The sequence below is a fragment of the Gossypium hirsutum genome, chromosome D10 (genome assembly GCF_007990345.1).
Source record: "Gossypium hirsutum isolate 1008001.06 chromosome D10, Gossypium_hirsutum_v2.1, whole genome shotgun sequence".
In the NCBI taxonomy this organism is placed as follows: Eukaryota; Viridiplantae; Streptophyta; class Magnoliopsida; order Malvales; family Malvaceae; genus Gossypium; species Gossypium hirsutum.
The window spans coordinates 37,119,772-37,191,860 of NC_053446.1; the positions used below are offsets into that span (position 1 = coordinate 37,119,772).

Below are 72,089 nucleotides of genomic sequence, written 5' to 3' on the forward strand. Positions count from 1 at the left end.
CATAAACATATCACACACCAAACACATATAGAGATATACAAAATAACAGATAATATGCATGCTTATACATAACAGACATAATACATACATATGCGTGACAGAGCAGATCATACATATCATGTCTCATTAATCTCATAGAAACCTTATTTTAACCATTTTCAGTCTAACAGAATAACAGGTTTCATGCTTAAGGGTTTGTTTTGCCCATATCGACCCTACGAAAAGCCCACAGTCGATCAGAATGATGCGTGCAGCCCTAGGGAAAAATTCTGAAATTTGGGCCCACATGCCCTACTAGCTTGTCTGCGTGGGCCCACAAGCCCAAATTGGCCTTGCTCGTGTGGCTCACATGCCCGAATTAGCCTAGGTCGTGTGAGCCACACGGCCACACACACACCCGTCACACGGTCGTGTGTCGCACACGACCTACCACACAGCCGGGCACATACCCATGTGGCATCGATAGGCCAGATTTTTAGCTTTCACCGAACATTATTTTCTCGCTTTTTCATTACACACCTGGTTCATTTTTTATGTGAACACAATCCCGAGAAAACTAGTACCTAAAAATCATCAATAAATCCCAAAATCAGTCTCAATTCCTCAATTCCAATCGAGTCACCACTCGAATACAATGCACCCAAACGCAAAATTTCAACAAAAAGACTACACTAAAACATTTCAGAAGCTTACCCACAACTACAGTGGCCCTTAAACTTTACTACACAACTGGAGAGTCTCAGATTTCCTGAAAATCACCTAACAAAATGGTACATCGAATCAACTTTATACACCAATAGAAAACTGAAACATTAACCAAAACTACCTCAAAACCACAGCGAACCCTTACATGCGAAACAGCGTGAAAAACCCAAAAATTTGAAGTATCTCGATTGAATGAAAAAAAATGGTGACAGAATCAAAAAAAAGGAAAAGAAAAGATATTAGCAGTAACAGAAAAGAGAAGAGAAAGAAAAATGTCAAAAGAAGAGAGGAATTTTGGGGGAAAAAATTTAAAAAAAAAACATAATAACATCACTAAAATCCCCAACTCCCCACTAAAATTGACAACTGATTCATATCCAACAACCATAGAATTTCAATTCCACCGAACCTCTATCACATAGCCAAAGCAAAAATTATCATCCTCGCTCCCACAGGGATTCAAACACGAGACCTTAGGCAAGCTAACTCTTTACTACTTGAACCAGTAGCCTCATTCTAATATGAGTTTATCGAAAATAAAATATAAGCCAAACCACCAAAGATAAGTCTAGGATAAAAAAATAGCATATTTTCCAAAAGTGAGACTTGGACCCAAGACCTCAAACACAACCCCAAATCACTTAATCACTAGAATAGATACTCATCTATGACAAAATTCATAAAAGAAAAGTTAAATAAATTAGGGCATTACATTAATACTCTACAGAATATATTCGGATTAAATGTATCATTTATCTTAGAAATTTTATATCTGATCTTGTTCCTATTTACCGGTTCCTGATGTTTCAAGCACTCCTCTACAAATTCATTAGAAGGGACTATCCACTCTAATGATTGGAGAACATTCACAAATTCAATATCTTCCACTACATTCTGATCTTGTTTGTTCCCCCACTCAGATAACCTAGACATTGCTTTGGGAATGACTCCAACTCTTAATTTATTATTGCATATGGTCGTTATTTCCTCGCTTGGCTCTCTTTTTCGGAGTTTCTTCTTGTAATGTTATTTCCACTAACTCACATTGGTTGTCTTCTACGCTCAAAAGTGCCTGACTATTCAGAATTTCCCCAGGTACTTTGGTCATTAAGTTTTCCTCTTTATCTAGACTTTGGGGTTGCTCATGCTGGTGACCAATTCAATTTACGTTTGTGCTCATGTAACCATCTTGTAGATTCACAAGAGTTTCACCTCTAAGTTGACTTAGTTCCAGCATTAATAGTCTTTGGTTCTCCTAAATCTCCCACTCTTCATAGAGTCCTTCTTCATAAATTTCATCTCCATCATCTGACCATATATAATCAAAGTTGCCCATGATGCTTGCTAAACTAATTTCAATAGTCACTACTGCAGTTCTTTTTGCAGGGGGTGTATTGAGATTTCTTGAAGAGCAAAGAAGTATTAGTAATGTTAAGAAAATAAGAATAAACTAAAGATAGTATCTATAATTTAGATATTTCCTAATTATTCTATTAGAATGCAAAAATCAAAATCAATTTAGTGACACTGCCTCCCCGGCAACGATACCAACAACTTCACCGCCTCCAAACGTGCCAATATCCAGAGTAGAAATTGTCTTCTACGCTCAGAAGTGCCTAACTATTTAGAATTTCACCAGGTACTTTGGTCATTAAGTTTTCCTCTTTATCTAGACTTTTGGGTTGCTTATACGGGTGACCAATTCAATTTACGTTTGTGCTCATGTAACCGTCCTGTAGATCTGCAAAAGTTTCACCTCTAAGATAACTTAGTTCCAGCATTAATAGTCTTTGGTTCTCCTAAATCTCTCACTCTTCATAGACTCCTTCTTCTTAAATTTCATCATCATAATCTATTTCATCATCTGACCATATATAATCAAAGTTGTCTATGATGCTTGCTAAACTAATTTCAATAGTCACTGCTGCAGTTCTTTTTGCATAGGGGTGTATTGAGATTTCTTGAAGAGCAAAGAAGTGTTAGTAATGTTAAGCAAATAAGAACAAACTAAAGATCGTATCTATAATTTAGATATTTCCTAATTATTTTATTAGAATGCAAAAATCAAAATCAATTTAGTGACATTGCCTCCCGGCAATGACACTAACAACTTGACCACCTCCAGACGTACCGATATCCAGAGTAAAAATCCTACAAAAAATATGTTAAAAGGGAGATATTCACAAGTATATGGGTCAGGATAAAATATAGTTACAACGGAATAGGTGAGCACTCCGAGGATCATACCCAAGAGAGGCTAGCACTAAACTAATATTAATCTAAACAAAAATAGAACTAATTATGTAACACCCCGTACCCGAGACCGTTGCCGGAGTCGGACACGAGGGGTTCACAGACTAAATTCTCTTACTATCGCAGTCCATTTTAAAATTTTCCAGGCAGTTGGCTAACTGCGACACTGTCACCTTAAAAATCATATCTTGAGTTTCACAACTCAAAAATCAGTTTCGTAATTTTTTCCTGAAACTAGACTCATATGCCCATCTATATATTTTTTTCTAGAATTTTTGGTTGGGCCAATTAGTACAGTTTATTAGTCAAAGTCTCCCATGTTACAGGGATCGACTACACTGACCTTTGCGCATTACGACTTGGATATCTCCCTGCACAGAGCTTCAATACTGATACCGTTTGTTTCTATAGAAACTAGACTAAGAGAGGAATCTATACATGTATTGCATGACTCCTAATTATCTCTGGTTAATTTATAATGAATTTCCAAAGTTGGAACAGGGAATCCAGAAACCGTTCTGGCCCTGTCTCACGAGAACCTGAATATCTCTTAACATACTGTCCATATGATCGTTTCGTTACTTTCCTATGAAAATAGATTCATCAAGGTTCGTTTACATAATTTATTCATTATTTAATTCCAATCCTACTATTTTTAGTGATTTTCCAAATCTACATCACTGCTGCTGCCAGCATCTGCCTTTAAGGTAGACTTTACCTATTTCATAGTTTCCATGATTCAACTAGCCCTTTTAGCATAAATAGCACAAATTATGATAGTGATTAACCATTCCATACCAAATGATTATAACATTATGCTCAAACATATATAAGCCATTTTCGCATGGCTATATACATTAACCAAAATATTCTTCCGCCACTAGTCTATTTTATACATGCCATAAGATAATCCAAAACATAGCAGTACCAAACAGTGGATAGTGATAGTGTGACTAGTTGCTGACGATCCCCGAGCCTGTAGCTTCGCAATGAGATCTATAAAATAGAGGAAACAGAGTAAACAGAGTAAGCATTACAATGCTTAGTAAGTTTTAAGCAGTGTCAACAGATAACAATCAAATTATAACATAGTTGTTCGTATTTTTATTTCACTCTTCCTTCGGGCATACCATCCCTTTACCGAATATGCACATCTCATCATATACAATAGGCAGATAAACTTTCACATAAAAGTGAGCTCATGTGACATAGATATATCGTATGATTTCACATCACCTCTCACACTGATCCGATGTCACATAATCATAGGAATAGTCTCATAGATTGCTCTCGTATGCATCACATAACTACCTTATGATTTAGTGCAAATCAAGCTCACATATAAACTTGGAGTACATACCTGTTTAACCTTTCGCATTGAATATATTTATAAGCAATTCTTATTACGAAGTCTTACCCGGACATAATCTCCACACGAAGTTATCGGGTCTTACCCAGACAAAATTCTCACACGTAGTCATCGGGTCTTTAGAGCTTGGATATAGTACGAGCACGAAGCTTACGGACATTAATCAGTGATAATATTCTCGCATAAAGGCTGCGGGGTTTTAACCCGGATATAGTACTGACACAAATGCCCTTCGGGACTTATCACATTTATGCACTTTCACATCCATCACGTTGGCCACTCGGCCCTGTCACATATATACACTTTCACATTCATCACATCGGCCATTAGGCCTTATCACATATATACACTTTCACATTCATCACATCGGCCATTAGGCCTTATCACATATATACACTTTCACATTCATCACATCGGCTATTAGGCCTTATCACATATATACACTTTCACATTCATCACATCGGCTATTAGGCCTTATCACACATATACACTTTCACATTCATCACATCGGCTATTAGGCCTTATCACACATATACACTTTCGGCTATTAGGCCTTATCACACATATACACTTTCACATTCATCACATCGGCCATTAGGCCTTATCACATATATATACACTTTCACATTCATCACATCGGCCATTAGGCCTTATCACATATATACACTTTCACATTCATCACATCGGCTATTAGGCCTTATCACACATATACACTTTCACATTCATCACATCGGCCATTAGGCCTTATCACATATATACACTTTCTTGGCTGAATCTACATCTATCATTTTCCAATATCACAATTTAGAATTCACGTATGGGTTTAATCGATAGCTTATGAGCAATTAGAACAAGTTTATCAAGGTTTACAACACAATCTCAAATTCAGCACAAGCTGTTTTTCCTGAGCAATAGTCACTAAATCATTTATAACTGGAGCTACAAAACTCCAAATCACTTTCCGTTAATTTTTCCTGAATATAGACTCGTATATCTTCCATCCATAAAATTTCCAGAATTTTAGGTTTGGCCAATCAATACCAGATTTTTCTTAAAGTTTCCCCTGTTTCACTGTTTGACTAATCTGACCACTCTTCACTACGAATCAGATTTCTCATTTTACAGAATTCAAAGTATGTTGTATTTGATTTCATTTGAAACTAGACTCATTAAGGAGTCTAATCATATAAATTTTATCTTATAACCATTTTTGTACAATTTATAATGATTTTCTAAAAACAGAACAGAGGATTACAGTGTCATTCTGCGCTGTCTCACACAACTTTAAGTATCTCATTATCGGAAATCCCTTTGCTTACACGGTTTCTTTTATAAGAAACTAGACTCATTAAGATTTAATTTCATGTCTCATTCAGCCTCTAATTCAAATCCATAAATTTATGGTGATTTTCTAAATTCATGTTACTGCTGCTGTCCTGAGCAGGTTTATCACAATTTTATTCTTCTGACATATCCTTTTAGCACTTCATAATATCATATCCATTTGGCAACATATCATATCAATAACTTACCTATACTTCATAATAGCCATTAGGCTATATGCATAAAAATTTACAATAGAGTTATGATTCTTTTAATATGTGCTTAACATATCATACTCAATCACATTATAGGCTTTAATACTTAAAACTTACCTCGATCGCTAATGTACGTCAATTCCGACTATTCGACCAATTTCCCTTTTTCCACGATCCGACTTTGTTTCCATAAGCTCTTGATGCTCAATCAACAATTTTTAACTTCAAATTTGCAAACAGCAATGTCGTCACTTTACATAACAGAAATTAAATTTCATTACTTAAACTATCCACGACAATCACCTTCCGAGCACCTTAATTTTCTTTAAGCTAAACTACCTCATAGTATACATATACACATTCGGCTAATTATAAAACAAATCAACACTCATAACCGAATCATTGACTAAAATCACATTCGGTAATATGCTTTTAAATAATTTCAATATTTATTAACATCTAAAACTAATTTGCTTGGGGTGCCATGAATTATTCAAATCGGTCGAATATCATTGAATCTCTAAAATCATGCTTATAACCACTTGGCCGAGTTTCACATTTCAAAGCCACATATATATATTATTCAAAGTATTTATCAACATTTAAAAATCCAAAACCATAAAACTCAATTCATATAACACCAAACTCAATGCTAAATCACCCTAGGCACATTCAGCACTAGCACAAGCACACACACATTTAACTTTTCTAAAATTCAACTTTAACAAGCTTCCTATGCTTCCATGATAAAAACCGAATGCTCATCTTCCCACCAACATGCATATTTAATTATCTCAAGCCTCTCTTAATCAATTTTATTCATAATAGCATGAACTCAACAATCCATTACTCATACAAAACAACATAACCGAAAACCTTACTCATTCCAAAAATTCAAATCTCAACTTGGTCACAAAAATAACTTGATATCTCACCAACACAACATCAACACCAAGCAAGAATGATGCATCCATGGCCGAGTGTCATTTCTATCACATAGCAAGATTTAGACCATGGGCTAGGTAGAACTCAAGCTAACAACTAAAACATGCATGCATCTCATGGAACATCATCAAACATACCTTAGCCTAGTTACATGCATGGCCGAACCTCTTCAATCTTTCTTCTTCCTTCCTCCTTAAAATTTTTGGCCAAGGATGAACCAAAGGATGAACACTTTTTTTTTTCTTTCCTTCAACTCACGACAAGGGGGGGGGGACAATCACACATATCCTTTCTTTTTTTTTGTTTCTCATCCTACTAACACTAATATTTTATTGCCCATGCTCTTTATTTTATTGTTTCCTCCCATGATGCACCAACACAACATGTCTATGACATGTTTTGCCCATCACCCTTTGTCCATCCTAATGTCATGGCCGGCCACTACTAGATGGGGGGGAAAATTGACATGCAAGTCCCCCCTTTTTCAACATGCACTAATAGGTCCTTATGTTTTGATCTATCACATTTCAAAAATGTCACACATAAGTCCTATTGACTAAATTCACATGAAATTTACTAAATCGAAGCTTAAAATTTTCACACATTTATTTTAGACAATAAATATCATGTTCAAATAATTTGGTTACTCGGTTTAGCGGTCCCGAAACCGCTTTCCGACTAGGGTCAAATTAGGGGTGTCACAAATTAGTACCCTAATTAAATTATATTATGACTAAACATAAAAATAGAGTTTTCAATAACTAAATAAATAAAATAATATAAATAGAAAAACTTGGAAGATTTGCTATGGAAACTTAGATAGATCTGAGCAAGGGTGACTAGCTCGATTCAGGAATCCTAATTAACTATATCTTCGGGGTTCCTTGTTCAGTCAACTAGTCAATACCCTAGTAGGATCTTTCAATATTCTAAAAGAACAATGAGTTAGCAGTAACTACTTATCTCTCGACCCCAAATCCAGACCTGTTCGGGGCTAAAGTGTTCGCGGATAGGCCATACCAATTTTGGGTTAATTATCAACTAAATGACTTCTTAGGGTCATCAAGCCTAGGGTTTATGTTCTTCCTCTCCCAAATAGTTGATCCGTTAAGAGAGCCCTACAAAACAGTTAATTAATCATACCTCCACTTGCTAACACCCCATAAAAGAATTACTTCCTCATGGATCTCATAAACATGATAAACATGATATATAAAATAGACATGAATAACGAATCAAGAGAATAAGGTTTAAAAGAAGCTTGAATTGTATTTAAAGATAATGTTGAATCCACAGAGAGTTTGATTGAGCTCCACAGATCAGATCTCCCAATGAAAGAAAATAACAAAACTAGAATTAAACCTAAAACCTAAGAAAAGAGAAAACTAAAGACTAAAACTACGAAGAAAATTATACAATATGAAAAGTCGTCCATAACATGTGTTAAATAAGCCCATTTATAAACTAACAGTGGTTGTCGTCCTTAATGCTAGGTCAGCTGCTGCTCTCGTGCTTAATGTTTGATTGTGCGAACCAAAAAGCCTCTGGCTCGTGATTATTTCTAGTACAAAGTCGATGTTGCGACACTCCAAATCCTATGTCGCGACATCAAAGGCAATATGCTCATTCTTCAAGAATTCTTCAGGGTTGTGTCGCGACACCTAAGGCAGTCTTGAAATTCTTATATTCTGCTCCCTATGTTGCGACATCCAACTCTTCATGTTGCAACACAGGGACCAATATTAAGTTAGCTCACCTTTTTATGGTCTCCTGCACACTCACAAAGCATACTAGCTCACCCTTAGGCCTCATTCGGCCCCTAAGGTCAATAAAACACTCAAAATACACATTTTATTGAATTTAACTAAAGTAATAAAAACTTAACTAATACCTAACTAAAGTGCTTGTATTCAAGCTCCTCAAATGTGAAAACTAGTTTAATTTGATACACTGAATTACGAGTGATCACCTTGTCACACGTCCATGTGTCCCCTGTTTACACTTTTTACCTTAATTTTTGTAAAAGTTTCAAATTAGTCTAGATTAGCTCCTAGGTTGATTTAATAGTTTTGTATACTCGATTAAGGCTCAATTATGATTGATTATCATTGAATGATTGCAATTATATTATATTATGAATTGTTTGATCAATTATGTCGATATACTTGGGTTAGGTGACCAGATCAGGTATAGGGTGTTACATATTTGGACAAGTTAAAGCTAAAAACATGAAGACCAATTCAGTTGAAATTGAAGACTTGATGATTGGTTACTTGTGGAACAAGTTAAGTCACTTTCTATGATTGAAGACTTAGGATTACACTGAGACTCTTATGAAATTATTATTCTATTATGTCTTTTTAGTTTTACTTTATAGAAAAGTGATTAGATTATAACTCTTATGTAAGCAAAACTTAAAGTAATATATAAACTTAAGTTTTATGTAGGTTAAAAAGTAACTAAGAGACTGAGAGATTAAGAGAGTACAAATATGTTCAAATTCGGAACATTTTATGTGTGCATTGTTTCTGTAACCAATCAAGAGGCTCTCTTGAGTTGGAAAACTAAGCTGTCAAGGGGAAAGCTTAGTGGGAGAGTGATCTAGCCTTTGTACAACGATGAGATTGCTAAATTGGTGAGTCTTAGAACAATGTTAGGACTTAAACCATTGGTTGTACTATGAGAAAGATAGTGGATCATTGCTCTGAGCAATGCTCCACAGACGTAGGCTAAGGCCGAATTGTGTAAACAATCTCGGTGTTCATCTTTACATTTTCACACTTTTAATTTCGTGGTTGAAATTGTGGCCACGATTCCAAGCAATATTTTAGCCACAATTTCTTGTTTGGAAAGCAAGTATCCCTCATTTCTTCATTTTTCATATTTACTCTTTCATATATGTAATTTATAATTTTATTAATAATACAATATATTTATAATATTTCAAGTTCTTAATAAAGGAAGAGTAAATGTAATATATATTAAATATATATTTTTATCAAACAAAAACATATTTTGATTACACAAATATGCTAAAATGAATTATTATATGTAAAACTAAAATGAAACGGTTTGAATCTTTTTGATTCATCGTGATTTCCATATATTTTATAATTGAAAAAAAAACCGTTACTATTATCTATACTATTAATAAAACCTTCACTAAGTTAATGTCACGAGTGAGTTAATGTCACGGGTTAATCAGTACTAATAAAATTAGAAAATTATGAAAATGTACTTTTATAATTAAAATAAGTTATATTATTCGAGGGTATTGCAATGGTTTTATTTTAACAAAAATCAAGAAAAATATGCATATGGTGAGATTCAAACCTGCACAAAGTGGATTAGCAAAACCTTAAATTTACCACTTAACCAAACTTTATTTTATTATTTTTCATACTATTTTTTTAATATGCACGATTTAACATCTCCATCAGTTGTATATCTATACTATTAATAAAAAACCTCTGACTCACAATTGCTGATAAAATCATGATAAATAATTGTCGTGCATTTAGTATTGATTATGTGATCTATTTAGGTGTTAAAATTTTGTTTTACAAGTAATTTAATCTAATTTTTTTATTTTAATATCGTACATATTTTAGTGTTATTATGATTAATTAGTTTCAAATCATTTGTTTATTTTTTATTTTATTTTATTTTTAAATATATATTTATCATCTAAATTTGTGGTTTCAGACGCTGATTAATTTCTAATGCAGTAACGTAAAGATTTAAGAAAATATATTAAAAAATCCATTAGTGCTTGAACTGAAGCAAATCTTTCATTGTGCACAGGCTAATTAAGAGTGGAAGATGGAAGCAAAGCCAAAAATTGAAGTCTTACTTTGCGAAAGAATAAATTTCCAAGTGTCAAATAGCTCTTAACAATGGGAGAAAAAAAAATTTTACTGCCAGCATTACACAGGAATTATAAAAACCTGTAGCTTCTATTTGTCTGTGCTCCTATTTTCTTTATACAAAGCTTCTTGTTGGGGAATTGCTTTAATGGTAAATTATGAAAGAGCAGTAACATATAGTGAACTAATACTACCCGTAAACGAATAATAAAGTAAAACGATGACCGAATGCCAGTATACCCGCTTCATAAATTCGTAAGCTTAATGTCTCGAAGCAGATACCTTCTTTGCAAGCTGCTTATCTTGCTGCCTTTTCAGATGGTCCTGAGCAGTCGCATTGACAATCTTCACAAAGAAGTTCATAAGCATAAGCCACACAATAGTGTTCCAGATCGAAGCAAATGAAAAATCCCACTTCTCCTGCAGAAGAGATTTGAAATCTATTTTACAGAGTCGTTTTAGAAGACTAAAATGGATATATATTTTTTACTGATTCAAGGGGTACCTTGACATTTGAAGGGACAGGATGTGGGGCAGCTAAGTACTTTTCCTTTACGGCATGAAGTTTTTCTGTGAGTGTGGGCAAGTAAGAATCAAATCCAGGAATGAGGCTACTGAGAACCCAGATCAGTTCATTCTCTATCCAGTCCAGAAGTTGATTATTACAGACAGAGATAATAAAAACCGTCTGCAGGGAAGGAACCAAATAGATACTAATAAGATGCTCGCAAAAAATTAGGATAATTTAACTTTATTGATACAATTAACACACACGCAAGTTTGTTTTTGTCAGATAGTAGTCAATTCCACCTGAATCTTTTCAGAGTGGTGACATTCTCGTAACACCGTAATCAAAAGTAAAACAATGAATTTATAATAAGACCTTCAACTCCATGGGTAGAAACAACTTGATTCAGTAGAAATAAAACAGTGAAAGGGAACCGAGGCTCTGCTTGTATGATAAACACAAAGAAAACATCACAAACCTGTATGTGAGTTTTAATAATTGCCTTCCCAACCAAAGTTGCAAGAAAGAACTTCCAAAACGGAATCCCAAATTGTCCACACATGATGCCAGCAAGGTCAAATAAAGGATTCGGGACCTGAAACATGGTTCAGTCCATCAGCAGGTTTACATGGTAAAATCAATCAACAATGGCATAAATAGCATTTATAAACTGTGAACTCATATGGTCTTAAATGGAAATAACTAATGAGACTTGGTGTTCAAATGCCATTCAAGTTTCTCGACTAGACTCTCAACATAATGCAACACTTCGTAATTAGCTTGTTGAAATTATCCCATGAAATTTATTTTATCAAGAAAATTTTATATCTTGAGACAGATTATATATAGTATCTTTTAAAATACAAAATTTATAAAATAAACAAACAGCACCGTACAACAAAATATAGATAAAGTGTACAAGATATTAAGGCTTAATTATTGCTCAAGTGTACAAGATATTAAGCAATGCCATTCAAATGCAACACTTCAACATAATGCAACACTTCGTAATTAGCTTGCTGAAATTTTCACATGAAATTTATTTTATCAACAAACTTTTATATCCTGGGACAGATTATATAGTATCTTTTAAAATACAAAATATCTCCATTACAAGAGCTGTTATTTATAGACTTGAGATTATTGCTTAAGTTTCATATACTCCATTTCGTAAGCATTTTTATTATTCTTTTTAAGTTTACGTCTGATGTATTCTTAGTATTTGACCGTTCTCAAAAAATTGTAATTTTTATCAGTTGGTACTTGCATATTGTTTCCGATTCTTAGACAAAGCTAGTATACAAGATATTAAAGCTTAATTCTAGAACAAGATTTGATTTCTTTTATTTCTTTTCTCTTTTAGACTGCGTAAGCATGTATAAAAAGGCACACCACAAAGTTGAATATAACACACATTTTCTCATTTCTTCTATCTGTTAACTTGGCATACAGAGCCTATCTTTATCTAAAAAGAATATATTAAAATCTTTTTTGTCAATTTTTGTTTCTTCTCTAGTGCCTTTTTTATTTTAGCGTCACCTAGTGTGGGTGAGCAATCTTGTTGGGACCTTAGTTTTTCTAATATTCAAATAGCTTCTTAAACTACATGTTTTGTCATCATGTACTATTCCTTATTTGAATAACTGACTAGACAGACCTTTGAATAGTAGTCCGGGCTTACAAGACTGCCTAAGTGCAATGTATTGTTGGAATTTTTTATTTTGATCTTCATGATGTGTTAGTCAGTTAGCAAACGATCCTCAAGTCATGTTTTAATCCACCCTCAATGATGTTGATTGAATCTGGAAAGAAGGACGAGTAAGGAATCACAATCTCATCTTAAAGGCATCCTTTTCCTTTTACTTTGAGACCAAGCTAACTGATTTACTTACATATGAAGGAAATTATGTAATAACTATTGAAGATATTTCAAGAGATAAATTTAGCCTTTTATTAAGAGTTTTAAACTTATCAAAATGTTGCTTCAAAGCTCTTGTGTCAACTTATAAAAGGTTGCAAGTGATTTCTGTGTTCGATTTAAACTAATGATGTCCAAGAAGAAAGGTCATTTTATCTCACATCCATCTTCGGTGATTAAAGCTTCAAATTCATACAATGATAATGATGTTCGTTTTAATAGCCTAGAGGATGATTTTAAGTATATGTTGAAGAAAATGGAAGTGTTGTGCAAATTGAATGATTCTTTGAGAGAAGTTGTAATTCTCAAAGGGGAAAAAAGAAAGACCCAATACTATTGTCAAAGAGAAAGATGGTGTAATTATTGATCTTAGAAAAGATTAACGAGATACTTGATGAGACTATCAAGAAAAATGATGAAACAATTGCTAAAACTAATGCAACTTTGAAAGCAAATGAGCAAGATTTAAATGATGCCAAATCCATTATCAAAAAATATGAAATCCAAAGTGATGAGATCTCTGATGTTTGGAGACCCAAGCTTGGTTGTAATGAACCTGATAAGAAACCTATATCTCCTACGAATTTGGTTAAATTTAAAGAAACGATTGCTACTGATCTACTTTAATTTGATATGTCAAATTAGGCTCTCTCGAGCACTTAATGAGCTTGTTGTCAAGTAGTTTACTAGTCTTTTTAATGTTTTTTTATTGATTCTTAGATTTTAGTGTTAATGATAGTTTTTCTTACATTTTACCTCTTTTGAGACCCAAATTCACAAAACTATGTTATTAGGAGTCTAAAGGTGGATTTGAACTTGTTTAGGGAGATGACTAAGGTCAAACATCAAGGCGGACCTCAACAATTGTGGGGGTCACGACACAAGTGCATGTGTGTCATGACATTGACCCTCCATCACCTCAAGGAAGTGAACTTCAACCAAAACCCAACTTGGAGTAACCTGTGGTGTCGCGACACCAAACCAATTGTTGAAGTGAAGGAACCCAATGCCTACTGTCGTCGAGGTTACGACACCAGCAAGGCTGTGTCGCAACACCAAGTGCCTCAAGCCAAGCTTGTGTCCGCTTCCATGGATGTCACGACACCAAAACCTGGGTGTTGCAATACTGAAGTTTGACAGGTGAAAAAAAAACTTCAAGGGTAATTTTGTGTTCAAACTCAACTAAAGTCATATTATTTTCTTTCAATGTATTTTTGTTAATGTTAGGGTTAGGGAATCTCATGTATTTAAGACATCTTTATGTCACAACTAATAGAGGGGATCTTTATCATCTTTTTGTGAACATCTTTTATTCCCTCACCATTTTTCACTTTCTGGGTTTTTCCTTTCTTGACTTAATAGTTATTTATGCTATTTTATTCTTCATTTTTACTACACTTTTAGTTTTCTTAAAAAGATACAAGAACCTTCATTGTTATTTTGGGTTTTTCTTTAAAATATTTGATTCATTTACATATTACTAGTTATCAAAAGTGCAAAAATATTAACTTGTGATGTGGATTTGTCAACATTCTTGTCATTATTTTCATCAAAAACATGTTCAAGAGTCTTTAAGCATTTTTAAACCCTTATCCTTTTTTGGTTAATTAATAAATCATTTAAGCATGAAATTGGCTAGACTTTGTATTTTGATTATGAGTAGAAACTAAATTTTATAGTTGTTGGTTGATTGAAATATTGCATGATTAATTTTAGGGTCAAGGACTAAATTGAAAAAATACACTAAATTGAATAGGCTTAAAAATCTTGAATTGATAACTTTATGTGAACAATTAGATAGGTGGGACCAAGAGGAGATCCTATTGTAAACTAATTTGATTGTCCTAATTTAGTTTAGTGAGGTTGAGAGATAAACTAAATTAAATTGTCTAATTAGGTAAAATGGTGACCAAGAGTTTAAATTGAACCAATTAGGAGTTTGAGAAATTTAAACCCCTGCTCCAAGAATTATTTAGAAGCATGGGTATCAATCGACCACTCTATCATATAGAAATGATATCTTTATACTTTTGACAGTTGTTCAATTTAGTCCTCTTAGGTATAGTTTAGCTTAATTAACCTTGAAGTATGAATTGTCATAATATAGCACTTAGTTACTAGCTATCTAGACTTCTTAATTGCATGCTTGAGCATTATCATTTATCTTATCGCCCAATCTCTCTTGGGTTCGGTCCTTGGAATGCTCGAAATATTTCATTGTAACACTTATAAATATTACAATTGACCTGTCACACTTGTAGTAAAAGTCACTTTTATATCCTTATATTTTGTGTTAATTCTCTACTCAGTGTATGTACACCATGGCATGGTCAAGTTGTTGGCGCAATTGCTAAAGAGATGTATGTGTGATGAGTTGAATTATTTTAGGTTTTGCCTTCTTTTCTAGGAAGATAATTAGTGAAAGCTAGGTTTATAGATGCAATGTTTTATTTTGTGTTAATGAAAATCTTCAATATTTCTTTGTTGTTAATGTTTTCAATCAAGGAAAACAATAGTTATAACTGGCCAGAAGATCAATTTACATCTGATGAGAATAGGGTTTCTATGTCTAGCTTAGACTATGATGACAATTATGGGAGATAAGGATATGAGTCTTCTTACGATTTTTATGGTTACACGTCTGAAATCGATAGTTACCATCGAGGGTGATTAGATAGTGTGTCAACATATGATTCATATTATCAGTAGTCAAATCGGATGGGGAATTGTATGGTGAAGAGTATATTTAAGACCCATATCTTATAACTCATGTTGGTATGCTTGAGGATAGCATGCCTTCATGTCATGACATGATAAGGACTATGAAAGATAAATTGTCATTAATGATAGAAACTCTTCAACGTTAAGAAAGTGTGCAAGTTTAGGTGGAAGAGTTCGTTGAATCAAATGCTTTTGAGCTTGAAGAGGCGGTCACCTGTATTATTGTTGGTCATGAAAACTCAAAGGTTGATTTTCAACAATAGTTAGAAATTGGAGTGACTTGCGCAAGGTTGGATAACATGGATAAAGTCTCCAACTCCATTGACGTAGAGGTAGAGGTAGGAGTAGATATAATTTTAGATGAAGAAGTCATTAAGCTTAAACCAATGTTAAGTGAAAATGTAGAGTTGTCGATGCATTTTCTAACGATTTTTGAAGAAGATCAAACTCAAGGGATAACTAAGGATATATGTGAGTATATGAGTTTTGAACTAGACGAGGGAGATAAGGTTCAAGTAATGGACTATTCGAAAGAATTTGAGTTGGTGATTCCTGAATCGATCATTCCTCATAAGGTGATATGGAGTTGGCTTGGTTTTGGTGCGAGGTGTCTAATGATGTAGATGTCTTGTCAGTTGAAGATAAAATGTATGCAAATTATTTGATCAACGAGGTGATATGCATCTTACCAATCATGAACAACCATTGTGAGGACTCTGTGAAAGTTCTTCTTCGGTGGCAAGACTCATCGCCTGAGAAAAATATTTCTTTTGAACTCTTATGCATGATTTTTTATTAATTTGTTCAATAAGTTAGTTTCGTTATTTTGGTGATTTTGTTAGATTTTTACAATTCATATTTTTAATATTAGGTTTTCAATAATTTTCATGTAAACAAGGATTTTGAGTTTGATTGTTGAAAACTAAATAAGTCTCATTCGTACTATTTTCAATGTGGCAACATTCACCTAGAAATATTGCGACACCAAAGGCAGGATTTTACATGTTCATTGTCGCGACATCTATGACAGTCTCGCATTTGAAGCTTGAGGCAAAAAAATAGGGTCAGTATCACGGCATCGTGCTAGTAAAGTTGTAACATTATGGATAGATTGCACTTAGTGTCGCGACACCAGGAGTGAGTGTCGTGACATTGTTAAGTATCACAAAATACCCATTTTAAAGTGGCGACTCGATTCGTGTTTGACACTGAAACAACCTTTTTTACTTTATTTTATTTCAGGTTTTTATCTTCTAAACTACCAAAAAGCTTTCCCTTTTCGCTCGTTCTAGGGTTTCAAAAACTCAATTCTTTTTAAATATGCACTAACTTTTTATCTTCTTTCTTTCTCAATTTTTTGTATTCCATTTCAAGTTGGAAACAAGAAGCAAAAAATTGGTGTCCAATGTTCGTCTTCATCTTCAACAACTATCAAGGTTAAGGGCTTCAATCTCCTCACTTTAGAGTATTTTGATATATTTTTGAAAAATCTGTGTGTTGCATGATTGCTTTGGGTTATTTTACACTTTTCTTATAATTTGTTAAATGCCCATAATGTTTTCTATTAGAGTTGGTGTTTGCATGTATATTTTAAGTAGTTGAATATTGCTCAATGATTGGTTTGAAATTGATAATTAAGGTTAGTTTATTCGAATATTTTTTTTAGACACCGAGAATTTTTGCTTGCTCAAACCTTAAAGGAAATTGGTGATAGGAATCCAAAAGGAACAAAAAGGACTAAATCCCAACTAGAAACCCTTCGTCTCCGGGGTATGACAAGGAAAATTTTAGTAACAGAGAGGCCAAAAAAAATTTTCTTCTAACTTCATGGCAGAATGTTCATACTTGAACTTGGATTTAATCCGGCCTCCTCTTTTTGTAATGAAATTTGGGAATTAGTCCAGTACTACGAGCAGTACGATTTTTACCTCATTTTGAAGAAACCCGTGATCATTCCCAATGTATTAGAATTTTATTCTAATTTGAAATAAACAAAAAGCGATAAAGTGTTTGTTTAGAACAAGAAAGTTGGCATATCTTATAATTCTATTTGTAAACGTTATGGTGTTCCATATTTTGAACATGATGATGTTTGAAATGGATTTGAATTTTTTTACTAATGTTGATATGGATACCATAATGAATTTTCTAACGAAAAATATGAGAGAATGGAAACGAATGTCATATTTAGATTTTCATTTATCTTTTCATTAGTCAATAATGTTTTCAAATGAGAAAATGTGAATGCAACTAATTTGTACTTGGGTAGGCCCAGTACTAAACACTAACACTATCAACGTCTTTCAAGTTGCGTTGCTTTACTCTATTTTGCAGAGAAAGAGAATTTCCTTAGGGAAATGGATTCACGAATACATGCGTAAGTGTGTTTTTGAAGGTAAATTTGGTATATATTTCCCACACTTGGTCATGGATTTATGTCTTAAAGTCGGGGTAAAAATGGAGCCAACTTAACAGTTTCATAAATCCACGAAAGGTATTATTAGTGACACCATTCTTAGACAGTATTGAAAATTGCAACATAAGCAAATTCAAGAGTGGGACCAACGTCAAAAGAAAAAGATGGAAGTACCAACTTCCTTACCAAAGAAGAAATCTACAAGGAAAAATCTATAGAAAAAAAAAGAGCAAATACGCTAGTAAATAAAATACTAGAAAAAAAATAGGCCAAAAATCAATTTTTATCAGTTGTAACAAAAAAAAGAAACTTCATAGAAGTCAAAATATGAAGAAATATATATGCTTAGATACTTTTTGTCTATGGATAAATATATAATTGATAGACGAAGGATCGTAAAGATCAATTAGTGAGATTTTGAGACGATACAATAAATAAGAACTGCTTATTTATGTCATGATATGAAATAAAAATTAGGAATCGACTTATGTAATAGAGTCGGTCCCCTAAATTATTGAGCAACGATGTAGCATCAAATCCTAAAGACAGAATCTTTTAAAATATAACAGTGTAACTACTTTTTCCTTTGAGATAGGTAAAAAGAAGAATGAAAAACATGTTTATTACTATTATGGAAAGGCCAAAAATATTAGATCTCATTGACACAAGTTATGGAATGATCAAATAAAAAGAAAAACAAGGCATATTCAATCTAAAGTTGCAATAGTTGATAGAACAATACCTAGAAAGTAACATATAGAACAAGGGTAAAAGAAAATTCATTTTCCATTATTTTAGGAAAAGAGGCACTTTACACCTTACTGTTTTAAGATGATAAAAGATTGGAAGAGGTTCATGTCTATTGCAAAACATGTTCCAACAGCAAGTGCACTAGGTAGAATGTAACGAAGAAAAATTTGTGTGAGAAAAGATCAACCACATCTGAGCTATGAAGATCAACAAGTTATTGATGTTTAAGTGAAACATGAGGTCGCAACTCATGTTGATCATATTGAGGCTATTTCAAATATCAAGCACACTCCATTACATGAAAAAGGTACTTGTTGTTCCATAAGCTAAAATCCTATTATTAAAAATGTTCCAGCTTATCTCTTTGAATAAATTCGAGGCAAACGAGCAAGGAAAGCATAGATTAATGGGAAATACGTTTGTTTATTTTGGTATGGTATGGTATGGTTTGGTTTATGCCTTGGAGATGATTTTACTTGCTAGTTGATTTTATTTAAAGTTGGTTTGAGGTTCATTAATACTATTTTGGAAGAAGAGGTTGAACTAAAACAAACATGGATGTTCAAACAGAGACTAGAATAGAACAGAAGAGAACATAAGAAAAGAAGGTAGCGATAAATGTTTTTGAAAATTTGGCTATTAATTGTTGCTCTTGTTGGTTAGCTATTGTAGTGATTATGCACTTTGTAAATATTTTTTTACATATTTCCACTTAGTACTGTTAACCTAAAGTTTGGTTAACTAATTGAAGTTAGTTTAGAGGTTGACTGAAAATTGGTAGTTTTACTAGTCATTTTGTGTATACCAAATTTGTTGTTACCTGTTGTTTGATTGGTTATACCATCATGAGGAATTTTACTATCTTTGTAGATTCAACTAATTCTAATACTTGTTTTATTTCCACTTTTTCAAAATGGGTCATTCATTCTGGTTCTATAAATGATAGGGCATGTAATCCCAACCTTTTATCTATCTTTAATTCACATAACTCACATTCTTCTGTCACTATAGTTGATGGATCCACCTATAAAATTAATGCTTCCAAGAAATCAATCCAACTTTGTCTTTTACCTTATCATCAATGTTAAATTTTCATAATATTGTATTTAAGTTAATCTCTGTTAGCAAACTTACCCACAACCTAAATTTTTCCATCTTATTCTTTCTTTATCGCTATCTTTTACAGGATCTTATGATTAAAAAACATCATTGGTGAAGAATATTTATTTGATGGTCTCCATATTCTTAACACGAGAGTTCCTTAATTTGTTGCTTGCTCTAGTATACTCTTTCTAGTTAAAAAATTTATTAGTTGGTATCACACCCGATTTCCTTTAAACCTAGAAATTTAGAACAATTTGGAGGTTGAATTTAAAGAGACTGTAAGCTGGCGGTCTCTACTAAAAAATAAAGAAAAGTCAGAAACAAAATTAGATATGGTTGAAATCCAATTCTAGTTCGACTAGATTAGAATCAACTGGTTTTAAGTGAGAGACAAAATGATTTCTAACAAATCATTTCTATAGAGTTGATAACTGAGCGGAAAGGGCTATATATAGCTAGGAAATGACTTATCAGGGAGGATTCTCCTCACTTCTGCTTTAGTTTTTTTTTTCTTATTCATCTTCTTCCTTGGGTACTTCAAAGAAAAGATAATTATGGTAAGCTCTACATGGAGCGGCGAACATGAATTTTGAGTTAGGAAAGTAGAGAATACAATAAACTAGTAGTGTTCTTAGTCTTTCTGCACACATAGGATTAAGTGAATGAAGTTAAGGGTTTTCATAACCATTTTAAGGGTTCTATATGTTTTTGGAAAACTAAGGTGGAAGTTAAAAAAAATACTGAGTTTAACCCATGATTTGGTTGTCATGATTAGCTACCAGGAGAATGAAAGTTCTGGCGTTCGAAAAAGTAAAGCTAATAAGGCAAAGAAACATCAAGTGAGTTTTTGTACTTCGTTCCTAAAATGCCTAGTAGCTGGCTCAACTCTATGATAAGTCTTGTAGAGGATAAGCTTGTATGAAATTTGCTCAATGTATGTGTATCCGCCATACAATGTTGCTGAGTGTACCCGTGATGTGCGAAGCTTCGAGCCTTGCGGTGGGAATAGTATGGTGTTCAAGCATCAATATATAGGAATGGCGAAATGGAGGAATGGGTGGAGGAAAAGAGAAATTAGAATTTGATTAATACTCCGCTATTTGGGATTGCTCGAAGTAAACTATGATGTGCAAATATTTGGGCCTTGTTGGGGAACACTTCTCTGTTCGAGCATCAAGGTGGATATAAGATAAGACAATATTGACGGCTTTAAGGTTTCATAGAGCAATACCCATGACGACAGTCAACATATTTGATGAGACGACACCGCCAAAAGGTTTAAGGTGTAAGACTATAGCTCAACTATGGCAACCAATGGAGCCCACCAAAATAATAAATATGGGCGTATGTTGTGTAAGACCATAGCTCGGCTATTACATCATAAATATAATCTACCAAGACAGAGAACATAAGATAGTTTGCTAGAATAGCAAACACAGGATAGTCCGTCGGGACAGTTATCACGGGATAGTCTGTCGAAACAGTAAACACGGGATAGCCCGTCGGGACAATAAACATGGGGTAGTCTGCTAGGATAGTAAACACAGGATGTAAGGGGAGTAAGACCCTAGTTCAAATATGACAACCAATAGAGTCCACTAGGACATTAACCACGGGATGGATCATTAGGATGTTATCTACAAGATGTCACATATAAAGGAAGGGTTAGAACGAAAATGTAATTAATGGAGAGCGAGTTTGAGGAATCCGTCAAACAAAGCAATGGAAGTAGAAAAGGGAAAACAAACCGTCTGAACAATAATCATGAAAGCCGACAAGGCAACAGGGTGGTAACATAGTAGGAAACGATCATGAGAAATGACATGCTAGTAGGTGTCTGGTGTTCAAAAGAACAAAAGATGGCTTAACCGAGGATCACATATAAGCTCCCATCATGAAGGATCTCTAAATGGTGCTCAAGGCAACCCTGTACACTCATCATAATGGAAAGTACGCCAACTCGTCCTAAATGAAATGAGAGATATAGAATCCCAATTAAGTGAATTGCCAAAAAGGAAAACATCTAGTGGCAGATATGTCTATCAAGACTATTTTTCTTTAATGAGAAACTAGTGTGAAAGTACTGGCCAAATGACTAGTTTCGTAGGGAACTGATATATATAAGAGAAATTGTAAACTTAGATGGCCACTCATATGATAGTTTACTAAGTATTGTAGGCCAAACAGTCCATAACAAAAGGGCATGTTACACTTAAGAGTAAGATGTGGCGAACAAGGCGAGTTACGATGATGTAAACTAATATCTATTTAACCAAAGTGGGACTTAGCCTACTAAAGTGGCGAAAGACCTCATTAGTTATACCAACAAAGGCAATGTCAGTAAGTCCCTTGGGACTAAGGTAAGAAAAAAAGATCTCCATAGATTAAACAGATTTGAAAATATCGCCAATGGGTGACATAGCCAAGGGGCCATTAAGAGTCCAAAAGACCCCTTTATAAGGGCATGGTGGAGGGAAAAGTCCACACTGGAAGTAACTGGAAGGAAAAAAATAAGTAAAGGAAAGACAGAGTCTACAGATACGACGAGGTATCATAGGAACCGTCGAGACTGAGTAAAGGTTGATTTGGATCATCCCGAGGAAGATCACTTAGTGATCAATCCACTTAAAGATAAGTTCGAGAAAAGAAATAAAGGTCGCCAACCCAAATAGAGAGATTATTTCGAGAAAAACCAAGAAGAGTTCTCTTTTTATTACTCCGTCGAATTTGAGCTAATTCACATAATATGGTAAAGAGACTCACTAAGTTCTTTGAACTTACAAAATCTGGTTTATGTATGCAGAACTCATTGGACGAGAAAGGATCAAATGAAGGACCTAGCCAGACAGCGATAGATCGAGGGGCGATTACTAGTTTGGTGTCACTACGCCTAGGGGACGGATGTTTTGTAGCTAGCTAAATGACCAAATTTGAAAGGTCTTAAGGGAACTTGAAAGGTCATTTAAGGCTTATAAATTTTATTCTAAGTCATTCATGTAAAAGAAAACTTTTGTTTGAAATTAAATCATATTTTGTGAGAATATTTCTCTCTTGGTTCTTCATTGAACTGTTCAAACTTATCAAACTTTCTTCAAAGTTTATGGCATTCAAAATTTGTCTTATCACTCCATTTACCATCTCGGGTTGTGACAACTTCGATACACCAATATTTGAGTATAAGGTCAAGTTTAAACGGGTCGTAGTTTTAATATAGCTACGATTCTTTAGAGAATTCAAGTGCTTCAAATTAAGGTTTCCACCTTTTGAACCATTTCAAGATGATTCTTCAATCAAGTTTTTTTCCAAACCCACAAAGCTCGGGAAATCACATCATATTCTCACATGACATGGATACTTTGCATGAAAATTCGGTCGGAGTTAACTTTCTCATTTCTATGCCTTTTATGTTAAGATAAAACTATAGTTTGGTGTGTCTACCTAGATTCTACAAGCGAGAATGCTAAAGAATACTTCTCTAACCCTTTATAGGCTTTCATGACCAAGAATGGATTCTTCATCAATCTTTATCTATTGATACACCATCAAGAACGAAGAAACTAAACAAAATAACATATATATTTTTGAGACAATAAGAGCTCATTTATTTCAAAAAAAGGTTCCTTAACAATTCCAGAGTGATGTTATCACAATGACTTGCTTTCTAATCAATCTCATGCCCTTTTCTATACTAAATGGTGATAGCACATACAATATTTTATTTCTAGTCCAAGACATTATTTCTAGTGCAACCAAGCATTTTCGAGAGTACTTGCTTTGCGGGATATTCAGACCCATGTCACTAAATTGGATCTTAAATATTTAAAGTGCGTTTTTGGGATATTCTCACCTTCAAAAGGGGCATAGGTGTTACAGTTTAGAGTCTACTAATGTTTTTTTCTTCTCAAAACGTGTACATTATTTTCAGAAACAACTTCATTAGTGGTTTTAATATAGAGGGACGATGATAAGTGGTTCTTGTATTCCATCACATCTCTAAACTCTTCTATTCATCAAACACAAAATCCGGATCCTTTGGCACCTACTTTATTCCTAATCCTATTGCTCCTAATTCGACATAATCATCGATTACTTAAGTTTATTCCAGATGAAAGGCTGCTCATTATACAAGTCCTATATCGACCTTTTTATCATCAAATCTGACATGTGGTCTGATACATGCACGGATAGGGTGAAATTTATTAAATTTCATTCACCAAAGTTGTCAATTTTTAAGTTTAGAAAATCAGTAGACTGACGACGTCTTTTTGGATAGGATCTAGGCATTTCTAGGTTGGGATATATTCATGGAGTTCGAATATCTATTTTTTAGATTTGAAACGCACTTTGAATCACTCGATTTCAAGTTTGGGAACTCAAATTATAATCGTTTTAGTGAAGACTGTGCAAGTAGAATTTCTAGACGAGATTATGACGACAATTACAAGTTTCGGGCTTTTAATTTGAGTTTAAATCATATTAGGTTCAGGTTTTGGGCTAAATTTTTATTATATATGAGCCCAGTATTGTATTTATCAGCTATTATTATTTTATTATTTTATTATTCCAAATTTTTATTAATTATTAAGTAGTTTAAGTTATTTAAGAGTTTTATGTCAATAAGAAAGTTTAGTTTAAAACTACTTCTTGTTTATATTAATTAGAGTTCTAGTATACTTAAAAATTTTATTTAGATTTATTTAGCTAGCCTATATATAGGCCTTTGCATTGTACACAAATCATTCAATTCATCATTATTCAACTTCTCCTTTAAATTAATAAATTCTCTTTGAGTTTTCTTTTCAAAAATTTCTCTCAAGTTTCTTTTTGAAGAGTTTTAATAATCTTTTTATATTGTGGGATATAATCTTCAAACTTTTTCTTGTCAATTTTTCTTTCTTGGAGGAAAAATTAGAACCGCTTGAAAGGGGTTGTGTATTCTTCGTGTTTCTAAGGCTTATTAGGACTTCTACATACCATGTTCTATATTTTCATCTATCTTCTTTATTTTCTTTCTTATTGTTCTAATCGTAGATTTACTATTCTATTTAGTTATCTTAGTTATTTATTTTAATTGTTTTATCTAACTTGGAATTTGATTGCGTTTCAGATTATGTCAAAATTTAAGTTTCTTTCCAAACGTCTAGAGCCCTAGGTTAAATCCGTGACTTTGACAAACTTTTCGATCTACTTCTACATTCATCCGTCTCATTCCGTACCATGATCTTGACCTTCCAATCTCCCTACGCAAAAGTAAACATTAATGTACCTATCTCTTTCTAATTTTGTTTCATACAACCATTCTTCTCTTTTGTCTTGCTCTTTAATTGTGTCTTTAGACTTTGTTTCTATTTCTAAAATAGTTGAAGAGACCTTAAGTCATACTAGTTAACGTGATGCAATGAAGGAAGGAATACATGCATTAGATGAGAATAGTACTTGGGACCTGGTGGATGGCTAGACTTAAGCGAGACTTGTTGCAAAAGGATATCCTCATACTTATAGGGTTACTTAGTCAACTACTTTCTCCTTTATGGGCAAACTCACTTATGCTCATCTATTCATTTAACATATTGCTTCTCGAAATTGATATTTACATCATTAGATATCACAAATGCTTTTTTCAAGGTAATGTCCAAGAAGAACTGTATATCAAATAACTAGACCGGTTTGTTGCTCAAGAGGAGTATAGAAATGTCTATCATTAAAAGATGTCTTTTTTTTTATTGATTGAAGCAAAGCCCCTAGGCTTAATTTACCAATTTTAGTGAAGTAGTTCTAAAGTTTTGGCTAAAAAAATGTAAACGTGACCACTCACTCTTCTATGGACAATTAGTAGTTGGGATTATCCTTCTTGTGGTGTATGTTGATAATATGTCATTACAAAAGATATAGTCGTAGTCTCTTCTATCATTTTTTCTTCTTGCATACCAATTTTCACACAAAAGATTTGGGATAGTAGTACTTCTTGGTGTAGAAGTCACAAGTAGCAAAAAGGAATTTTTTTTTCTATTTTAGATAAAGTATGTTCTTGACCTACTTAAAAAAAATTGGAAAGTTGGTAGCAAAACCGTGTAGTATTCAAATGGTACCTGATGTGCATCTTAGAGATGATGACGATCCTTTTTATGGTCATAAGAGATATGAGAGGATAGTTAGGAAATTAAAACACCTCATTGTAACTCAACTAGATATTGCATTTCTCATGACTTTTGTTAGACAATTTATGCCTACACCTACATTGAAACATTGGTCAAGAGAAAATCCTTTAAATACCAACTATTAATGAAAACAGACCAATTTTGAATTATCCCAAATTTAAATTATTTAAACATTCCTCAAAAATATTATATTATGATATACCCTAACATCCTTAAAATAGATATACAAATAAATACATAAAAATAAAAAAACACTTTCATTATATTTTTTTTTTTCTATTTTACGTGTCCCAAAAGGGCTAAAAATGCTTAAAGCATTAATTTCTTTCTTTTATAATTTTTTTTTTAAACTTTGTCTCTACATTGTTCGTTTTTCTTCTTCTCTTTTGTCTCCATCTCAATAAGAGCGCTCTCTCTTTGTCAGCAAAACGCGCTCTCTCAACTGTGTCAATACGAGTATGACACCCCAAACTCTTGAGTACTTGTAACAAAGGTCGGAACATTCATAAACTAGTAAAACTTTGATGCAATAATCAAATTACTCTTTACATCGCCTCAAATCATGTCTATCACGAAACAATCAAACCTATTGAGGTTGATTTTCACTTCATTCATGAGAATTTTAGACAACACAATCTTCACTGGATATGTGAAATAAGGGGTCAACTTGTTGATTTATTCACAGACACAAAATGAGAATCACCTATGTAACAAGCTAGGTATATAAACATTTATGCGTCAGTTTGAGAGGCAGTGCTATAGATTCTTAGGCGAAGATAGTTGGCATGATATAAACCTTAATTCTAGGATAGGAACTAATTTGATTTCTTTTATTTCTTTCGTCTTTTATACTATGTAAACATGTCCCCAGTTAAAATATAACACACATTTTCTCCCATTTCTTCTATCTATTAACACATGATTAATTAGCTTAACGATTATAGAGACTTTAAAAATTAAGGTTTACTTTGTTCACCAAAAACAAGTGTAATCCTTTGCTTTTATCTATGTAGTTTCTATTTTCTGGTACACTAGTTAAGAACGATATATAGTACTTCAACAGAAATTTGGAGATAACTAGTATAATCTCTACTTATATTATTCTTCAAATGATAAACAAATTAAGTTTGATATTATTTGTATAATATTTATTTTATAAATAAAAAAATAATGAAACAATAAAATAATTCAATCAATATTTGTATAATTGATAAATCTTATAATTTTATAATTTATCAATTAAAATAGTATACTTCTATTTTTTGAGTAATAAATCTTAAAAAGACAAATGACAAAAAAATAGAGATAGAAATTCAAAAACCGACCGATTAATTACGTTTTGACAATATAATTTGATTTATTTGGTTTTAATAGTTTATTCGGTTCTTAATATATAAATCTTAGTAAACATTCCAAAAGTGTGGGCATGACCGCGGAGGTATAGGTTTGCACATGCAAAAAAAGAAAACACAGGGATAACATAGACAAACTAAGATGCACTTAAAACAAAACGTTAAAAGAAGCATCAATATTTTGCTTTGTTCAAAAATTGGGCTGTGAAATGAAAAGAGTGAATTATAACTAACCGAGGCAAGCACTAAAATGGTGAAGAAGTTCATGTGTTGGGAATGGGATAACAACCAACGTTTGATCTGGTTCAGGCGGGTAGCTATGACTCCATTATCCTTACTTGAGGAAGCATCCAATTCTTCCATAGCATTAAATTTGCCGCCTGATAGACTAGCTGTATACACCATAATGCAAGACGGATAATTTAACAGTACAGACTAGTAGAAAATCTAATTGGAAATAACAATCTTTAGAAGATAACAAACATTTAAACAAAGAAAATCAAAGAATTTCAACATCATACTCACCTTTCAAAGCAGAGACAAACGCTAAAAATGGCAACTACATTGCAATCTTAGGCCAATTTGATCAAGAAACAACATTTAAATATTTGAAGTTACGAATCAAAACAAAACTTTAAACAAGAAATCCATTTTTCATAAAGTGTTAAATAAAAACAATAAGCTTCATAATATCTTGGAACATAGGGGGTCAAGGAACATATGGGAGCAATGATAAAAGGGTTAGGGCCAGCTCTTCAAGAAATGCCCTTGCAGCCTACTAAACATAATTTCTTCTAGCAAATATTGTTATGGCAACAAAATATATAAAGACAATGCTCCTACCTGCCCTTGAGATGAAGTAAGGAGGAAGCTCCCCAAGTGCAGTCCCAAGACCCCATAAGATAGCTTCCATTTGCACCTGTGGTAATATGCTGCTGATGGGAACCCTTGACCCCTGTGATGATGAAAACAATGGGGGCCCAAACTCTCCGCAAGATTTGTCCAGCCATGAAGGACCGCTCTTCAATTGTATCGTATCATAAGGAGCACTTTTCAGGTCTATTCGTCCACATTGCATAGCTTTTATTGTAAAGAAGGCAATATGAGGACCCAAATAAAGAACAAAAGTGTGCAAACCAGATCCTGGTATACCAAATGTGGAGTAGAAAAGTTAAAAGGAACATTTCTTCTGGTGACCCAAAACATAGAAAGAAAAAATAACAAAACAGTATTAAAGTGTAATCAGATCGGATTCTAGAAATTTTCTTTGGCACAAAAGAGTAAATAGCAGAAACCAGACAAAGGGATATCCTCTCTTTCACCACCTTAAAATTTTGAAAAAAGAAAGAGTATTCCATGCACAACAATTCTTGAAATACTCATTGAAGTTCTTCCTATATCCCAATTTAGATTAGAGATATAACGATCAACACAACCCAGCAACTTTAAAAATTAGAAAACAAGAAGAACTAGAAAGAAATACATCTAAAAGATAAGATACATGTTTCAAAGATGAAATAATTGACTATTTCTACAATGATCATTTGACATCTGGTATGTCAACCATTGTTTAGTAGGAAGGGTTTAAACAACCTACAGATCAACTGGTATATGTTAGGATGCACATTGTAAAGGCTACAATAGAAGACAAACAACAAAAGATCAGCCAAGATCAAGGGCATAACTGGCAGCAAGGATCAAGGAATTAAGAAGGCAAGATCTGCAAAAATTAAGGGCATAACTGGAAACAAGTATCAAGGGATTAAAAAGATAAGATTTGACCTAACCTCTAGAAGAGTTTGTCTAGAAGAGTTATCCAATCAAATCTAAAAAATTCTACTTCTAAGTAGCAATAGCTCCAGGGTGTGACCACAAGGTTATGAAGCAGTCAGCACCATTGTCCCTGTGAAGACGGTCCTACTGGTGTTCAAACAACCTCCTTCGTTCTCAAGTGAACCAAACTTGATTTTCCCACCTATGATGGTACTAAGGATCCATTGGGCTTATTAATAAGGTTCCAGTAGCAGTGTTCAACATGAAAAAAAGGCCCAAATATGGTTCTACAAGTTTGAACAAGAACAACCAAACCTACCTTGAGTGTGGTTCAAAGAATTCTGCCGTTTGAGGTTTGGTCCACCATTGAGGAGAAACCATTTGGTGAACTCTTAAACCTTTTCAAAACCAACCATTTATGATTACTTGAGCTAATTCCAAGCACTAGTATCTTGATCCACTTCAATCTGACCAGATTAGCAGGTTGACATTTTTTCTACAGGCCTATCAGATGAATTAAGAGTGGAAGTGGAACTTCAGCGCCCCAAAATCTAATCACAGCCATGATTTTAGTCCATGCATTTAGAAGAAAATAGGGTTTGGCTCGATCTAAGGAGAAACCATAGCCAATCAAGACTTAGACATCATCAAAGGCCTTCTTCACACTATCCATACTTGCAATGAAAACTAAAAATTTTGCTAGAGAATTTCACCAAAAAAGAAAAAAAAAATTAGCAAGAGAAAAATCAGCCTCGATATCAAGCGTATACAATACCAAGGGGTTATACTTCAATGTGGACCAAAATCCCACACTTCGAGGCATCAATGTAAAAGACGTTCTTGGTTAGAAGTAGAAGCTTGTCATCCAAATGAACAAAATACAAACTCCGGTAAAGCCCTAGAAATCTCACTTCTTACGATCGCTGGAGTTCAATATTCATAAAACATGCAATTATCGGCACAAGTTGATTACCCTCTCAAAATTCTAGTTAATCTAGACAGCACCTATAATTTTCTAAGTGAATAACCAGCTAAGAAATTAGTTCTCATCAGCAAAATAGCTGATATGGAAATTAAATGGAAATGGTGCAGAAATACATGGCTTAGGTGTTTGTAATTCGGTAAACATCAAAGTGGCAAAGCACATTTTTATTATTGAGTTTTTTTTTTTTTTTGTCATTTCAGTTGATGGGTTTGGTGTAGTTTTAAGGTTACAATGGATTGAACATTTAGGTCAAATATTAGTTGCCACAAATACAACTCATGGATTAGAAGACTATGTTGCTAGAATTTTAGACTTATTCCAAGATCCCATTGGACTTCCTAATTTGGGCATGTGACCACAAGATACATATGCTTCCAAGATCAGGCCCTATCATGGTTCACCTTTATCGATATCCATATTTGAAAAATTATGAAACTGAAAAACACTCAATCAAAATGTTGAGTCAAGGGATTATCTAACCTAATACATCTCCATTCTCTTAACTAGTCCTATTGATAAAAAACAAGATGGCACAAAGAGATTCTGCATACACCACAAAAATTGAATGCCCCAGCTATGAAAGATAATTTTCCAATTTTGATAGTAGAAAATCTACTAGATGAACTACATTGAGCCCAGTTCTTCACGAAATTCGACCTTAAATCAAGTTACCATCAAATTGAATAAAATAAAAAAAAAAAAAAAAGAATTGGCACTCACTAAGGCCACTTTAATTTCATGGTGAAGCCATTTGGATTGACCAAGGCACTTTTAGCCTTCCAAGCACCTATGAAACTACTACAACGATGCATGTACAGATGGTGTTAAATTTATTAAATCCTATTAATTAAAATTATCAATTTTCAAGTCAAAAAAATTATTTGACTTGTGATATATTTTTGGGTTGAGATGACTGGAAGCACTATACCTATCTTCAAAACACACTTTAAATAACCTAATTTTGAGTTTGGGAACTTAAGTTATGTCTGATTTAATGAACATTATACGAGCAAAAAATTTTGGACAAGATTATTACGAGAATTATGAGTTTTTAGCCTCATTTGTGTTTAAATCATATAAGGTTCAATTTTAAGAATGAACTTTGATTATATATAAGTAGACCTGTCCATGGGCCGGGCGGCCCGGCCCGGCCCGACAACCCGCCCGAAATATGGGAGGGTTCGGGTAAAAATATAGGCCCGAAATATGGGCTTGGGCAAAAAAACGGGCCGGGCCTCGGGCACCACTTTTTTGGCCCGGGCCCGGCACGGCCCGAATATAATAAATATATATTTTTTATTTTTATTTTTAAATTTTAAATTTTAAAATACTTTTAAAATAATTTTTTTATTTTTAAATAATTTTTTAATGTTTATTTTAAAAATGGGCCGGGCCGGGCTGGGCTCGGGCTTATGATATTTTTTCCGGGCAAGGCCTGGGCAAAATTTCAGGCCAATATTTCGGGCCGGGCCGGGGCCGGGCCGAATATTTTTTCCGGGCCCGGCCCATGGACAAGTCTATATATAAGCCCCCATATTGTATTTATAAAGTTTTATATTTTTTGTATTTATTTAGTCCTTTTAGGATATTTTTAAGTATTTTAAGTTGTTTAAAAGTTTTATATTTTTTAGTTGTCAAGAAGATTCAATTCAACTAGAAATACTTCTTGTTTAGCCAATTAGAAGTTTAATTAAATGACGAGTTTGTTTTTAATTCAATTTGTAGCCTATGTAAATGCACTATCATTATTCATTATGTAAGACCTTGATTATCTAATTAATAAAAGTAATCTTTGAAGTATTTTATTTTGCAAGACTCAATTCCTGTTTTTATTCAGAAAATTCTTTGTACTTAATCTTATTCAAAATTTTTGAGTAAGTTCTTCAAACTTCGGGTTGCCAAGAGCTTGTTCATGGAGGGTCTGTTACAACCATTGGTTGAGTTTGTTGGGAAATATTTCTCAAAGGGTCAATCGAACACTTGCCATTCTAATCATCTCCATCGGTTTATCTATTCCATCTTCCACCTTTAATTTTCATTTTTTTTATTTACTTGTTTTTATTTCATTCGTTCATTATCATTCGATTAATCATCTTCTCTGTTCAATATTGCAAGTTCTAAGCTTCTTGCTTGCTGCCCAAACCTAGAGTTCATTCTAGAGCACCCCAATTCAAATTGAGTCTTTTAAAGCTTGAAACAATTTCGAATCATATTGAGACTTTTGGGACTTGTGTGGACTACCCTCATATCAACAACCTTATCTATATAATTTGTTCTCGTTTTATTTTATGACATTTTTATATATAGAAAGTCTTGGGAGGGAACACATTTAGCACATTATGAAAATCTTGGAACTCTTTTGTGCTCATCACTTATTCTTGAAAAGGACTATGTACATTTGGAGCTAAACTAATGGAATACTTGGGGCATAATATTTTCACTGGTGGAGTTTCAAGAGATACTCACCTTATACGAGGCAAATCACTAGTTTCAAATACTCGATGGAGCAACAATTGACTACTTCCCCACAACAACATTGGCTTAGCTAGTTTATGGGACTTGATTTCAAAATTGAATACAAGGTAGGAAAACTCAACAATGTGGCTAATGCCTTACCTTGTAGAGATGAAGAAGAACCATATGTTGTATCAAATACTTCAATTCCATTATTTTAGGAGGAGACAAACAACTCGAATAGTTACTAGAATTGAGCAAAAGGCTTTCGACACGCATTGGGCCATTAGAGAAGGCTGATTATGTAAAAACGGGAATATATATCCTCACCCATTTTCTTTTATTACTACTATAATGTCCACATTTTATGGCAACACAAACAAAGGGGTGCAAACAACTCTCCAATGATTTTGTCAAGACTTTTGCTGAAATGGCATAAAGACAGATATTCAAACTTTAGTGGCATCTTGCTTCAATTGAAAAATGAACGAAGTAGAGCATTTACATCCAATTGCTTTTATATCCACTACAAGTTCCTACCCTCATTTGGAACATCTCAAAAGATTTCATTGATGGCTGATCGAAATTAAGTATGCTATATGTCGTTGACATATTTTCCAAATTTGCACATTTTATTCATGTGGCCCATCCATATTGTATTGTTACTGCTGCTCACATTTTCTTTGAGGAAAAATTTTCTTTTACATGCCTTGCCTTAATAAATTGTTTGTAATAAAGACGCCATTTCCCTAGTATTTTTTTGGAAGGAATAGTACAAATTTGGTGATACTCAACTTATTTCTCTTTTGCCTATCACCCACAAATAGATGGCTAGAAGGAAGCTATCAATAACACGATTGAAATGTGTCTTCATTGTTTCAAAAGAGATAATCTAGGAAGTTGGATCAACTAGATTCCTTAGGTTGAATATTACTACAAGATGACTTTCCGCGTGGCCCTAGCCAAGAGAGATGAGATGTAAACTGTAATTCAGTATCACTTATTGCAAGCACAAAATTCCATGAAGAGAACTTATAACCTGTGAAAAATCTAGAATTCTCAAGAAGTTTATTGATTCGCACTAGAATTTCATAATATTTTCCACAAAATCATCTTGTAATATTTTCGTAATATGTTATGTGGCTTTTATCTTGTAATTCTGTAATTCTGTAATTCTGTTTCATAATGTTTTCTTTAGAGCTAACACTTGGTTTTTTTAACAAAATAGACCAAAAAGCTCTTTTCCATAAAATCCCTCGAAATTCATTGATAAAATATCATCATCACTCAAATTAAATATAACATGCAAATCTAAAATGGAATTCATGACAATATTTTCACTGTTTAAAGATGGAAGGATAAAGATTTGATCCACGACATAACATATATGGAGAGGAAATACTAAAAGAATAAATAGAGAGAAAGAAGACAATATGAGAAAGAAACATACTTTATTTGTGGTAAAGCGATTAGGAATAAAAACTAGATAGTTTTAAAAGGATTAAAAGGTCAATAATTATGCTGAATTTAAAAACATTAACTCTGAAGGAGGAGGTTTGGCAGCAGTGGATGGTCCTACCGGAAGGGCCACAAAAAAGGTAAGAAGGGGGCCGGAGGAGTCTCTGAACCCTGTTGACCCGATTGCGAACGATAAGGGAATCAAGATGGCTTCGAATAAACCGCAGAGGCACCATGGAAGGATAAAATTTTGGGATCTTCATTTGAAGGGGAGAGGTTTCAAACTGATGAGGATATAGATCTTCTCGAGGGAGATGCTAAGAAAGAAATGCTCGATGGTATTCCTTCTGTCATTTTTTCAGATAGAGTTTCACCAATTCATTGCAAACTTATGGATAGAACGGCTATAGTGAAGCTAATGGGCAGGAAGATCTCTTATCCGACAATGGTCAATAGGCTTTTTTGTGGGGGTCTTCTACTTCTAATCGCAAGCCATCAAAAGTAAGTTGGAATGTCTGTTGTAAAGCCAAAAACAATGGTGGTTTGGGGTTAAGAAGCTTGCAAGTCCAAAATAAGTTGTTCCTTATGAAGATTGGCTTTAATCTGATTGCTAATATAGATGCGTTTTGGGTCAAAATTCAAAGGAACAAATATAATGTCATAAGTTTGATACCTGATAATATTCGACATAGTAATCCATTTTACTTATGGAGATCCTTAATGCACATTTGGGACAAGGTCAAGGAAGGTATAATCTGGATTATCTAGGATGGTCATCTTGTGAAAAAACTCAGAGGAAAAATATTCTATTATATTTCTACAGCTTTAGTTTACAGATTATAAAGAGAGGAATAATCATTTTAAAGGAAACAATTCCTAATTTCCTAAGAATCGGTAACTGAGATTAGTTTCTATTTACAAGGGAACTACTAGTAATAAGGTAAGGTTTCTATCCTTAATTATAGGAATTCTAACACTCCCCCTCAAGCTGGAGTGTAGATGTTAATCAAACCCAGCTTTCCAATAAGTTCTTCAAACATGTTTCTGTTCAAACTTTTAGTTAACATGTCTACAACTTGTTGTCTAGTAGGTAGGTAGGTGATGCATACTTCTCCTGAGTGTATTTTTTCTTTTATAAAGTGACGATCTATTTCCACATGTTTGGTCCGATCATGATGCACAGGATAATGTGCTATGCTGACAGCAGCCTGGTTGTCACAGTACATCTTCATAGGTCTGGTATAAGACACTTTTAGTTCTCCCATAAGTCTTTGTATCCAAACTCTTTCGCATATACCATGAGATAGTGCTCGATACTCTGCCTCTGCACTGCTGCGTGCTACCACAAACTATTTTTTGCTCCTCGTCACGAGACTACCCCAAACATAACTACAATAACCGCTTGTAGAGCGTCTGTCATTAACAGAACCTGCCCAGTTTGCATCAGTGTAGACTTCCACGCTTCGGTTGACAGTCTTCTTGAAGTACAGGCCTTTACCAGGAGTTCCTTTTAGATATCTTAGTATTCTATATGTAGCTTCCAGGTGCTTCTCACTCAGGGCATGCATATACTGACTAACAACACTCACACTGAAGGCTATGTCTGGACGGGTATGAGATAGGTAGATGAGCCATCCTACTAGAAGTTGATATCTCCCCCTGTCGATTTCTTCTCCATCCTCATTAGTTCCCAATTTAAGGTTAAACTCCATAGGAGTTTCAGCTGGTTTGCTGCCCATCAAACCAACTTCCGACAGTAAATCAAGAACATATTTCCTTTGGGAAATGAAGATACCTTTTTCCGACCTTGCTACCTCCATACCAATAAAATATTTAAGACTCCCCAAGTCTTTAAGTTCTTAACTCTATACCAAGAAATTCTTTCAATCTCAAAATTCTGCTCGAGTCATTTCCTGTTAATATTATATCGTCGACATAAACGATAAGGATGTAGCATTTACCCTCTTCAGAGTGCTTGTAGAACATGGTGTGGTCTGCCTGTCCTTGAATGTAATTTCTGCTAGTCATAGCTTTTTCAAATCGGCTGAACCATGCTCGTGGAGATTGTTTTAGCCCATACAAGGACTTCTTCAACTTACACACTTGGTCCTTGTTTTCTTCAAACCCGGGTGGGAAATCCATGTACACCTCCTCATTTAATTCCCTGTTGAGAAAAGCATTTTTTACATCCAATTGAGTCAAGTGCCAATCAAGGTTGGCAACAAGAGATAGCAGGACCCGAACGGTGTTTAGCTTGGCAACGGTGCAAACGTCTCGTTGTAGTCGAGACCATAAGTTTGGGTGAATCCTTTAGCCACAAGTCGAGCTCTGTACCGGTCAATACGGACGTCGGGTTTAAATTTCGTAGTGAAAATCCATTTGCACCCTACGGTTCTTTTCCCTTTAGGTAGATCCGAGACTTCCCACGTTTTATTGTTTTTGAAGGTCTTCATTTCTTCCATCACGGCTTGTCTCCACTCAGCTGATTCAAGAGTCTCTTCTATATTTTTTGGAGTTTTTACAAAATCAACATTAGTCACAAAAGCTTTGTAAGACTTAGATAAATTTCCATAGGATACAAACCGAGAAATAGGATGTTGAGTGCAGCTCCTTGTACCCTTTCAAACTGCAATTGGAAGATAGATGGATGGTGACGGAGGTGGGACTTCTGTTTCAGAATAGTCCTCGGTTGGAGATGTAATTGGCACTGCTGTATCAGTTTCAGGAGAACGATTCCGTCGGGAGTAAACCTGTATTTGTTGTTTTCCTTGATCAGGTGGCTATTGTACTTCGGTGGAGGTATTGTTATTGGGAAGTACAGTGTTAAATTCTTGCTGCACAGGGGAAACAACTAAATCTGGGATAGGTTTGTTTGTGATAGTAGTAGTAGGATCAGGAGGTATAATGAGGAGAGTATTAAGGGTCTTATCTTCATTAAAAATCTCCCCCTAAAGATGAAATGCTGCAAAGTATGGTTCATTTTCAAAGAAGGTAACATCCCGAGAGACAAACATTCGGCGCAATGTTGGTGAGTAACACTTATAGCCTTTTTGTGTAGGGGAATATCCAATGAAGATGCAGGTGTGGGCTCGAGGATCAAGTTTGGATTGATTTGGTTGATGGTTATGGACAAAAGCTTTACAGCCGAATATTTTGGCTGGAAGATTAGGAACATGAAATAGAGGGAAGGCCTTTAAAAGAGTATTTAGAGGCGTTTGGAAATTGAAGATCTTTGATGGCATTCGATTTATGAGATAACAGGCAGTGAGGACAGCTTCTCCCCACAAGTATTTTGGAACATTCATGGTGAACATTATGGCTCAAGCCACATCAAGGAGATGACGATTTTTTCTCTCAGAGATCCCGTTTTGTTGAGGAGTATCAGGACAAGAGCTTTGGTGTATAATGCCTTGGTCAGAAAGGTATAGACTTAAGACAGAGTTAAAGTATTCTCTCCCATTGTTAGTACGGAAGGTATGTATGGTAGAGTTGAATTGGGTTCAAACCATTGAGTGAAAATTTTGGAATACTTTGGGTGTTTCAGATTTTCTTTGAGTAGATAGACCCAAAAAATCCTATTATGATCATCAATGAATGTTATAAATCATCTAGCCCCTGTAATATTTTTTACTCGGCTGGCTCCCCATAGGTCACTGTGGATTAACGAAAAAGGTTGGGACTGAATATGTGGTTTTAATGGGTATGGCACACAAGTATGTTTAGATAATTGACAAATTTCACACTTCAAGGAATTAATACTTTTATTTCGAAATAACAGCAGAAGATGTTTTTTCAAATACACAAAGTTTGGATGTCCTAACCTACGGTGCCATAACATAATAGTGTCCTCTTTTGAAGTGGATAGAGCAAATCCCCCTTGTGTACTGTTTTTATTCCAAATATATAGTCCATCATCATCCATCATCAACTTTAGCAGTGCCAATGATCCTCCCCGATTTCTGTTCCTGTATCACACAACCAATTGCAGAAAATTCAGCAAGAACTTTTTCATCCTTAGTAAGTTTACTAATTGAAAGTAAATTACAGGACAAGTTTGGGACATGTAGGACTTTATCGAGAGAAAAACTCTATCATTTGTACTTCTCCTATTCCAACCACAGGTCAGTAAGAACCGTCAGCTATAAAAATTCGGGATTTGTTATGACAAGGAGTGTAGGTGTGAAACAACGTGGAGTCACTTGTCATGTGATCGGAAGCACCCGAATCGAGTATCCAAAGAGATTGATTATTAGATTCAAAAGCAATGTTGAGGGTAGTACCTTGAGTGGCTAGAGATCCATGAGTAATGAAAGTACCAAGTATCTTATGGAGAGTCTCAAGCTGTGTTTTGGTTAAGCGAACATCAAGAACATCATCTGCAGTGGAGGATAACATGGCAGTCTTATTATCCTTCTGTTTTTTTCAAGATAGCCATGGAGTTTGAAGCATTTTTCTTTTGTATGACCAACACGATTGCAGTGACTACACCATGGTCTTGTTGATCCAGAATCATTTCCAGCACGTTGTTTTTGTGGCTGTGGACCTTTAGAGATGAGAGCAGAGGATTCAGTAAGACGGTTAGAAATCGGGGTCATAGGTTTAGGTTCCTTTGAATCTCCCATCATGATAAGACAACGCTTTTCTTCTCTTCTAACTTCTGCAAATGCTTCACCGATCGTTGGGAGAGGTGATCTGCCCAGAATTCGGCCACGGACCTCATCTAACTCACGGTTCAGTCCTGCTAAAAACTCATAAAGACGTTCATTGTTGAGATGGGTCATGAACCTGTTGTGTTCTAAGCATTCACCCCAATCTACCTCATAGTACATATCAAGTTCTTGCCACAAAATTTTCAGATTGTTGTAGTAGTGAGTTACCTCGAGTGTTCCTTGTCGGATGTCCTTTAACTTAAGCTTGATCTCAAATACTTGGGAGGCGTTTCCAAGATCTGAGTAGTTTTCTTTGACTGAATCCCACATGTCTTTTGCAGTTTTGAAAAAAAGATAGGTGCGACTTATATGGCGTTCCATCGAATTGATTAGCCAAGCAATTACAATTGAATTGTTGAGTTCCCAAGTGGCATAAGTAGGATCAGCTATGGTTGGTCGTGGAATTTCTCCATTGATGTACCCTAATTTACCACGACCACGAATCACCATAAGAACCAATTGAGACCATTGCAGGAAGTTCTTCCCATTTAGCCGATGATTGGTGATTATAAGAGAGGAATTAATTTCACCTTGAGTGATTCCCTGATTGATATTCTGAGTTATTTGTGATGTCTCAGTTTCAGAGAAATTTTCATTGATATCACCCATTGGAGGGCTAAACCGAAAGAATTTTTAGGAAGGGAAATTAAAGAAAAAAATAGGATCGAATGAATCCTAAAGCTCTGATGCCATGAAAAAACTTAGAGGAAAAGTATTCTGTTATATTTCTGCTGCTTTAGTTTACAGATTATAAAGAGAGGAATAATCATTTTAAAGGAAACAATTCCTAATTTCCTAAGAATCAGTAACTGAGATTAGTTTCTATTTACAAGGGAACTACTAGTAATAAGGTAAGGTTTCTATCCTTAATTATAGGGATTCTAACATCTTGTTTTTGAAATTTTATCCTTAATGCACAGTGGGCATGGAGCTCGTCACGTTTTGAAATTTCTTTTTTCATTTTCACATAAGTTATTGTAAAAGTTAATAATTAATAACATAACAGTAAAATCTCTTTGTTTCCATGATTTTTAAAGTATTTTGTTATATTTTATTATCTTATTTGATATTTTTATCATGGTGTTTTATGATATTTGAAAATATTATCTATAGGTTAAAATCATTTATTCATATTATAGTTATAATTTAAAATCAACTTGATTTTTTAATGAAAAGTTTATTAACATAAATGTTAAATATAAAATAAATAAAATGAAATTTTAAAATTTTATATTATTTAAATAGTCCTCAAAAATATTTTTTACTTTTTGTATTTATAGATATAAATATGCATAACATTAAAACAACTAAAGCTTTAACTCCTCTCCATTTTCTTTTATTTCTTTTTTATTTTTATTTTCCCCCTTCCATTTTCCTCTTGAACTTGAGACACAAAATTGTGGGAATAGACTCCCACCGTAAAACTGTGCATATTAGAGTTTTTTTTATTTTTATAAACACAATAAATTTCTATTTTTAAATTAATTTATTAACTTTCCTTATCTCTATTTTCTCTCATTTTTGTCTCTGTCTTCCTTCATCTTCTAAGAGATTCCATCATCCAATCTTTCTCTTTGAAAGCAATTCTTGTTAGTTCTAGGGAATCGATTTTGAGATACAACTATTCATCTACAATTTTGTGGCAAAGTTAGCAATTACTTATCTTCCTCAATACTCTTACACCCTTCACTCCAAACAACCCCTGATCTTCTCCCCTTCACTTCATTTTATATATATTGTTTATCGTTTCTTTGGTTCATTGTGTTGGGATGAAGTTGGTCGTCTTGTAAGGTTGTTGGGTGCTCTTTTTTTTGGTGTAATTTTTTTAGTTAAACAATATATCTTAATAGTTTGAACCAAAAATGAGACTAGCAATAATAGTAGACTGATATTGTTGATACTCACAATTATACCGATTATTGCACCTCCTATTTTATGATTCAGTTTTACAACTGTTTTTCCTTCAATAGTGGTGCAGGGTGGTGGCGCTACTGCTAAATAGTAATTGCTATACCGCTATCCCACTACTATCTGAATCTCTAATAGGTTTTGTGGCCTATCAATTGGACCTTCTGCCTACCAACAAGATCCATAATGTGTTTCATGTGTCTCTCATTAAAGGGATAAAAAGAGATCCCAACCTACATTTTAAGGCTATCCCCACTATTGGATGGAAAAATAATTCCCCAACATGAACATGTTTTATGATTGCATCTCAACGTCAAACATGTCAATCCTAGTGCAATGGCAAGGCACGACCACTGTTGATGTTACATGGAAAATTATTTCAGAACTCAAAAATGCTTGCCCACAGCTTTCTCTCCAATAAGGGACTAATGCCAAGGATGCATTTGTTTGTAAAGTCAGTAGAAGACAAACAATAAATAATCTGCCAAGTCAAGTGCATAACTGACAACAATGATCTAGGGACTAAAAAGAAACAATTTGGCCTAACCTAATGTCTATAAATCTAAAGTTGTTTTGGTATCAATTTCTTTCCTATAAATAATTTTGTAATTTATTTTCCTTTTAAAATGATTTAATGCCTATTACATAAACACCACCAAAAATGAAAATGAAATAAGCAAAAAAGTTTTGTATAAAATTTGCTTGAGCTTTAAAGGTTTCCTCTAAAGAGCCTTTAATTATCCTTTCCACCATAAGTTCCTCTAAGAAGGGACATAATGCCAACAAGGGTAAATCCACCCACTTAAACCAACAAGGGTAAATCCACCCACTTAAATGATGATTTTCCGATTCACTGTCCCGTAACTTGATCCTATTTTCATACACAAAATAGTATAACAACAACCAAAAATTGCCAATTCATCCTAATCATTCTTTACTTATCTGGCATACTTCAAATACCATAAATGTTATTCATGAAATCAATGTTCTTACCAAGACCAATTGATGATGCAACTCCAAGTACAATCCACCATAATCCAAACCGAACATACCGAGAAACTTCCTCAACATGCTGTAAGAAATGTAAATCAAGACAGCAACTGTTAATTATTGTTTCCATTAATCTTATCATAAAAAAGTATGGACGAATCAAAAATTATTTCAACGAAATATGCACAAGCTCATTATAGTCACCGTGAAAAGTAAAAAGGTCCAAATGTAAATTTAATCATGAGGCAATAAGAAGTAGCACAACCCACCCACTCTTACCCTCCCCACCGCAACCCACACACAAACTAATAGTACCAATTGCATCTTTTAATTGCATGATTCAATGGAGAAAATAGTGCAAAAAAGTAATTAACTCTAAACAAATAAAATACCTCAAATACTTACAGATGTATGTTGTACATCAAAAGAAAACAATGAGAAAGACAGATGTAATACATTGATAACCTACAATATTACCTTTTCATGAGGACCTTCAATGGTCACAAGCAAAATTCCAAGAGTTGCTAATAGTGTGTTGAAAAGCAAAAGCCAACCGCCCGTTGCAAAAAGATAAAATATTGATTGCTTGAAATATTCAAAGATAGCCAGAATGAAAAGCCTTAATGTTTTAAAAGGCCGTGTTGTCAATGTCAAATTTTCTAATTCTTGCCTATGTCTCTTACGAAGATCTGCAAAATTTAACAAGTCCATTAGCCATGGTTCTTGAAGAACTCCATGACTCAAGATTCACTCTTTATTCAAAAAATCCACATAAAGCTAATATTATTGAGCATGCATGCATACAAGTGCTATATCCACGTCTAATTCATTTACAAAGGATAAAATAGGTATTATATGACCCCCCCCAAAAAAAAAAAAGAATGAGCATTCCTGCACAAAGGTATGTAAGTTATCTATTTTTTTGAGAATAGAATCTCGTGTGCAAAATAAATTGAATAAAAGACAATATTGCACTGTTTGGTAGTAAAAATTAAACATTCCCCTTTTTTCTAAAATTTCCAAAATTTCAACAAGAATAAGAAAACTAATTAACCTATTTCTATCATGAAGACTCCTACCTAAAGAAAATGTGGATGGGAAAAGCAGAAGCTTGGGATAGCATTTTACTTGCTGAAGTAATAAGGGGTTCCACGTTAATAACCCAACCTATTTTTAGAAAATATATTATATTACCTTAATTGATAATAGCTGATAGCGCTGCTCATAAGTTATTATTTCAATTGCTTGAGTAGATGGAGGAATTAAAGGGTTGGAACAAAAAATATGTTTTAAATGCACTCAAAGTGGTGCTTAATTATCCAAAACAGAATTGGCATAAAATTGGTTAGATAATATTTAGATAAATAGTATAAGCATGAATACTTTCAAACAAAAGGCAAAAGAAATATGAACCAATCTTATAGAGAAAGGCTAAGATATGCCACGGTTGTGCAGAAGCTAAAAGGCTAAGCCAAAGCATTAAGAAAATAGTTCATTATTTGATTTTGTCGACCCTCAGTTACCAGACAATGGTGGAGAATCAACCCCTAAAGAAATTGTATACACATGAGTGCACATTTTCACCATTTTCCTGGACACAACAAAATGTTTTCTAAGTACCACACGACAACAAAAATTCCAAGCAGAACAATTTCCAAGCACCAACTCTAATCAAGTTGTACTTAGATTATTACATCTATAAAAACAAGGCCAACAATTTCATTGTTCCATTATGTAGCTTTACCATAAAATGGAGAAGTAATCATGTAATGTAAGACGAATAAGATTTGAACTTTCATGAAAAGAGTATTCAACAATTGTCTTTTTGCACCTTCAAACCCAAAAGGTATTTGTTTTTATCATCCTTATACATTCAGCTCAGTTTGATCTTTTGAGGAACCATCCGACCAATTTTTAAGACTCAATTACATAAATGATTGGTTTTTACAATAATTATATCATAATATATCTAATTAATAAACGAAATGAGATCTAGGAAAAATGCAACATGATTCAAGTTCTTAAATAAAATTATATGAAGAGAAATCCAATGAAAACGAAAAGAAAAGGAAAAAAACAATAACCAAAATCAAAATTTGAGGAGAAAAAATATAACAATAATAAAAAAGAAAAAAAACTTGCCTTCTATCGACCTGTGCGTTCGTTGAGAAGAAGAAGTCACGCGTTTGCTTGACCCCATCTCCAGATTCACGGTAAAATCGAAAAAAAAATCTTCCTTTTTTCAAATTCTTCAATAAAATTTGAAAAAAATATTAATGAATACCATTTGGGCCAGAATTTAGATGGCTACGATCGAACTACTTGAAAAGGAATCAAACTTTTTTTTTTCAGGAATAATAATAGCAAAGAATGTTATTTGAAGTAAAATATAGATTTAGAAAAGAAGAAATCAAGGGCGGGGGAGAGTACTTTTTGCGTGAAGATTTCTTCTCTTCCTAGTTTTAGCTTTTTTTGCACTCTCTCTCTCTCTCTATCCATCCATCCATCCATCCTTCCTTTCTCTCTCTTCCTCGCATCTTTTCTCAACTAATAATCCTATTTCAACTAATTATCCCATCCATAATCATTCATAGTTCATAATTTCTTTTAATAAGTTGGTTGTAATATTTTTTATTTGTTTTATACTATTTATTTAACTATTCCAACTTAAATTAGAATAAGGTTCAAGTTTTTAAAAATTTCCCATTAATTTATACTTGTTTCTATCTTAATATTTAAACTTTTCTTTTATCAAAAATAATATTGAAATTAATTTTTTCTCAAGTTAGTGTGTTTGCCAATCAATCATTAGTCAACCATGAATAATGATGTGACTCAATCACCAAGCTATACAAGGCACAAAAAAAAGCATTATCAATGCCACATTCTTATTTATGAAAAAAAAAGAAAGAAATGAATAATTATAAAAATCAAATAAAAATTAGAAAAAGATATAAAATTTTAGAAAAATAAATTTTCTATTTTTCTATTTTTTTTGTTTCTCATGCAAAATAATGATAAATAATTGCCTAATTCTTGTGAAGGTGAAACAAAACATGAAAAGTGAAAATTCAATATACGTTTTTAGTTTTTAGTTTACCCTTCACTTTTTCTTATCATAGTTTTCTTTTCCTTTCTTAGGATTATTTCCATTTCAAAAAATGTAATTGTTACAAAACCTTAAAGTCATTACTGGAGCGAGAGTTAATGCATAAGTTGATTTCATGACAATTTCATCTCCAACTCATATGAAATTCACACCTTCCATTCCTAATGTTTGAAGTTCTTATAATGCAAGTTCAAAGCTATCTTTGATAGAGAGTTGCGCGCGGACCAAGATCGAGTTGCCAAGTCACGAGAAAACTCTTAAGAAAACTTTAGACAATCGGATCTGAAACGAAACAGAAAGATCGAACTTAGAATTAAAAGATCTGAAGTAAAACACCCAAAACAATAAAGAATCAACCTAGAACCGAAACACCTATTAATAGAGAATCTTGAAAACCAAGAACACGAAATTAAGCTTCAAGAATGACTCCAATCAACCGAATCTGTCAAGTAAACACAAAACAAAAACAAATCAAACTCAGCAAATCACAAAATCAAATTGAATTAGATCTAGGGTTTGGACGGCAAGAAAGAGGGGTTTTGTGAAATCAAAACGTTTCTTGTTGTCCAAGGTTGATGCCGAACAGATTCTAGAAGGTTAAACGGGCTGGAGACGCAACAAAAGAGTTTAAACAAGTTAGATAATGAAATCGACACAAGCAGAAAATTAAAAAAAGATTGAACAGTAAGAAAAATAAAGATAAGTCCTAAGAAGCCTTGAAATCGAGAAAGATTTCACAACTCCTTTCAAACAGCTCTAATCTCCCCTCCAATGAGGAACAATGGTAAAAAGAAGACTGAAGATGGCTCCCACAATCTAAAAGATTGTTAAAACTATTTCTAAAGAAAACTCAAGAGAAAATTCTTGGAGAAAAACTCAAGAGAATTTGCAAGCAATCAAAATCTGATTTCAAGTGTATTGTTCAAGTATTATGTGTATATGGGTGGCTGGTCAAGCCATACATATAGGCCTTCTAACTATTTTCCTAGTCCTAATAGGAAAACTAAAAACAAACCTAATTTTTTTTTACTTTAAAGGAGAAATTCGGACAAGGACTTTAAATGGGCCTCTTGGACTGAATTTTTACATAGAAATTTATTCATAAAGTCTAAAAATTAAAGCTAAGTATTTAAAGAATTAAAACTTAACAAATTGGGCCACTTTAACAATTTGGCCTGATTTTCAACTAGGTTTAATTTAAATTTCTTGATTAGGATTGGAACATCATATTGGGCCTTGGCTTCAAGAACTTGGGCTTGTAACCGTTCTCTCCCGAAATTGGCTTGTTAATGCTCGTAACTGAGATCCAATGCGCCTTTGTTGCAAGATTCGGTTTCTTGGACCAAGATTTCCAAGATTTGAAATCTTGATTTTCTTGATTCTTGAAATCGCTCAAAACAGCAAAATTGGACCAAGATTTGGTTTCTTGATTTTCTTGAAAACAAGAAAGTGAATCTTAATTTTCTTTTTCCTTCGTATACGCATCTAAGGCCTTTGTGACTCGTATCATTCCCCCTTCCTCAAAAAGATTCGTCCTCGAATCTGAAAAATCAAAACGAGATAAGTCAGCCACATTGAAAGTAGAACTTGTAGTCCAATCATAAGCATAACAAAACAAGTATAATGCATGCGAATGGACAGATTCAGATTACCATGCAAACAAGCTAATTTACTCGCCAATGCCTCGTCAAATATTCGAAACAAAGATGGACATGTTTTAAGGCATTCAATCATCTCAAATTGTTTCCACAAACCATGAATAAATCGCGAGTAATAAATCAAATGGTAAACGTAATCATCACAAGTAGGTATTTGAAAAGGTTCACACGGTTCACGGAGTTGCACAATCATATCATGCGTTAATCGACGGTCTATAGATTCACTCACACATGCATTATCAAAAAAAAAATCTTTTTATCAACCATAAAAACAGGTAGATCATCTATAAATAAAATAGGACAGTCAAGCACGTTTCGATCTAAGTGTTTTACAAAAATTAAATCATCAACATGATCTTTGTCACTATCCAAGGAGTACAAAAGTGTTTCAAAAGTTTCAAGCATCTTACCTTTATAAGCAGAAGAATAATGGTCAATCTTCCTTTTCCATTTAATGCAAACCTTCGCTCACCGGGGGCATAGTGTAGTCGAAGCTCCATTGTTGAGTTAAAATTTGTCAAATGGAACTCAAACTTCATGTACAACCACAGAAACTGTTTAAGGCACGAATATAAATTGAAAACAAATTTGGCAAATTTCGTTACCTTATTCAAAAACCAAGTATCAAAACAATAGAAAGTATTTGCACATAATAGATGATGCTTGATTTTCCAACAGAATATACCAAAATAGATTCCGGGTTTAAAAACTTGATTTTGATTAGTCATGCCGAAGTGTAACAAAGATTTCATTAAACCAATCAACTTAAACCATGAGGATTTTCGCATACATACCAACATATATACAAAACTTTTTTTATTCACCAAAATAGATTTGCACAAATTCGCGGATTTTACACTTGGCAAATCAAGAGAATAACAACTCACGCTTCCTTTCGTAATGACTTTATCAACCACAATCAAAGAATAACAATTAATCAGATCAAAATAAGGGGATCTTTTAAGAACTAAGTCACCAAAAGTTTTATCAATAATTTTCAAATCTGCACGGGACTCGGTTGCTAAAATTTCCTTACCTTGCTTACCTTCGGGCTCATGTAGTGTGATTTCATCTTTGCCTATGTTGATCGTATGAAAGCGTCTTTCATTTGAGAGGTATTGAAGTTGAAAGTTATCTTTCGGTATTTCGGGAACCTGAAAAGTAGCAACACAAGAAAAATTCATATCTTGGTTAGTGGAAACATTCCTCACTACCCTTTCCTCGTCTTTTTCTTTTGTTTCTTTTTTTCGTCTCTCAATCTCATTCCATATTTTCTCATTTTCTCGCATCAACATCTCTTGCCTCTCTTTTCTTTTTATTTCTTTTTGTGTCTTCCTTTCATTACAAGATAGAGATGTTACAAATGAATCAGAATGAAATGACTCTTGTTGGGTATGTACGGAATGACTTGCATACGAACAATGATCCCCTTGGAAAACTTCACTCTCGAAACTTGCTTTGCATCATCTTGAATTCCTCGTTGAATAGGAGTCATGATATGAATCTCTTCTCGAATATTCGTTGGATGTTCGTCTTCTTGGCACTCTCATTTCTGCCCTTTCACTTGAATTAAGTTGTCCTCGTTGGGCTCTTTTCTCCACTCGCATCTCATTGATAGTAGCACTCAATGTTCGAAGTATGGCAGCCCGTTCGTCTAACTGTTGTTGGATCATTTTAAATTTATCATGGACATCATTATGGTCATCATCAACTTGACCAACTCTAGACATTTTTTTTCTTTTTTTCAAAAACCTGCAAAACAAACACTCAACACTCAAAAAGGAAAATTAGCAAACCTCACCGTTAATCACTCAAAAAAATCAAATTCCCAAAAAGGTAGAATTCAGTCTTGTGAGTTCTTTAGTAGAATCTATAACAATAAATTAGAAAGTGTATGAACCGAAACTACCAAAGGATCCTAATTTGCACTAGGAGTCCAAAAACTGACAAGACACCAATTTATTTGTGTTGCACCGAGGAAGAATTGTACACACTTTTAAATCCTACTAACACAAGAAACAATAAGGTGTTAGATAGTGTAAAGGAAGAATAAAAGAAAAACAAATGAAAACCTACAGCTAAGAATCAATAAAAATTGTTGATACCAAAAAACCCAAAAAAAAAACACTGCAGAGTAACTTGACAACTTCGTTTGAGGTGTTCCCGATCTCCAAAAATCACGAAATTTAAACTAGAGTGTCCTTAAATATTGTATATTTGATCTAGAAAGTTTTGGCACTAAACTCAACCCGCTGAATATTTTTTTTAATTTTTATTTGATTTCGACTTTTCTATTTTTTGACTTTTTTTACTGATTTTTTTGCAGAAAATATTTTTTTATATTCTATCACAATGCCACAAATATGCATATAAAATTTCAAATCAATTGGACAACGTTTACCCATTCAAATGAATTTTTTTCAAAAAATTTTCTGGGTAAAAAACTGTTGTTTTCTGGAAATCAGTTTAGAAATCAACCAAGAACACCCAAAACGCCCAAAATCTGATACCAAATGATAGAGGGTTGCGCGCGGACCAAGATCGAGTTGCCAAGTCACTGGAAAACTCCTAAGAAAACTTTAGACAATCGGATCTGAAAAGAAACAGAAAGGACCCCTGTCTGCCATAGTTGCATCGGTACAAGTGGGGACTTGTACTAATACAAGTCTATGGTATTGTAGCAGTGGACATATTACCTTACTTGTTGCGATACAACTAACTCAACTATGCATGTCCCTAAAAATCAACCTTAAAACTCATCTGTTTTTACCCCTAACAATATATTATCAAAACCTTGACACACAGGACTAAAAATCAAGTTCAAAAATCCAAAATAAACCATAGAACACATCTAAAACTAATGAACACATACATGTTAAAGGAGTCATGAATCTTAATCATCTAACTAGTTTACTTTAACATTCAAGTTACTTCTCATTCTACTGCTTACCCATCGGGTGACAATCTCATATATTTAACTGTTGGATTTGGTGCCCTAACTGTAGTATTTTGTCTATGTACACTTGTATTTTTCAAAAAAATTGGTTTAATAATAATATCCATTAATTACATTAGTACCCTCTATATATTTTCCTCAATGGGTGCGCAAAGAAAAAATAGAAGCAAATATTGGCTCAGTAGTTATCTAACGTTTAAATAGTAATAAGCAATCTTACGTGGTTAGATCATATTACGAAAAGACAACTTGTATTAGTATATGAACCTAAACATGTCCTTAGTCTAATAAAAAATGAGCAAAGCAATAGAAAGACTAATATGTCACCTATCAAGTCCAATTGGGAAGATACTTTGTCTTAAGCATTAGAGCGGATGACTCCCAAAAGATAGAGATATAGATGTGATTGACCAGACTAGTAGTACATCGGATAAGACTCAAGTAGAATAGATCCTGAATTTGTTTATGAATTTATTCATAGTGTGACATACTTTAATCCTAGTTGGACAATGGACTATGTATATGTGACTCATATATTTGATGTAAGTAAAATCCTAATTTCAAATAGATACAGAACGAAAAGCTGGTGCATTAGGTATACGACTTCTACAGTATGTAGCATCATTAAAAATAGTGGAATACATAGCCCAAGAAATGGATAAATGATAACCTCTCATTTGCATTACATGATAGATGAAAAGTAAACGTGGCCACGAGTCGTTTGTCTTTGTTGTAAATGACTTAATTACTATTTGATAGTAATTGACTTTTCATGAAGAAAGATATAATGGTTACCATAATATAAAATAGAATCATATTGGGAGAACGAATTTATCCCAAAAAGATTTAAAATATAGATTGTGGCATACCTAACACCAGTTTTTATAGTACAACCTGTTACGATAGACGTTTGACTATATCAAAATATACGACTCACTATGTTAGGACAATGATGATCTCAAATCAAAGGATCGTATACATAGTTATCACAATAAGCAATTGTAACACCCTTAACCCGTATCCGTCGCCAGAACAGGGTTACGGAGCATTACTAGAAATTTCACTTCAAACGAATACAATTTTTAAACATTTCAACTCATAACAATAACCAAATAAAAAAAATCCAAATCATACATATTGTCCCTTTTACGAGCCCTCGAGGCCTTAAAAACATATTAGAAACAAGTCGGGACTAAATCAAAAACTCAATGTATTTTTCAGAAAATAGTGAAAATTTTCAACACTATAGGGGTCACACGGTCGTGTGGCCAGGCCATGTGGGCATTCGAAGTAGGGACACACGACTGTGTCCTACCCCGTGTCCGTACCTGTGTAACTCACTGACTTTGCTCACATGGCCAAGCCACACGCTCGTGTGCCAGGCCGTGTACCCTTCGAAATAACCTTACACGCCCGTGTGCCCGGTCGTGTGTTAGGCCGTGTAACAACTTGACTTGCAACCCTTTGAAAGCTACAGGGGACACATGGATGAGACACGCACCCGTGTCTCTGCCCATGTAGACAAAAATAGGCCATTTTACAAGCCATTTTACTCATCCATCTTGGCATGTACTTACACCCAAAATTGCACATATATACAAACCATAACAAGGCACCAAAATCATGCATAATCAAGCTATATGCATAAGGTATAATAACATACAACCAATATGCCCATAGGCATTTCAAATAACTACATCAAAACATGTACAACCATGTACTTAATTTGGCCAAAATAAACAATCAACTTCTATGCATATTTGCATCAATACATACCATTGAATTTACTTACCGAAACACACTAAATTGTACTAAACATGCCATTTAACTACTAGCATCAACATTCATATTTGTCATTCACAACAAAGTACCAAGTCACCATATTTTTGAACAAGGCACATGACATATATAATATGCATATTCATTACTATCATTTCATCTTCCATATCTTCCATCATTCAAACATATTAAACCAAACATTAACCATTTTAAGGTTATTTATATACATACCAAATTATGCCATTTGACCAACAAAATGCCAAAACACAAGTCAAGTCAAATGGCCATATCAACAACCAAAACACATAAGCTCACATTAGCCAATATACCTATACATGCCATTATAACCAAAATCAAAACAACCAAAAGTACTAAAAGAGCCGATGAATAGTGTGATATAGCTCCAAAAAGCTTCTGACTCGAATGAGATTTCGATGCACTATAAAACAGGGAAAATAATACAGAGTAAGCATATAAGCTTAGTAAGTTCGTATAACATAAAACATGGCTTACCATTTAATCATATAATAGGTAAGATAAACATGGCATACTCCAACACAATTTGGCCAAAGCCTAAACATGAACACCAAACATGTTAGCCATATAAGTATGCATCATAAACAAATAATGGATGAACCCAACATTTATACATGTAACAAATTCATATACCATCCATTTCCATGTTCAATAAATCATGTAACATCGGTTCAATGTAATTCACATGTATCCCTATCTTAGTTCATATTGAACTCATACCATTCCATATCAGAATAATGCCCGTTGAACCATTTAGAATCCCGTTGGATACCCGGGATAACTCACACATAGTGTGATAAATCATATAATAGTAATCTGTCAAATCTTGTACATGTATGCTCACACGAGCTGTGAATTAGAATGCCCACATGAGCTATGAATATGGGCCTACTCATACGAGTTGTGGGTTAGAACGTAGCTACACGATACTGCTCACATGAGCTATGGAGTATCCGCAGCACATATCAGACCTTCTCCATCGGTAGGACGTTCAAGACCAACACTTGAATCATGTAAACCTTAATGACTTGTCATTTGTATCCTACGAATTCCTAAGGTTCAAACGGGGCTCGGTAATCATTGTATGTCGTTGGATATGCAACTGGTGTATATGTATAACAATTTACAACACAATTATATTTCATTTGAAAACATATATGCACAATTTAATTACACGATCTTACCTCGATGAGTATACGTAGATACGAGGTGATTAATTCGAGACTTTCTCTTTGCCCTGATCTAAAGTCGTACGAGGTCTATCTTGATCTATACGAATAAATTTAACACAATTCAATATGTATTTTATTTAATTTAATCCAAAACAATATTTTGGAAAAATTACCATTTTGACCTTATACTTTTAATTTCTTACAATTTAGTCCCTAGCTCATAAAGTGGAAATTATGCAATTTCACCACAACCCACTATAGTCGAATATCAATTAGGTCCCTATCAAGCCCTATATTTCATTTATTTCACAATTTCACCATGTAAAATTTTCCATTATTCAATTTAATCCCTATTTAACAATTTCATCAAAAATCACTTAACAAAAGTTGTTTATCTAACAACAAATACTCATTTTCTTCCATGAATCATCAAAACTCATTTATATTCATTAATGGAAAAACTCTAATAGTTTAATAGTTTCACAAATTAGTCCCTGAGCTAGCTAGATTAAGCTACAACGATCTCGAAAACATAGAAATTACTAAAAACGGGAAAAAAATATCTTACCAATCAAGCAAAACAAGCATGGTCGAACCCTAGCTTCAACAATGACATCTTTTCTCTTTTAATTTCGGTTGATGATGATGAATAAAAGATGATAGCTTATTTTATTTCTTTAGTTTTTATCATCATTTTACCATTTACTTAAATAACCTTTAAAAACATCACTAATTAAACTTATACCAAGCCATGTACTTCCACTATCACCATTTATGGTCTAATTACCATATCAAGACTTAAAATTTAAAGTTATATTGCTCTTTAATACCTTTCGCTATTAGAACTCAACTTTTGCAGTTTATGCGATTTAGTCTTTTTTATCAAATTGAGCATGTAAACGGTAAGATTTCTTAACGAAATTTTATACGATACTACTATCATGCTGTAGGCAATAAAATAATAATAAAATAATTTTTTTGACTTTGGATTTGTGGTCCCAAAACCACTGTTCTAATTTCACTAAAAATGGGCTGTTACAACTCTCACCCTAAAGGGGTTTTTGTCCCCGGAAATCTTACTAGAAAAGAGGTTCGGATATTGTTTTGTCATAGCTTGCTCAGGTTCCCAAGTAGCTTCTTCTATTCTATGCCATTTCTAGAGAACTTTTACTAAAGCTATGTTCTTGTTTCTCAATTCTTTCACCTCTCGTGCCAGAATCCTGATTAGTTCCTCACTGTACGACATATCAGGCTGAATCTCAACATCCGTCGGGGAGAGAACATATGAAGGGTCAGATTGGTACCGTCGTAACATAGACATGTGAAAGACATTATGAATCTTTTCTAATTCTGACAATAAAACTAATCAATACGCAATAGGTCCAATTTTTTCAGTAATCTCATACGACCCAATAAATCATGGACTTAACTTTCCTTTGTGATCGAACCGAATAACCTTCTTCCAAGGCAATACTTTCAAGAATACTCTGTTGCCGACTTGAAACTCTATATATTTATGTTTAAGATCTGCATATGATTTCTAACAATTTGAAGTTGCTTGCAAACTATCTCAAATCACTTTTGCTTTTTCTTCAGTTTCACGAATCAAATCAACCCCATGAATCTTTTTCTCATTGAACTCAGTCCAGTATAATAGAGTTTGGCATTTACGATCATACAAAGCTTTATACAGTGCCATCTTTATGCCCGATTGAAAAATATTGTTATACATGAATTCAACCAACAGTAAATATTTCTCCCAATTGCCTTTCAACTCTAATACACAACAACGAAGCATATCCTCGAGAATTTGAATTACTTGCTCAGACTGACCATCGGTCTGAGGATGAAATGAAATGCTAAAATGCAATCACGTACTTAGAGCTTCCTGTAACTTTCTCCAGAATCGTTTTGTAAACTGCAAATCTCTATTCGAGATGATAGAAACTAGCACCCCGTGTAATCGGACAATCTCAGAAATATACAACTCTACTAATCTTTCAAAGGAGTAACATGTACGTACTAGAATAAAATGTGCTATCTTCATCAAACGATCAATGACAACCCAAATGACATCTTTCTTTTTCGGAGATACGGGCAAACCCGATACAAAGTCTAAGTAACTTGATCCCATTTCTACTCGGGTATCATCACTGGTTGCAATAATCAAGAAGGTACCTGATGTTTAGTTTTAACTTACTGTCATACTCAACATCTCGATACAAATTTAGAAATCTCGCATTTCATTCTCGGTCACCAGTACATCTGTTTCAAATAACTATACATCTTATTACTTCCTGTATAAACAGACAAGCTACCACTAAGAGCTTTGTGCAAGATTCTCTGAATGAGCTCTGGATTCTTTGGTACACAAATTCTACCTCTGAACAATAAGCAATCATCGGGTCCTATTTGAAATTTTTAATCAGGAGTCAACTCACACTGTGCCCGCTTTGCTAACAACTCGCCATCAGATTTTTGAGCTTCACAAATCTGCTGTAAAAATATCAGTCTAGATTTCAACTCGGCTAACATTGATCCATCATCAAATAATGTCAGTCGCGTATTCATCACTCGCAAAGTAAATAAAGACTTTCTACTCAAAGTATCAACAACTACTTTTGTTTTTCCCGGATGATAATCAATGATCAACTCATAATCTTTTAATAGTTTAAGCCATCTGCGCTGTCTCAAATTCAAATATTTCTGTGACATTAGATACTTTAAACTCTTATGATCGGTAAATATATGACATTTTTCGCTGAACAAATGGTGTCGCCAAATTGTCAACGCAAACATAATACCTGCCAACTCTAAGTCATGTGTCGGATAATTCTTTTCGTGCGACTTTAACTGTCTGGAAGCATAAGCTATTACTTTTCCTTCCTGCATCAAAACACAGCCTAAACCATTTAAAGATGCATCGCTGTAAATCACAAATTCTTTACCCGATTCAGGCTGAACCAAAACTGGTGCCTCGATCAATAGTGCTCTCAACTGATTAAGAATTTGTTGACATTTCTTAAACCATTCAAATTTCACATATTTTTGTAATATTCACGTCATCAGTGCAGCTATCATCGAGAAACCTCTGATGAATCTTCGGTAATAACAAGCTAATCCGAGAAAACTTCTAACTTTAGATACGTTTCTCGGTGGTTTCCAGTCAACAACTGCTGAAATTTTACTCGGATCAACTCTAATGCCTTCAGCCAATACTATGTCCCAGAAAACTGACTCTTAGAGCCAAAACTCACATTTGCTAAATTTAGAAAAAAGTTGTTTATCTCGCAGGGTCTGCAACACAATTCTCATATGCTCGACATGCTTAGACTCATCCTGTGAATATATCAAAATATCATCAATAAAAACTACGACAAATCTGTCTAAATACGGTCTAAATTTTTTTTCATCAAATTCATAAATACTACAAGTGCATTAGCTAAACTAAAAGACATCACAAGAAATTCATAGTGTCCGTACATAGCTCTGAATGTAGTTTTTGGCACGTCCGAATCTATAACTTGTAGCTGATAGTAGCCAAGACGAAGATCAATCTTTGATCATACTGTTGCACCTTTCAACTGATCAAACAAATTGTCAATTCGAGGCAGTGGATATTTGTTCTTGATTGTAACCTTGTTGAGCTGACGGTAATCAATACACAATTTCATCGATCCATCCTTTTTCTTATCTAACGCAGAAGCATCCTCTCGTACGCGAATAGCATAAGCTCTAGTTGGTGCTTGAGCCTCAGATCGCACAGCAGAGTCTTTTGTTACACCACGGCTACCACTCACATTTCCAGAATTACAAGGTGGTCTACCTCTGGCAGCTGTGTTGCTCGACCTTGTATTTTGAGCTTTTTCTTTCTCAGATTTCTCTAGGAAATCTCTAAGATAGTGGTTGAAGGAACCACACCTGAAGCATGCTTTGTTCTGCAGTCGACACTTACCACAATGTGGTCTTTTACAGTGCTTGCACTTGGGTCTGACATCTTTGACACTACCCACACTTGCTACAAATGTAGTCTGAGGTTTAGAACTCAAACGTCCATTACCTCTGTCTCTACTGGAATACCCCACTGAAACTGTAGAACGATTGTGATGTTATTTTGATCTTTTTTATGCTGGCTGGTATGACTTCCCAGTCGATCTCTTTCTCGAGTCTCTAGTTTCAAAATCAACATGTCTTTTTTCTTTACTTAGTTCCTCGGCTTTGTGCGCTCAACCAACTAAGACAACAAATTCTTTCAGCTTAAGAATTTCGATGAGAATTTTTATATCTTCATTCAATCTTTCCTCGAACCTCTTACACATGGCAGTCTCGGTTGGAATACATTCACAAGCATATTTACTCAGTCTAAAAAATTCTCGCTCATACTCTGATACAGACATACGAACTTGCTTGAGCTGAAGAAATCAACGTATTCCACCACTAGTAAATTGGATCTTTCAATAACGATACCGCACAATTAACACACTTGGCAGGTGAATAAGACAATCCATCGCAAACCTTGATTGTATTCTCTAACCAGAATTCTTCTCTATTGGGATCATCTTCGGCAGTAGCTCTAAATTCTTCAGCTGCATACTTACGAATCTTATCAATAGGCGGCTTACTAACTCGTAATGGTTCCGTAGCTTCAGGAATAACGGGGATCGGTTGGGGAGCACGAGGGTGTGGAGGTTCCTGAGCAACCAAGATCGTCCGTACAAACTCGGTAAACCATTAACTCATCATCTGGAAGAAGGCTTCCTTAGCCTCTCCTCCCCAGCCCTAAGATACAGGCCTTGTACCGCTCGATGCTACTCAGTGAATGAAAGCTTGAGTGTTACTTTCTACTTCATCAGAGTCAACTCGATTGGATGTCATTACTATATAAAAGAACATGCTTTAAAATGGTCAGGAGATATATCAAAGGTTATATAATGACATGTATAGCTAGACTCACACATGCTACGTTCAGTCCAAGCATCGACTAAACTGTAGCTCTGATACCAATAAATGAAACACCCCTAACCCGTATCAGTTGAAACAGGGTTACTGAACATTACCAAAAATTTCACTTCAAACTATTACAATTTTTAAACATTTCAAATCATAACAATAATCATATAAAAAATCCAAATCATACATATTGTCCCTTATACGAGCCCTCGAGGCCCTAGAAACATTTTAGAAACAAGTCAGGACTAAATAGGAAACTCATAGAATTTTTCAAAAAATAGTGAAAATTTTCAACACTGCAAGGGTCACACAGCCGTGTGGTCATTCGAAGTAGGGACACAATGCCATGTCCCAACCCGTGTCTGTGTCTGTGTAACTCATTGACTTGGGTCCCATGACAAAGCCTCACGCTCGTGTGCCAGGCCGTGTACCCTTCGAAATAACCTCACACGCCCGTGTGCCAGGACGTGTGTTAGGCCTTGTAACAACCTGACTTGCAACCCTTTGAAAACTACAGGGGACACACGACTGAGACACACGCCCGTGTCTTTACCGTGTGGACAAAAATAGGCCATTTTACAGGCTATTTTTCTCACCCATCTTGGTATGTACCTACACCCAAAATTGCACATATATACAAACCATAAAAAGGCACTAAAATCATGCATAATCAAGCTATATACATAAGGTAAAATAACATACAACCAATACACCCATAGGCACTTCAAATAACTACATCAAAACATGTACAACCATGTACTCAATTTAGCCAAAATAAACAATCAACTTCTATGCATATTTGCATCAATACATACCATTGAATTTACTTACCAAAACACATTAAATGACATTAAACATGTCATTCAACTACTAGCATCAACATTCATATATATAATTCAGAACAAAGTTCCAATTCACCATATTTTCGAACAAGGCACATGACATATATAATATGCATATTCATTACTATCATTTCATCTTTCGTCATTCAAACATATTAAACTAAAGATCAACCATTTTAAGGCTATGTATATACATACCAAAATATGCCATTTGACCAACAAAATGCCAAAACACAAGCCAAGTCAAATGGCCATATCAACAACCAAAAGACATAAGCTCACATTAGCCAATATACCTATACATGCCATTATAACCAAAATCAAAATAACCGAAAGTACCAAAACAGTCGATGGACAGTGTGATATAGCTCCGAAAAGCATCTGACCCGAGCGAGCTTCTGATGCACTATAAGACACAAAAAATAACACAAAATAAACATATAAGCTTAGTACGTTTGTATAACATAAAACATCGCTTACCATTTAATCATATAATAGGTAAGATAAACATGGCATAATCCAACAGAATTTGGCCAAAGCCTAAACATGAACACCAAACATGTTAGCCATATAAGTATGCATCATAAACAAATTAATAATGGATGAACACAACATTTATACATGTAACAAATTCATATACCATCCATTTTGATGTTCAACAAATTATGTAACATCGGTTCAATGTAATTCACATGTATCCCTGTCTTAGTTCATATCGAACTCATACCATTCCGTATCAGAATAATGCTTGTTGAACCATTTAGAATACCGTTGGATACCCGAGATAACTCACACATAGTGTGATAAATCATATAACAGTAATCCATTAAATCCTATACATGTATGCTCACACGAGCTGTGAATCAGAATGCCCACACGAGCTGTGGATCAGAATGTAGCTACATGATACTGCTCACGCGAGCTATGGAGTATCCGCAATACATGTCGGACCTCAACCATTGGTAGGACGTTCAGGACCAACACCAGAATCATGTAAACCCTAATGACATGTCATTTGTATCCTACGAATTCTTAAGGTTCAAACGGGGCTCGGTAATCATTGTATGTCATTGGATATGCAACCGGTGTATATGTATAGCAATTTACAACACAATTATATTTTGTTTGAAAACATATATGCATAATTTAATTACACGATCTTACCTCGACGAGTATACGTAGATACGGAGGCAATTAATCTGAGACTTTCTCTGAGCCCCGATCTAAAGCCGTACAAGGTCTGTCTTGATCTATACGAATAGATTTAACTCAATTCAATATTTATTTTATTTAATTTAATTCAAAACCATATTTTGAAAAATTTACCATTTTGTCCCTATACTTTTAATTTCTTATAATTTAGTCCCTAGCTCATAAAATTTGAAATTTATGCAATTTCACCACAACCCACTATAGTCGAATATCAGTTAGGTCCCTATCAAGACCTATATTTCATTTATTTCACAATTTCACCATGTAAAATTTTCCATTTTTCAATTTAATCCCTATTTAACAATTTCACCAAAAATCACTTAACAAAAGTTGTTTATCTAATAACAAATACTCATTTTTTTCCATGAATCATCAAAACTCATGTACATTCATTAATGGAAAATTTTTAATAGTTTAATAGTTTCACAAATTAGTCCCTAGGCTAGCTAGATTAAGCTACAACGATCTCGAAAACATAGAAATCATTAAAAACGGGAAAAAATATCTTACCAATCAAGAAAAACAAGCATGGTCGAACTCTAGCTTCAACAATGGCATCTTTCCTCTTTTAATTTCAGTTGATGATGATGAATAAAAGATGATAGCTTATTTTATTTCATCTGTTTTTATCATTATTTTACCATTTACGTAAATAACCTTTAAAAACATCATTAATTACACTTATACCATGCCATGTACTTCCACTATCACCATTTATGGTCTATTTGACTTAAAATTTAAAGTTTTATATTTATTTAATACCTCTAGGTACTAGAACTCAACTTTTGCACTTTATATGATTGAGTCTTTTTTATCAAATTGAGCATGTAAACGGTAAAATTTCTTAACGAAATTTTTATACTGTACTACTATCATGTTGTAGAAAATAAAATAATAATAAAATAAATTTTTTAACTTCAAATTTGTGGTCCCGAAACCACTGTTCTGATTTCCCCAAAAACGAGCTGATACAATAATGTTGTGACTATTACATAATAATCCAAGAAACATACTCATAGCGGGTCAGTCCAATATGTAATTCTTTAACATATACTCATGGATCTATTTTGACATCCCTATGTCAATGACAACACTTTGTCATCAATCAACTATATGTTAGTCTTAATGCATTATTGTTGTCCAAGCACACAATAATACTTGACTAAGGACCTTTTAAGAATAATCATATTATTCTCAAGACATTATTATAAAACAATTTATTTATATACACATACAAGAAACTGAAATAATAATGGTAATGCCTTAGAGTAATAAACGAGGTAAAACAAGTATGTTATTACAATCATCTCATGATTGATCTTTGGGTATACTCTAACAGTTGGATCTGGTGCCTTGAGTGTAGTATATTCGTTTGTAAACTTGTAATTTTTCGAACATATTGGTCAATAAAACAAATTCATGGATTACAGTAATATACTTTGCATAATTGTTCTCATATAGTTTTTTCATGCTAAGAAAAATAGAAGCAAATGTTGGCTCACTAGTTGTTTAATGTTTAAATTAATACTAAATGGTATAACGTAGTCGGATCATAATACGAGAAGAAAACTTATATTAGTAAATAAACCTAAACATGTCCTTAGTCTAGTAAAAAATGAGTAAATATTGAAAGGCTAATATGTCGTCTTTCAAACCCAATTAGGGATATGCATTGTCTAGGGCACCAAAGTGGATGACTCCTAGAAGATAGAGACATAAATGTGAGTGACTAGATTGATAGTACATTAATGGACCCAAGAAAAATAGATCCTGAATCCGTTTATAGATTTATTCACTTGTGACATTCAAGGTGTGGTATAGCTCAACCCGAAGTGAATGATAAACTATGTATGTATGACTCGTATACTTTGATGTAAGTACAAGCCTGAGTTCAAATAGATAAGGAACCGAAAGCTAGTGCGTTGGTTATACGACTTCGACAATATGTAAGGTCATTCACAACAGTGGAATTCATAGCATGAGACATGGGTAAATGATATCCTTTCATTGGAGTAACATCCCTTACCCGTGTCAGACGCCGGGACATGATACGAGGCATTACCAGACATAAACATAACCAATCATAAAACACCGAGTCATGAAATTTCATCCAAATTAAAACTTTTCATATTTCATCATAAAGTCCCTAATATGGGCTTACGAGACCCAATACATACTTTAAAAGTGGTTAGGGACTAAACTAAAAACTTTTAAAAACTTTGAAAAATTTCTTGAAAAATAGGGGCACACGCCCTGAGCACATGGCCATGAGGCCAGTCGTGTGGATGAAATTTAGGCTATTTGCCAAGCCTTTTTCCATCCAAACATTTACACACTTATACCAAATTTATCAACATAGAACATGGCATTATCATAAACATACAACTTAACCAATAATAGCCAACATCAATGGCCTTATACAAAATGAACTATCAAATAACATAGGCCAACATTTTAGGCCAAATCAATTATGACACATACGAAAATAATCAAGTCCTCTATACATGCCATAATTCATAATATTGCTTTTGAAATACCTAAAGAGTGTTGATAGTGTGGATGGATCTCCAACGATCTCCGTGCCCCGAGCTAGCTTGGTGACACTATAAAAAAGGGAAAGAAAAGGGAGTAAGCATATAGCTTAGTAAGTTGGTATGTAAATAATAAACAATTTATAAATATGCTTTTATCAATCCTCATAATGTTTCTCAAGATAATACAATCATATTTGCACATAGTTTCACTATTCACTCATGTTCATATCAAGTTGCCTACGCGAGTCATAGTCAATAAATTATTTACATCTTGAGCTACAAAAATCCGAATTAAGACCCATTAAATTTCTCTAAAACTAGACTCACATATCTAACAGTTTATTCTTTAAAAGCATCCCTGTTTTGCTATCTAACAGTTTCGACCCTTCTTCACTAAAAATTAATTATCTCCTCGTAAGGGTTTCGATCAAGTACCCGTTTGTTTCTATTGAAAAGAGACTCATTAAGAATTTTAAACATATAAATTCTAACCCATAATTATTTTTATACAATATTTAATGAGTTTCCAAAGTCAGAACAGGGGATTCTAAAATCACTCTGCCCTGTCTCATAAAAAAACAAATATCTGATAATATGAAATTCTCTTGCTTACATCGTTTCTTCTATGTAAAACTAGACTCAATAAGCTTTAATTTCATATCTTATTCAACCTCTAATTTTATTTTCACAATTTTTGGTGATTTTTCAAAGTTATACAACGGCTGCTGTCCAAAACTGCTTTATTACTAATTTTACTCTTTCATGTTTTCTTTGTATTAACTTTCATTTACACACACATAACACCAAGCATGTCCATAGCTAGCCATTCCGATAGATAGTCATTATCAAGTATTTACAAGTATTCATAGTCATACTTACTCCACATCAACCTTACCAAAATTTGATCATATATCGAACAAATTGCTCATGAATATATATATATACACATGTACCTCCACTCGTTCATCACATAATCACAATAATTTACAATTAGTCATTTCCCGTTGAGCACATCAGAATATTAACGGATACATCAGAATATTGCACATAGTGCCACACTTGTAGCCAAGGCTACTTCACATCACTTATCACACATAGGCTTGTTCTCGAGCTATTCACATTCGGGGGTCTGCTCACAGAAGCTGCCGGTCATTCGTAACTACTCAATGCTACTTACACAAGTTGTTAGGTATCCGCAACACATGTCAGATTACCTAGTCACTGGTGAACTTATAAGACCAGTACCCGGATTCACTTAGTCACAATTTCACATAGTTTTCACATAGGTTCCTAGTGACATGTCACTTGTATCCCATTCTATTCTTGAGGTTCAACCGAGAAATTTCTCACTGTCGATATTTTGTCAAATAGCAGCCCACAATTTTCACTAAATCACTTTTTTTCCTTTTTTTCACATATTTTACAACTTTTACAAATAAGTCCTTTTATGCAATTTCACTAAAAATCACTTAGTAAAAGTTGTTTATTACACTTTAAACTTTCATATTCTACCATAAAACATCAAAACACATGCAAGTCATCCGTGGGTAAATTTTTAAACACAAACCCTAGCTCAAAATAATGGTAGAAATAGCTAAACCGAGCTACGAGGATATCAAAAATGTAAAGAACATTAAAAATGGGGCTAAATTTGACTTACAATCGAGTTTGGAAGCTTGAAAAACCCTAGCTATGTCTTCCTTATGTGAAATTCAGCCAAGGGGTTGAAGATGAGCAAAAATTGGCTTTTAATTTGGCTTTTTAATTCATTTAATCACCAAATTACTAAAATACCCTTAACTTAAAAATATTCTATTTCACCTATTTCATGTTCATTTTTGTCCAACAAATTAACCAATGGTATAATTACCTTTGAAGGACCTCTAATTTAAAATTTCATAGCAATTAGACACCTCTAGCTTCTAGAACTCAAGTTTTGCATTTTTTTACAATTTAGTCCTTTTGACTAAATTGAGTGTCGAAACATCAAAATTTTCGAACGAAATTTTCATGAAATCATTCCTTACCTCTATAGATCATAAAAATATAAGAATATTAATTTTTTCCTCTTCGAATTAGTGGCCCCGGAACCACTTTTCTGACTGGGCCCAAAATCGGATTGTTTTAACTCTCCCCCTTTAGGGATTTTCATCCCCGAAAATCTTACCGAAAAAGAGGTTTTGGTACTATTTTCTCATGGTTTCCTCCGGTTCCTATGTAGCCTCTTCTACTCCATGCCTTAGCCACAACACTTTCATTAAGGCTATACTTTTATTTCTCAACTGTTTAACTCCCCGAGTAAAATCTTTATCGGTTCCTCATCATAGGTCATATCCGGCCGAATATCAATCTCTGTCGAAGAAATTACATGTGAAGGATCAAAACGATATCATCATAACATCGATACATGAAACACATTATGAATTATTTCTAGCTCTGCCGGTAAAGCTAACCGATACGCCACTGCCCAATCCTTTTAATAACCTCATATGACGCAATGAAACGCGGACTCAACTTGCCCTTTCGATCAAATCTTAAAATTTTATTCCACGGAGATACTTTCAGAAACACTTTATAACCCACTTGAAACTCGATTTCTTTTCTTTTGAAATCCACGTATGAATTTTGTCAATCTGAAGCAACTTTCAGACAATCACGGATTACTTTCACTTTCTCTTCAGTTTCTCTAACAAGATCAACCCCATGAATCTGTTTCTCACTGAGCTTAGTCCAATAGAAAGGAGTTTGACATTTGCGACCATACAATGCTTCGTATGGTGCCATCTATATACTCGATTGAAAATTGTTGTTATAGGCAAACTCGACCAAAGTTAGATATTTCTCCCAACTACCTTCAAATTTTAAAACACAACATCGGAGCATGTCTTCAAGAACTTGAATTACTCTTTTGGATTGACCGTCGATTTGCGGATGAAACACAATACTAAAATTCAATTTCGTACCCAAGGCTTCTTGTAACTTTTTCTAAAACCTCAAAGTGAACCTCTGATCCCTATCCGAAATAATAAGCATAGGCACTCCGTGCTATTTCACAATTTCAGCAATATACAACTCAACCAACTTATCAAGTGAGTAGTCGGTACGTATTGGTATAAAGTGAGCCAATTTTGTCAATCTATCAACCACAAACCAAACGACATCTTTCTTTTTCAGATTCAGAGGTAAACCTGTCACAAAATCCATCATGATTCCGTCCCATATCCACTCGAGAACAATCACTGGCTGAAGTAAACCCGAAGGTACCTGATGCTCAGCTTTCACTTGTTGGCAAATCAAACACTTTGATACAAATTCAGAAATATCTCTTTTCATATTCGGCCACAGACATTCGGCCCTACTTTAACTCAAGAAACTCTTTGCGTTTTTTATTAATGAACTGTTGGCTTATGTACTTCTTTCTGAATTCCTCCTGGAAAAAACCCCATGTAACCCTTTCTTTCGAAACCACGGATACCAGTGTCTTCCACCAGTGATATGCCGAGTCCTTCAATAAAGATATAGCACAGTTTAAACACTTTTCGGGAGTACAAGAAAGTTCATCAAATACTCAGATAAAATTCTCAAGCCAAAACTCTGCTTTCTCAAGATCATCATCTAGATTAACCCTAAACTCTTCAACCCCTTGCTTTCGAATCTTATCAACCGGGGGCTTAGTCAGTCTTACCATTTCTATACCTTGAGGAACTACGAGAATCGGTTGGGGAATAAGAGGGGGTGAAGGAGGTTGGGCGTTCGAATTCGCCCGAATAAATTCTGTGTACCAATTATTCATCATATAGAGGAAGGCTTTCCAAGCCCCATCTTTCTAACTATGTGATTCAGATCTACTATCAACTGGCACGGTCCCTTGCGCGGGAACCGACGCGTTACTCTCTACGTCATCAGCTACAGCTTGGTCGGGATCCATTTACTATATGAAAACACAATTTAAATTGTCAAAAGTCATCACACTATCAAAGTATATTTATGGCATGTATAGCTAGACTCTCACACACGCTATGTTAGTCTGAGAACCGACTAAAACATGGCTCTGATACAACTAAATGTAACACCCCTTACCCGTGTCAGATGCCGGGACAAGGTATGAGGCATTACCAGACTTAAAAAAAACCAATCATACAAAACCGAGTCATGAAATTTCATCCAAATTAAAACTTTTCATATTTCATGATAAAGTCCCTAATATGGGCTTACGAGACCGAATACATACTTTGAAAGTGGTTCGAGACCAAACCGAAAACTTTTGAAAACTTTGAAAAATTTCTTGAAAAATAGGGGCACACGCCCTGAGCACATGGCCATGTGGCCAGCCGTGTGGATGAAATTTAGGCTATTTACCAAACCTTTTTCCATCCAAATATTTACACACTTATACCAAATTTATCAACATAAAACATGGCATTATCATAAACATACAACTTAACCAATAATAGCCAACATCAATGGCCTTATACAAAATGAACTATCAAATAACGTAGGCCAACATTTTAGGCCAAATCAATTCTGACACATACGAAAATAATCAAGTTCTATATACATGCCATAATTCATAATATTTCTTTTAAAATACCAAAAGAGTGTTGATAGTGTGGATGGATCTCCGACGATCTCCGTACCCCTAGCTAGCTTGGTGACACTTTAAGACAAGGGAAAGAAAAGGGAGTAAGCATATAGCTTAGTAAGTTGGTATGTAAATAATAAAAAATTTATTAACATGCTTTTATCAATCCTCATAATGTGTTCTCAAGATAATACAATCATATTTGCACATAGTTTCCCTATTAACTCATGTTCATATCAAGTTGTCTACGCGAGTCATAGTCAATAAATTATTTATATCTTGAGCTATAGAACTCCGAATTAAGATCCGTTAAATTTATCTAAAACTAGACTCATATATATTCTTACCATAAAATTTTTAGAATTTATGGTTTAGCCAATAAGTACATTTTATTCTTTAAAAGCATCCTTGTTCTATTGTCTGACAGTTTTGACCCTTCTTCACTAAAAATTAATTATCTCCTCGTAAGGGATTCGATGATGTTACTGTTTGTTTCTATTGAAAATAGACTCATTAAGAATTTTAAACATATGGATTCTAACCCATAATTATTTTTATACAATTTTTAATGAGTTTCCAAAGTTAGAACAGGGGATTCCGAAATCACTCTGACCCTATCTCATAAAAAATCAAATATCTCATAATATGAAATTCTCTTGCTTACACCGTTTCTTCTATGTAAAACTAGACTCAATAAGCTTTAATTTCATATCTTATTCAACCTTTAATTTTATTTTCACAATTTTTGGTGATTTTTCAAAGTTATACAACGGCTGCTGTCCAAAACTGTTTTATTACTAATTTTACTCTTTCATGTTTTCTTTGTATTAACTTTCATTTACAGACACAAAACACCAAGCATGTCCATAGCTAGCCATTCCGATAGATAGTCATTATCAAGTATTTACAAGTCTTCATAGTTATACTTACTCCACATCAACATTACCAAAATTTGATCACATATCGAACAAATTGCTCATGAATATATATATACACATGTACCTCCACTCATTCATCACATAATCACAATCATTTACACTTAGTCATTTTCCGTTGAACACATCAGAATATTAACGGATACATCAGAATATTGCACATAGTGTCACACTTGTAGCCAAAGCTACTTCACATCACTTATCACACATAGGCTCGTTCTCGAGCTATTCACATTCGCGGGTCTGCTCACAGAAGCTGCCGGTAATTCGTAACTACTTAGTGCACCCACACAAGCTGTCAGGTATCCGCAACAGATGTTGGATTGCCCAGTTACTGGTAGAACTTATAAGACTAGCACCTGGATTCACTTAGTCACAATTTCACATAGTTTTCACATAGGTTCCTAATGACATGTCACTTGTATCATATTCAATTCTTAAGGTTCAATAGGAAATTTCTCACTTGTCGATATTTTGTCAAATACATCAAATATTCAGCCACATTTCACAAAATATATCAAAATATGAAAGCGCAAGTAAAAACGATGCATTATTTATATACAAACTTACCTCGGTTCAAAATATCAAATGTTTGCGTCTTAGTCCACAACCTTACCTTTTCCCCGGTCAAGGTCAATTCCTCATCTTTCTTGATCTATAATAACACATTTAACTCATTTAATACACACATTTTCAATTCAGCCCCAAAACATCTTATGGCAAAAATTTCATTTATGCCCCTAAATTTTCACATATTTACATTTTGCCCCTAGGCGTGTAAATTGAAAAGTACTTATTTTTCTTATTACTCAAGCCTATCCGATTCATATTCCCTCTTATAGCATCCCAAAATTTTCACTAAATCACATTTTTTTATTTTTTCCACATATTTTACAACTTTTACAAATAAGTCATTTTATGCAATTTCACTAAAAATCACTTAGGAAAAGTTGTTTATTACACTTTAAACTTTCATATTATACCATAAAACATCAAAACACATGCAATTCATTGATGAGTAAATTTTTAAACACAAACCCTAGCTCAAAATAATTGTAGAAATAGCTAAACCGAGTTACGAGGATCTCAAAAATGTAAAGAACATTAAAAACGGGGCTAAAATGGACTTACAATCAAGTTTGGAAGCTTGAAAAACCCTATTTATGTCTTCCTCATGTGAAATTCAGCCAAGGGGTTAAAGATGAGCAAAAATTGGCTTTTTAATTCATTTAATCACCAAATTACTAAAATACCCTTAACTTAAAAATATTCTATTTCACCTATTTCGTGGTCATTTTTGTCCAACAAATTAACCAATGGTCTAATTACCTTTTAAGGACCTCCAATTTAAAATTTCATAGCAATTAGACACCTTTATCTTCTAGAACTCAAATTTTGCACTTTTTTACATTTTAGTCCTTTCGACTAAATTGAGTGCCCAAACATCAAAATTATTGAACGAAATTTTCATGAAATCATTCCGTACCTCTGTAGATCATAAAAATTCCGTACCTTTGTGACTCGTATCATTCCCCCTTCCTCAAAAAGATTCGTCCTCGAATCTAAAAAATCAAATGGACTCAACTTTCCTCGATCGAACGGGACTAATGACAATTGAGTCCACTGAAAAGAATAGCCATGAGTTAGTAAATAGCAACACAAAAAAACTTGTAGTCCAATCATAAGCATAACAAAACAAGTATAATGCATGCGAATGGACAGATTCAGATAACCATGCAAATAAGCTAATTTACTCGCCAATGCCTCGTCAAATATTCGAAACAAAGATGGACATGTTTTAAGGCATTCAATCATCTCAAATTGTTTCCACAAACCATGAATAAATCGTGAGTAATAAATCGAATGGTAAATGTAATCGTCACAAGTAGGTATTTGAAAAGGTTAACACAGTTCACAGAGTTGCACAATCATACCATGCATTAATCGACAGACTATAGATTCACTCACACATGCATCATAAAAATTATCAAGAACAATAATATTTTTATCAACCATCAAAACAGATAGATCATCAGTAAATAAATAGGACAGCCAAGCACGTTTCGATCTAAGTGTTTTACAAAAATTAAATCATCAACACGATCTTTGTCACTATCCAAGGAGTACAAAAGTGTTTCAAAAGTTTCAAGCATCTTACCTTTATAAGCAGAAGAATAAGGGTCAATTTTACCTTTTCCATTTAATACAAACCTTCGCTCATCGGGGGCATAGTGTAGTCAAAGCTCTGTTGTTGAGTTAACATTTGTCAAATGGAACTCAAACTTCATGTACAACCACAAAATCTGTTTAAGGCACGAATATAAATTGAAAACAAATTTGGCAAATTTCATTACCTTTTTCAAAAACCAAGTATCAAAATAATAGAAAGTATTTGCACACAATACATGATGCTTGATTTTCCAACAAAATATACCAAAACAGATTCCGGGTTTAAAAACTTGATTTTGATTAGTCATGTCGAAGTGTAACAAAGATTTCATTAAACCAATCAAGTTAAACCATGAGGATTTTCGCATACATACCAACATACATTCAAAACTTTTTTTATTCACCAAAACAGATTTGCACAAATTCGCAGATTTTACACAAGGCAAATCAAGAGAATAACAACTCACGCTTCCTTTCGTAATAACTTTATGAACCACAATCGAAGAATAATAATTAATCGATCAAAATGAAGGGATCTTTTAAGAACTAAGTCACCAAAAGTTTTATCAATAATTTTCAAATCTGTACGTGACTCGGTTGCTAAAATTTTCTTACCTCGCTTACCTTCGGGCTCATGTAGTGTGATTTCATCTTTGCCTATGTTGATCGTATGAAAGCGTCTTTCATCGAAAATGTGTTGAAGTTGAAAGTTATCTTTCGATCCTTCGGGAACCTTTTCGACATCCTTCTTCATATGTGGCCAATGGAAGTGTTCTATCCCATGTAAAGGTGGTAAACCTTTAGAGGCCTCACTAAAAACATCCTCATAATCCTGCAAAAGACATTGAAACACACTAGGCAAATTTTCATTAATGTTAGATAAGAGATAAATAGTTTTGCCTAAACCTCACAAGGATACAAGGTTGTTTATTGAGTAGGGCTCTCCACACATCTTTTTTGTTGTAATTAATTTTTTCCTCTAGTTTTACCACTTGCGGATTTACTCACCTTTGGGCTATTTAAATTTTGACTTTTTTCACTATTAGCCTCTTTTCTCTCTATCTTTTTTATTTGTCCTTTCTCCTTCACCCCCTCACAAAATTTCGTCATTTTTAATTGATCTTTATATACATCATTGGGATTTAAATGAGCAAAAGTGAATTTTCGGCCTTTAAACACAAGAGAGTATCTATTGAGCTTGCCTTGGTTGTAACATCATGATCAAATTGCCAAGGCCGTCCAAGGAGCAAGTACGTCGCATGCATTGGGACCACATCACACCATACGTCATCCTCGTAATTCCCGAGCTTAAAAGTGATCAAGGCCTATTTTGTAACTTTAACTTCCTAGCATTCATTAAGCCACTGAAGTTGATACGGCTTAGAGTGCTCGGTACAAGGTAACTTTAAAGAATCTACCAAATAACTGCTCACTACATTCGAACAACTCCCACTATCAATAATAAGTGAACATAAGTTACCTTTTATAAAACACCAAGAATGGAAAATATTGGTCCTTTGGTTATCAACATCGTCTCTCATCTGGATGTTAAGGGTGCGGCGAACTACAAGGCATTAAAAATCCACAAGTTCTGGCATATTTGATCTATTTTATCGGAGTCGAAAGTGTACTCACCATTATCTTTCATAAGAAGCAATCTCGTGTTAGGGCATTCCCTACTATAATGACCACGCCCTTTGCACTTGAAACATTCAATCTCACGAGTCCTCTTCACATTCGAATCGCCTAAATTGGGCTACTTAGAAGGTGTTTGCGCTTTAACAGGAGCCCCTTTTTTCCAATCTAATTGCTTACTTCCATTACTCAAAGAAGACTTATTAGTAACAAAAGGTAATTTTGAACTTTTAAAATCAGAATTGGAAGTATTACCTCTGTAATATTGTGAAGTAGAGAAGGAACCAAACCTTTTTTCATTTAATTGTTGCTCGATCTCAATGGCTTTATGAACTGCTTCTTCTAAATCAATGTAAGTTTGTAGCCTCAATGTATTAGCTATTGGCCTATTCAAACCATCAATAAATCGAACCATAGTTGTTTCATCCCCCTCCTCCACATTAGCTCTCTGAATGAGCATCTCCATCTCCTTAAAATATTCATCCACCGTCCTAGTACCTTGAACAAGTCGTCTAAGCTTTGTTTTAACTTCTCTATAGTAATGAGGCGAAATAAATCTTTTACGCATAACTTGTTTTAACTCCTCCCATATCGTAATCTCACCTTCATAGTTCCTATGACGATTTACCCCAAGTTGAGT

General features: G+C 34.0%; 1 protein-coding gene across 3 annotated transcripts; it reads right to left on the reverse strand.

Annotated features, from left to right (window-relative positions):
* Nucleotides 1-10,633: 10,633 nt before the first annotated feature.
* On the reverse strand, nucleotides 10,634-44,420 carry LOC107887067 (vacuole membrane protein KMS1). Of its 3 annotated transcripts, XM_041102457.1 has the most exons (8): nucleotides 44,023-44,420; nucleotides 42,358-42,569; nucleotides 41,884-41,962; nucleotides 28,447-28,746; nucleotides 27,838-27,995; nucleotides 11,663-11,779; nucleotides 11,182-11,364; nucleotides 10,634-11,096 (listed from the first exon to the last, which is right to left on the reverse strand). In XM_041102457.1, exons 1-8 carry the CDS (start codon nucleotides 44,078-44,080, stop codon nucleotides 10,938-10,940), a joined length of 1,266 nt encoding a protein of 421 aa, XP_040958391.1. In that variant the 5' UTR covers nucleotides 44,081-44,420; the 3' UTR covers nucleotides 10,634-10,937. The 3 variants fall into 3 exon arrangements, with proteins under 3 accessions (XP_040958391.1, XP_040958392.1, XP_040958393.1); XM_041102458.1 differs by lacking the exons at nucleotides 42,358-42,569; nucleotides 44,023-44,420 and adding an exon at nucleotides 38,095-38,238 and having other exon boundaries at nucleotides 41,884-41,964; XM_041102459.1 differs by lacking the exons at nucleotides 41,884-41,962; nucleotides 42,358-42,569; nucleotides 44,023-44,420 and adding exons at nucleotides 38,095-38,238; nucleotides 38,554-39,957.
* Between the last annotated feature and the right edge of the window lie 27,669 nt (nucleotides 44,421-72,089).

What these genes read in the sequence shown, in the direction of transcription:
- LOC107887067 (XM_041102457.1), bottom strand. Translation starts at nt 44,080, where the DNA reads ATGGGGTCAAGCAAACGCGTGACTTCTTCTTCTCAACGAACGCACAGG. An exon ending in CCATTTTAGTGCTTGCCTCG is followed by an intron (nt 11,780 to 27,837) that starts GTTAGTTATAAT and finishes ACCATGTTTCAG; the next exon opens with GTCCCGAATCCTTTATTTGA. An exon ending in CTGTCCCTTCAAATGTCAAG is followed by an intron (nt 11,097 to 11,181) that starts GTACCCCTTGAA and finishes TCTCTTCTGCAG; the next exon opens with GAGAAGTGGGATTTTTCATT.